This window comes from Helianthus annuus, chromosome 11 (genome assembly GCF_002127325.2).
Source record: "Helianthus annuus cultivar XRQ/B chromosome 11, HanXRQr2.0-SUNRISE, whole genome shotgun sequence".
In the NCBI taxonomy this organism is placed as follows: Eukaryota; Viridiplantae; Streptophyta; class Magnoliopsida; order Asterales; family Asteraceae; genus Helianthus; species Helianthus annuus.
The window spans coordinates 17,807,380-17,879,468 of NC_035443.2; the positions used below are offsets into that span (position 1 = coordinate 17,807,380).

Sequence of the window (72,089 nt, forward strand, 5' to 3'; positions counted from 1 at the left end):
TGGTACAGGTATTTGGGAAAAAAATTCCATCCTTAGTTAAAGAAAATGGAAAAAACATCAACCAACTAAACTATAGCGGTGTAAACAAATGTAAACTAAAGTATAGGGCAGAGCCGGCTATTGGGCCGGCCAATCCGGGCCGTCGCTCGAGGCCCAAGCTTTCAAAGGACCCAAAAGTTTTTTTAGGTTTTTTTATTACAGGTTTTATATTATATACCTAATAAAAACACCATGTTGACACTGAAATTGGTAGATCAGTTGGTTCCTGACTGTCTCTTAAGAGGTCACTTTCCGTGTTCGAGGCTTGCTGTTCACTTGTTTTATTAATTTTTGACCTTTTAATTTAGCTTCATGGCCTTTGTGGAGCACATCACTATAAGTCTGGCAAATTTCCACATTTTTTCTTTATTAAACATTTATATTAGTATTTTATTATGTAACCCTTTTAACTTTATTATTTTGTTTAAATTTAAGTTTATTTATATATACACACGTTTAGGTTTTTTTTTTTTTTTTAATTTGCTAATTTATACGTATACTCCATCTACTTTTCTTCCTTTTAGTATTTTGCCTTTGAACGTTTTTCTATCGCTAACATGACAAACCAAACTGATTCCAACCAAACACTATCGTTAATGTTATCAGTATTATAAGAAACGGATTTTTTTTGCTTTTCCTATTTTGTCTCTTAGTGTTTTTTTCGATACGTATGTTGACATTATAATGAACTTTTTCCCGTGGTTTTACGTTGTTTCTTACCAAGTGTCGATATTGTACTGATAATCAAACTTCCACCGCAACGCGCAGTGTAAAATTACTAGTTATATATAATGATAAAAGGCCAAAAACATTGTTTATTCGCTTATGGCCTAGAAAAGGGGCCCAATTTTTTTTGTCTCGCACGAGGCCCAAAATTTTTTATAATTCTCGGGGACGGCTCTGGTATAGGGGAAACTAAATTTATCAAACTTGAGGGGCATATATGAACAAGTATTAAAGATTGTGAGGTGTAATAGAAAATGAAACAAAACAAGACAAAGCCTAAAAACTACTTGAGTTAATTACTGTTTTCGTCCCTGTGGTTTGTCAAAAATCACAATTTCAGTCCATTAGTTTAAAAATTGCGATTTCAGTCCCTGTGGTTTCAATTTCGTAACCATTTCAGTCCACCTCGTAACCATTTCAGTCCCTGTACTTAACAGAATAATGGATTGAAATGGTTACGAAAGTGAAACCACGGGGACTGAAATGGTTACAAAAGTGAAACCACAGGGACAAAAATCGCAATTTTTAAACTAATGGACTGAAATAGTGATTTTTGACAAACCACAGGGACGAAAACAGTAATTAACTCAAACTACTTTATCTAAAGCTTCAACAATGAGTTATATATAATAACTAGTTTTTGCCTGCAGACGAATATTTGTCTGCAGACGAATATTTGTCTCTCATATAATGTACGTTAGTTAGTGTTTCGGTTACTTTTACACATTATTCGAACACGATCTCAAAAAAAAAAAAACATCGAGTCAACCAATTAAAACAAAACACTACGATACTTTTGCTAAAAAATCTAAAACGATGGAAAAACTACCACTTGACACGAATAAAAATTATATCGAGCCAACCAATTAAAACAAAACACTACCATAGTTTTGTAAAAAAAAACATTAAAACAAATTTTACACTGGGGGCAACATCATAATTTGACATGGGAAAAAAACAATGGGAAAACTTTAAATTTGAGTTGAGGGCAAACTCGTAATTTGGCTAGGAGAAGAACAAAACCAATGGCAAAACTATAAATTTAAACATGGCAAAATCGTATTTTGGCTGGACTAATGGGAAAGTGCCACACAACTGCCTTTTATGCCCCGCCCACGTTGCCGGGTGCTAGGCCGAATATTTCTCAACCAATTAAAACAAAACACTATCATAGTTTTGCTAAAAAAAAAAAAAAAACTAAAACGATGACAAGATAATAATTTTAAGTTGGGGTAAAGTTGTTATTTGTCAGGACCAATGAGCGAGTGCTGGACATCTGTTTGGCACGAATATAAATTACAAGGAAACAACCAATTAAAACAAACACAACCATAAAAATGGCAAAATTGTAATTTTGAACTGGGGTAAGATCATGATTTTAAACTGGGGGTAAATTCGTAATTTGACAAAAGCCAAAACATTGGCAAGATTGTAATTTTGAGCTGATAGGAAAATCATAATTTTTAACAAAGGGCAAAATCGTATTTTTTAACAGGGGGCGAAATCGCAATTTTGAATTCAGGTCATAATTTTTCTAGACCAATGGAGGTGTGCCATGCATATATATAAAATGTGCTACCGAGTCCCTTTTTTTAACGGGAAAGGTGACAGAAAAGTGAAAACTATTTGTGTTTACAAGTCTCAAATTGGAGAGATTTTGGAGGGAAACACATAAATAAATAATCTTAAAGAACATAATTGTAAACTGTAGCTTTCTTTTCTTTTTTTTTTCAACTCGGAAACACATAAATTTTTTAATCTCCTTCCATTTTTTTGGAACATTAGAACACATAAGTACATTATACATTTTATCTCTCTCTTTCTTTTCTCTCATTAATTCTCTTTTCCTTCCTTTCTTTTAGTTTATTTAACTTGGGAACACATCATTTCCATTATAAATTATGTTAAACATACATACAATGACTATTTTATCATTTTATATGAAAAATAGACATAAAAATAAGAGAAACCCACTCCTCTACTTGTTAACTACTTGAGATCAGCTTGTTAAAAACTCAAATCAAATTGAGCTTAAACAAACTCGAGCCCTCTTAAGTTAATAAGCTCTGACTCGACTTAGCTCTTTTGCACCCCTTATCAAAACCTTCCTTTTCTCTGAACACATAGTCCGATTCAGCACAATATAATTTATTTAAAGAATTGGAAATTGCTACTAGTTAAAGGAATCTGAAGTTATTGAACACTGAACAGTAAAAGGAATTTGCTAGGTGCAGGTGATTTTTGACTTGTCTATATTGGGGTGGGCCGGCCCAATAGAACAGCACATATTTTCATGTGAAATGACATTTCATTTGACATATGTATTAAACTATCTTTAATGGCCCTTGGAGATCATGCTCTTGGATGCCCTTAGAGATTCTTACCATTGGAGTTCATCCATCATAGCATGTCCTTAGATGAGATACCCTTCTACAAGGGCATGTGTTTGCCTCGGTTCATGCGATAAGGTGGGCCCAAAGTAAGAAAAAGAAATGTTTTATTTAAATATTGTGTGTAATGAATAGATGATGGGGTGTAAATTAAGAAGGGTAAGGATATTTGTAGGATTGGAGATGAAATTGAGATTTTTAAAGATTTAGAGGGGACGGGGCGGTCCGTTATAGACCCCCCATCACGCGTGATGGCCAAGCAGCACACCGCCGCCGCCCCATCTTTAACGCGTTTTATCTTTAACGCGTAATGTGTATAACGCGTTGAAAACTTAAAAATTCGGCCGTTGCATGATGACCGTTGGGTTTGAACGGTAACTTTATTAAAAAAAAAAATAATAATCCATTTTTTTATATATATATCCACATTTTAACCATTTTTTCACACACCAAACTCTATCTTTTAACCAATTTAAACCCACTTCACACATTTTTTATATCTTTCTCAAATGGAATTCCCTACCGATTCGACGTTTCCGATGTCTAGCGATTCCGAGTCGTCTTCCGACAACGACACACTAAACTATTTTGTGTCGGTGTATAACGAGCTTGATGCTGAGTCGTCCCGCCCAAAGAAGAAGATGGTCGGCCGTGATCGTATACGTGCCAACGAAGTTTTGATGAACGATTATTTTGTGGAAAACCCGCTATACAATTCCGAAACGTTTAGAGATCGTTTTCGTTTACCCAAAGAATTATTTTTAAAGATTGTTGGAGACATCGAGGCAAGCGAGGGATGGTTTCAAGAAGGTTACGATGCGAGGGGCAAACCAAGTTTCACGCCGATTCAAAAATGCACGTCCGCCATTCGCCAACTAGCGACAGGTAACCCACCCGATCAATATGATGAATACCTAGCTATGTCTGAAAGAACTTCACGTGAGTGTTTGCAATTTTTTTGCAATGCGGTTATTAAGTTGTATTCTAACGAGTTTTTACGAAAACCGACGAGCCACGACATCTCTCGTATTTATGCCGCACACGAGGCTAGATGGCATTTTCCCGGGATGCTCGGTAGCATCGATTGTACACATATCGAGTGGAAAAATTGTCCAAGAGAGTTGCGAGGGGCGTATGTGAGGGGAGACATCAAAAGACCAACCATCATACTAGAAGCGGTGGCGTCGAATGATTTATGGATTTGGCATTCGTACTTCGGTGTTCCAGGTTCAAACAACGACATCAATGTGTTGCACACGTCGCCGTTGTTCCAAAGCGTAACGGATGGTACCGCACCTTCCTCTCCTTTCTATGTTAACGGTCGACATTACAGACGAGGCTTTTATCTTGTGGATGGTATCTACCCGTCTTGGTCTGTTTTTGTGAAAGCTCCCTCATTTCCCGTCGAGGCTAAAGAAAAGGCGTTCAAAAAATTGCAAGAATCGGCAAGAAAAGATGTTGAGAGGGCGTTTGGTGTTTTAAAGGGTAGATGGGGTATACTACACCGACCGGTTCGTTCGATGACCAAGAAAGCAATACATAGCATAGTGTATGCGTGTATCATATTGCACAATATGTTGGTCAAACACGACGGACGTGCAATATCCCCGGATTTGGGTACCGGATCCTCCTACACAAGTTCAAGTTCCACAAGATATCAATTTACAATTGCGTAACGAAGAAACTCACTTTCGGTTGAGATACGATTTAATCGAACTAGTAGGTTCTCTAGGTTTGGAGTTTCCGGATTCGGACGAGGAGTAGGTTTTTTTTTTTTTTTTTTTAAATTGTATGTTTCTAGTATGTTAAATTCGAGTAGTAGGTTTTTTTTTTTTTTACAAATTGTATGTTTCTAGTATGTGAAATTGAAGTAGTATGTTTTAAAATTAATGAAATTTTTAATTTTAGTGTTTTATTGTTAATTTCTAATTTAAAAATAAAAATTAAAAAAATTGGGAGGGAGTGATAGAATTCCATCACTAGTGATTCCACCCCTCCTACATTTCTATCACTAGTGATGGAAATTGGATTGATGACATGGCATTAGTTGATTGGATAGTGGGAGTGATGGAATCCATCACTAGTGATTCCACCCCTAGTCCCCTTATAAGAATATTACGTAACAGATGATGTGACAGCTAAGGACGCATTTAGCATTGGAGATAGTCTTAGTAAAAAAGTTGCTGACTAAACAAATTGAGCCCGACTAAGAATCCAATATGACTACAACATCAAGAAAAAGTGGGTTTTCAAACAAACCAAATGCTTAGTGAGCCACTGGAACTTTAAATCCGTTGACTTAATAATCAAATAAACAGAAGATAAATTACTTTTCGAGTCTCTATATTTTAGTGGTTTTAACCAGTTGAATATAAAATTAAAAAGTTTAACACCCTGAGTTCCTCCCTGCTCATTTGATAACGTTTTGAGTCCAATTTTTTAACATTTGTACTTTGATTTTGGATTCAAATGGTTAAAACAAATAAAACACAGGGACTCAAAACATTATAAAATGAACGCTTAGGAACTCGAAGCGTTAAACTTTTTGATTTTAAACTCAAGTGGTTAAAACCACTAAAACACACTGACTCAAAAAGTAACGTATTAGAATGTAATTCATTAAGGTCACTTGTATTATTTTTAATATGAAATGTATTTGTGTATGTGTCTTTAGCTTATTAACAAATGAACATAGACAAAACACAAACAAACTTGATTTCACTAACAAATAAGCACAACAAGTATATTTGTTTGTGTTGACATCAAGACAACACATTTTTATTTAACACCTGAATATTTAAGACAATTATTCTATAACAAACAACAATGTCAATGAAATAAAAACTCTAGCAATGATAAAAACTCTTTAATCAACTAAGAAAGCTGAAATATGTAAATTGTTATCAAAACATGATCTAAAATACTTTAAAAACACAAAACTAAAAGAAAACAACTTCTACCCTTAACTATCAAAAATAAAATATCAAATGTTTGTGTTTTCACATGTTGACAAGTCAAAACCACAAATCTTGTCAATCCTCATTTCTTGCTACAATCTTGAATTTCCCTGTTGCTTGTTGCTGCAAACAAACAAACAAAAATCCATTAAAACAATTATATGTAAAATTTATACAAAAAAAAGACAACAAAAACACTTGATTCTTTACCTTCATCCATAAATCAGTATGTGTTTTACAAAATCCAGCAACAATAGCCCCTTTATTCCTCCCTTGTTTATACTCAATACACAAATCCTCTTTCAACCCACAAGTCACATGAAACCTCAAACAACACTTCTCTTCAGAACAATCAATAACACACCCATCCAACTTCTTACAAACATAACACTTCCCACCCCATCTTCTAGCAACAACCTTAGAACAATCAACCCCTTCTCTCCCTTCCGGGTCACCAAAAAACACTTCCGGAATAAACAACGCACACACGATATGCGCCCAACGACCGTCAACCGTCGGTTTCAACGCCCCACCAGTAACAGGACACAAACAACAAGATAAAGACCCCACTTTGCTTTTACCACTACTCTTGCATTTAGAACAAAACCAATCATCTTCAGGCACACCATTGGTGAGTGGTGCACCATAACAAGTGGTGTGCACCATTAGATCACACCCATCACAAAACACAATTGGGTCTTTTGCATCACCATCTGTGCTTTGACATACTGCACACAAAATCCCATCTTCTTCTTCTTCTTCTTCTTCATTTTCCACTTCATCCACATACCCATTTTCTTGATCTTTTTCTTGAACATTTTCTTGATTTTTTTCTTGAACATTTTCTTGATCATGATCTGATCTGGGGTCATACTCCAGATTCAGGTCAAATGATGAAAAGGGTTTGTCCAAGAAAAGATTTGGGTGCAGGGCGCATATTCTTTTTTTGGCGGGTAAGCAGACGGCGGCGCCGGCGGTGGTGGTGGTGGGGGGTTCAAGATTGGCCGGAATCGGAGATGGGTCACGGGTTTCTTTTCTCTTTTTTGCCGGCAAACATGAAGAAGAAGGAAAGTTGAAGTCTTGGGGATGAATGGTGGGTTTTTGTTGGTGTATAAGATTGAATCTTTTGTGAGGGGGTAAGCCATGAAGCTTGTTCTCCATTGTTGTTGCAGAGAGAAAGAGATGGGTGAGGGTTTTGGGGATGGGGATTGATTATGATTATTTGGGTTTTTTAAATGTGGGACTGGGGAAAAAGAACCGGGAAGAAGAAAAGATGAATTGATTTGGGTGAAATTTTTTGATTAATTTGGAATTCAAGTTTGAAGTTTAAAGTTTGGAGTTTGAAAGTTTTTTCACCTGAAAAAATGCGGTTTCTTCCCACCAAAATTTTAAACCGGCGGCAATGGGATCCACTTCAAATGCAATATTAAAATTAATTAAAAAAATATAATAACTAGAATTTTATATTCACCTATTAAACTGGTGGCAATGGGAAATTGAGATCCACTTTAAATGCAAAGATTTTTTTTAATTATCTTTCATTTATTGTTTAACTAGGTTATAACCCCGTGTATTAGATCATGCGTAGTGGGCATTATTCACCCTTGGGCGTTTTGCGCCATGTGGCAGCTCAGTCAGCAATGAGGCATTATTAGGCGTTTTCTAAAATTGGTGTAGTGGGGATGGGGCATTATTGGGCATTATGTTTTGTAATAATATAAAATTAAAAAAAAATAAAATTCTTATTGACCAATTGATGCAAAGTGAAATATGATTGGACAATCACATAGCCCATCCAGCGTTTTTTATAAAACGCCTAAATCAAAAAGGAGCCAAACACGCCCACATGTAATGGAGGTGTCGGCGTGATCCGGCGTTTTGGGGCGGTATCAGGGAGGAAAAACGCTCCAGTACGGTAGGTCTTATACGGGTTGAATAAATGCAATTTTATATATCAAATAATAAAAAAATATATCTTTAAAAATCTCGTTTATTATACGGGTTGAATAAGTGCAATTTTATATACCAAATAATAAAACAATATATATTCAAAAATCTCGTTTATTACATTGGTTGAATAAATCTAATTTTATATATTAAATAATAAAAAAAGTTATATCTTTAATACCTCGTGTATTGTACGGGTTGAGTAAATTTAATTTTATATATTAAATAATAAAAAGTTACATTTTTAAGAACCACGTTGAGCTGAGGAGCGAGACTAAGTTCGACCGTTAGGGAGACTAAAGCGGGAGGCTGTGTTATACGGGTTGAACACATGTAATTTTATATACCAAACAATAAAAAGTTATATCTTTATAAATTCTATGTATTATATGTATTGAAGAAATCTAATTTTATATACTACATAATAAAAAAAAGTTATATTTTTAAAACCCCGAGTATTACACGAGTTGCATAAATGTAATTTTGTATAGTAAAAAATAAAAATGTTATATCTTTAAAAAACCTCGTTTATTACACGGGTTAAATGAATCTAATAAAAATTTATATCTTAAAAAAACTAACGGATATACTCGATATACGATGGATGGGGTGATTGCGGTGATTGTTCTTATAAATATCACGTAAACATAGTGATTATCGTATTTGAGTTGAGAATTGAACACGAAAATATAAGTATAGAACCAATAAACACCTTTTAAACATTTTTGAAATAGGTTCTACCCTTAACTATTTTACTTTAATAAAATAAATAAACCATTTAAATTAACCGAGTTAGGGCTAAAGGACATAACTTGCAAGGGTTTGCAAACATCGAGTACGTTTTCTGTAATTATTGAAGACAAAGGACACAGTTTGCAATAAGTGACATACATAAAGGACGATTTTTGTAATTTACTCTATTTTAAAATATTATATATATTATCTCCTATATGAATTGTTTAAATTTATATTAAATTTAATTCTATAATTATCTTTTAATTGATATTAATTATCTATAAAAATAGATGGCTTCAATGAATGACATGTGTCTAAAATTTGGTTTCTTTTATTATAGTAGATAGACTAGTTTTTTCTTTAGCAACTTATGTTCGTAAACTTTTTTAAAAAAATTTAGTAGTGATACTTTTTTTTTTATTTTCTTACATTCCAATATAAAGTTTACTGGAATGGATTGGATTTACATTAAATAGTTTATGTATTGTAAATTATACTTGGTACGGATATTGTATCGATATTGTAATAAACTGAATCGATAGCGATTGAACAACAGCGGTATTGGTATTTTGTTTTTGTGTTTTTCAGTCGATCTAAAACACATGTTAATATTCATTTTGAAAATGTAATAACTTTATCTTTTGGTTTAAATGACATAACTTTTATGTATAAATCAATGTTGTAAAACAAGGTCTAAGAGGCTGAGTAATCGCTACAAGCCTATAAGGTATGCTGGTGAGACAATTTTCTTAAACTCTGTCTAATTACTCGGAATCGATCAAAAGCGGTCAACGTTGGCCAAAATCGGATCTAGTAGGTCAACTTGGACCAAGTTTGACTTAAAAAAAATACAAGGGTAAATTACATTTTTCGTCCTTTGTGTTTTTATCGAATTGCAATGGTTAGCCTTTAACTTCAATAACTACAGTCACAGTCCTTTATTTGAAAAACTCATTACACTATACGCCCTTTTGACCCTAACAAGGTTACAATTTTCAGTTAAATATGGCACGTGCCTTGCACATGAGGGTAGAATGATACTTTTATTTATTTATTTATCTAAAATAAATTTAATATATTTTTATTATATATTATACCATGACTGCAACTTTGTGAAAAATTATCATTTTCAATATATCATTTTCGATTGAAATATACTTTATTTCTTAGGAATATTTTCTTGTAACTTTTGGTTCCGTTGTCCGTATTGTCCGCTCACCCGTTTAACTCGTTTAGGGACCACATATGAATGAGTTTTATGGATTCCGTTTAATTTAGCATTTATTGGTAATATGAGGATATTGATGTGTATGTATTCATGTGTATTTTATACTTGTTTTTTACAAGTATTTCTTGGTATCTTTTGTGTAGTATTTAGATTACCCTAATAAATCAAAATACATACACTTAACACGTAATATACACCTTGATGAGTTTTCTAAATATATATAATTACCTAAAAATATATATATATTTATAAGTTTTCATTTTTAACTTATAAAAACCATTATAAGTAATTTAGAAACTTACATAGATGTTTAATACTTAAACTTTTTCCCAAAAAGTTTGTTTAACCATGATTAAAATCCTTAAACGTGATTAACCATTTTAATCACACTTTAACCCCTATTTAATCATGATTATGATTTTAGAAAAAAATCGCCATAGTTTCCCCTAAACTATGATGTTTCCCACGTTTAAATCATCAATCAAGTTTCCAAAAATCACCACAATAACCAAATATCACCAAAATCAATTTACCACATAAATCACACTTATTCCTTCAAGGTTTCTTATGAGCATTTCTTTCGGTTAATCTTTCAAGACTTTAAAATAATCAAATTTTCAAGTTCATTATTTACATAAACTTGATTATACTTGTTTTTCACTTTTAAAAATTCCCACATCTTTATGTAAAAATTTCCAAGACTTTTTATACCACACTTTTTAAAATAAAATTACATAAACTTGCTTTATGTTAAAAATCAAGTTCATTAGTGTTTTTAAAAGTTTTGATTCATGATTATTCTTTGTTTTATCTTTCAAGAATCACTAATCAAAGTTCACTATCATAATTTTTGAAGTTGATGATCTTGTGTGATTTAAACATATATGTGTTTAAATCACATTTTTAAGTGTAACATAGCAAGATTAACACTAATCTAAATTACTACATGATATAAATCACAAGATCATCATAAATCTAGACTTTAAACCACTAATTTTCACAAAATCAACATAATCATCAAGATTACACTAACTAGTTACACTAATCTACACAAATAATCACATAATAAGTGATGTTTAGTAGATTATTATGTTTGAGATTAGGGTTTTTTGTTGAATTTTTCTTAATCTTCAAGATAATCAACTTGTACTTTTGTAATCTACACTAAACAAGGAGCTTAAAAATGAGTAGAAGATGGCTTACAACTTTGCACAAGTTAAACAAGATGATTAAGAAGAGATTAAGCTCCCAAGAAGGTCCTTAATGATGCTCCATGCTTAACCCTTGCATTAATGACCTTGAAATGTGAGTAATTTATGGTGTTTAATGGTGAGTTATGGTGGAGTTTAGTGTTTATTCTTGTAGCCGTGAGTTATAGGAACAAGAATGGGTTTTTTTTTTAAGTTTGAAAGTTGTTGTAATTAATAAGGATGATATCTTGTTATAATATTTCAAGTCTTTCATGTTTTCAAGTCCATACTTTACCTCTCCTACACCATACTTGAAATCTCTAATATTTCAACAAAAATCTTGTGGGTGAGACCCACTTTGACCAATTTCTAGAATGGGGGGGGGGGGGGGTAAAATTTAACTTTTTTTTTATAAAAAGTGTTAAAAATCTAGATATTTTGGTAACTAAGCAAAGTATGGTGATTAGGGGTTTAATTGCACCATTAGGGGGTAATTAGGGATTCGAAATGTTAATTGTCATTAACTAGTTCACTAGACTAGTAGAAATTGTATTTTGATACCTTAAATGGCTTCCGTTTAGTCGTCGAGTAGTTAACGACACTTTTATTTCGTACCGACGAAGGTTTGCCGCAAGTTGTTATTCCGCCATTCAAAGATGCATGAAGTGATTTCGAGTCCCAAAATAAGCTTAACTAGTTCGCCATGTCTTCCGTCTGGTTGTTTTGGCGTCGGAAATGTTATTTACTAGCTTGTCGGTTAAAAAACGGACAAGTTGTGGGGGTTGCAACGCAGCACCGAAAGCTTATGTTTCGGACACCCCATTAATATCCTCATATTGTTTTCATGTGTTTGTTATCATTCGCTATAATTCCAGAGTCTTGGAAATGCTAAATTATTAGTTCGGACGAGTTAGAATTGTTTTATTTTTAGCGGAACGAACGATTTTGTATTTAGGGTGTCGTACCGGAAAGTTATGTATTTTTGCAAGATGTATTTTCATGTGTATATGGACTCGGTTATGTCGTTCGTGTGTCGTTTTTCATTGTTTCGTTCTGTTTTCACAGTTTTACTGTAATGAATAGTGTGACCGTGAATAGTGCGCGTAACACTTTCTACCAACACTTTTAGGGCATAGTTTAATCGGTTTTGCGACATGACGAAAACCAACATATGTTATAGTATTGTTCTCTTGTCCTAACACTGTTATCTAATGTACGATCCAGTTACGTAATTAAATTACGCTAATTGCATGAGATTATATACTAAAAATAATGATTAGACTGTACTGAACTTCCGGTTATTTGCCATTTGTCACAAAAACAACCAGAACTATCTTGAAACTCTAACTTCATCGACGGCGACCTGCGGTAGCGACGGAAGGAAGCAACTATGGTGGAGTGCAAGGTGGTGGAGGGGGAGGCTTGATCGCCGACCAAAAGCCCGGAAGTGATCTGGCGGTGGTGCCGCCACCTACAACCGTTGCCTCCACTCCTTCTGTCGTTGGGATGAAGAACGCCTGAATTTGAAGTTAATAGTGGGTATGGAGGTCAATGGAGGCGTGCGATGAAGATGGTGGTCTATGGTGGTGGTCGACTGAATCTCCAGTTAGAGAGAGAAAGAGGGAGGGGGAGAGTTGTGAGAGAAAGGGTCATTTATTTTTATATGTAATTTTTAACTTGTTTTAGATACTTTTTATCTTATTTGATATATATTTTAAATAAACAAGTAAAGCTACCAAAATACCCTTAGGTTGGATCCATTTAGTCAGAGTTAACCATAAAAATTAACTGAGTTAGGGTTAAAGGACGTAACGTACAAGGGTTTGCAAACATCGAGTACGTTTTTTGTACTTATTGAAGATAAATGACATTTTTTGCAACCTGATGTCAACATAAAGGATGATTTTTGTAATTTACTCTATAGATAAAGTGTTGATTATATCTTTAAACATGTATAAAAAACTAAAGAATATAATCATGTTATTCAATCTATCATACATATAAACATGGACACTAAATGAAGATACGTACTTGATGGTATGGTTATCTTTGCGGATGATGACGAAGCCATAATTCCCGTCAAGATGTTCTTGGTTCCACTTTAGAGTGTCCTCTTGGGATGGATCAAGATTTAGAGAAAAGTAAAAGATGGAGAGTGATTATTTGGTGTAGATTATTCTCCTTTTATTCTCATGTTATGGACACTCAAAGGGGTAACCCTACACATTCTTCCTAATGTCATTATTTCCATCAAATAATGACTTATGATTAATATTTAGGATAATAATGTCATATGGTTAATTGTATTAGATGATCAATAAAGGCCACAATTATATAGAAGTCTAACATTCTCCCACTTGGCCGAGTGATCATTAACGATGAGTATTAAGTAATTTTGGCCAAGTTTAAAATACTCATCAAGTCTCATGTTGAAACCATAGCAGAGAGTTACAGTCATTCGAATTGAAGTCAATTCGAGACCCCCAACAGTCATACTAAAGTCTCAATATAAAACACTTAATCATAAAACCAAAATGACTGAAATAAAATCCTTAGGGTAAGTAATTACCTTACATAAGTTTTGTCTATAAATCATAAGGTGCGCACAAACATTAGTATAGACAATATAAAACATTCAAGGAAATAATAATCGTTCATACACAGTGTATGCTTTCATACAAGGTCTTTACTAAAACCCATTCTCATTACAAGATCTTGGAAAGTTCTGGGTGGTAGACCTTTAGTCATCGGATCCGCTAGCATATCTTTAGTGCTTATGTGCTCGATACAAAGATTATTTTCCTCTACGCGTTCTCGAACGAACAAAACTTTGTATCGAGGTTAAACCAGCTCCGCTCGAACTGTTACTGTTCGAGAAACTAACAGCAGCTGAGTTGTCACAGTAAATCTTCAATGGTCGTGATATGGAGTTAACGACTTTGAGTCCAGTGATGAGATTTCTTAACAAGATCCCATGGCACGTTGCATTGTACACTGCAACATATTCTGCCATCATCGTTGAGGTTGTTATTAACTGTTGCTTATGACTCCTCCATGAAATTGGTCCGCCTGCAAGCATAAAGATGTACCCCTAAGTCGATTTCTTATCATCTTTGCATTTAGCAAAGTCAGAATCGGAATAGCCTACTACTTCCAAGTTGTCCGTTCTTCTATATGTCAATTTATAGTCTTTCGTTCCTTGTAGATATCGCAACACTTTCTTTGCTGCTTTCCAATGATCTAGGCCGGGATTAGATTGATACCGGCCTAGCATTCCAGCAATATATGCAATATCGGGACGAGTACAGACTTGAGCATACATCAAACTTCCTACTACTGAAGCATAAGGTATCAATCTCATTTGCTCCTTTTCAACCTCTGTTTTTGGACACTGAAAAGAGCCAAAAACATCTCCCTTAACTACTGGAGCCACTGATAGAGAGCATTGTTGCATGTTATAACGTGTAAGAATACGATCAATATAAGCCTTCTGGGATAGACCTAATATCCCATTTGTACGATCTCGGTGTATTTCGATGCCTATTACGTAAGAGGCTTCTCCGAGATCCTTCATGTCAAAATTTTGCGAAAGTAATCGCTTTGACTCATGCAACAAATCTAAACTATCACTCGCCAAAAGGATATCATGCACATAAAGGACAAGTATAGCAAAGTTGCTCCCACTCATTTTGAGGTAGGTGCATTGATCCACTTGATTCTTTATAAAGCCTTGTTTTTTCATAATTTCATCAAATTTTAAGTACCACTGACGTGATGCCTGTTTTAACCCATATATGGATTTCTGTAACTTACAGACTAAGTGTTCCTGACCTTTAGGTTTAAAGCCTTCAGGTTGAGTCATAAACACATCTTCATGTAAGTCACCATTAAGGAAAGCAGTTTTGACATCCATCTGATGTAACTCTAAATCAAAATGAGCTACCAATGCCATAACTATTCTCAAAGAATCCTTCCGTGAGACAGGTGAAACGGTTTCCTGATAATCGATTCCCTCTTTTTGAGTATAGCCTTTAGCAATCAATCGTGCTTTGTAGCGTTCGACGTTTCCATTTGGGTCTAATTTGGTTTTGAATACCCATTTACATCCTACGGGTTTTACCCCTTTGGGCAATTCAACCAATTCCCAAACGCCATTCTTTTTCATGGAATCAAGCTCATCAATCATAGCTTTATTCCACTCAGAAGATTTATCACTACCAATGGCTTCACTGTAAGAGGTTGGATCATTATACTTTCCTAAATCCAAATCAGCTTCATTAAGGTAGGTTACATAATCATCAAAGTTAGTGGGCCTTCTTGGCCTTGATGACCTCCTAAGCTGATTTTCAGGTTCAACAAGTTCATTAACTGGTTCAGGGATTTGGTTATGCTCTTGTGAGTTTGATGTGCCTTCATTATTAGGGACGTTAGGAGCATTAATTTCAGCGGAAACATGGGGTGGTGCAGTGTTATGTACAAGAGGTGTAATAGGAGATAAATTTGAAAAGCCCATCCCCCCTCCTCTTGCACTTCTTGGAAATCAAAGACTCCACTTTAACTGCTCCCACTGACCTTAAAATCCTCTATAAAATCAGCAATTCGACTTTCCACAATACGAATAACGTGTGAAGGACAGTAAAATCTATATCCCTTTGATTGTTCGGGATATCCTATGAAGTAGCAACTGACTGTCCTCGTGTCAATTTTCTTTTTCAAAGGATCATAAAGCGTAGCTTCGGCAGGACAACCCCATACTTTCATATACTCTAAGCTTGGTTTCTTTCCTGTCCAAATTTCATAAGGAGTTTTTGGGACAGATTTAGAAGGAACCCTATTTAGTATTAGAATGGCCGTCTTCAATGCCTCAGTCCATAAAAATTTAGGCAAATTCGAGTTTGCTAACATACTTCTTATCATGTCCATAAGGGTTCTATTTCTTCTCTCAGCAACACCATTCTGCTGAGGTGTACCCGGCATGGTAAATTGGTTCACTATCCCGTGTTCTTTACAAAAATTAAAGAAAGGACCGGGAGCTTGACCAATGTCTGTATGTCGACCATAATACTCACCCCCTCTATCTGATCTCACTACCTTTATCTTACGGCTAAGTTGGTTTTCAACTTCAGCCTTAAAAGTTTTAAACATTTCAAGTGATTCAGATTTTTCTTTAATCAAATACAGGTACATGTACCGAGAATAATCATCTATGAAAGTAATGAAAGACGTATGGCCAGTAATGCCAGGTGGAAAAGGTCCACAAATATCAGTGTGTATGAGTTCTAATAATCCAGAACTCCTTATGGCACCCTTTTTATTTTTATTTGTCTTTTTCCCTTTAATGCATTCAACACATGTTCCAAAATCGCTAAAATCAAGATCTGGTAATTCACCATCCTTCACGAGTCTTATCATTCTGTCTCGTGAGATGTGACCTAAACGTCGATGCCACAATTTGGATGATGTTTCCAAATCATGTTTTCGTTTTCGTTTTCGTTTGTTGATTTTCTCATTTACGTTATATGACAACAAAGATTTCGAAAAACTATCATCTAGTTCTAACTTATAGAGATTTCCATCCAGATAACCACAACCAAGAACTTGGGAGTTTAAACTAATAGTGACCTTTCCATGCCCATGTAAAACTTCAAAACCATCATTGTCTAACTTTGATACTGATACTAAATTCCGAGTAATTTTCGGTACATATAATGTATCATAAAGTTTAATACAATGACCATTTTTCATAATAAGTTGCATGTTTCCTATGGCCTCAACTTCAAGTTCTTCCCCTCCTCATGTTCTAAGTGTTCTTTGGTTTCTTTCCAGCCTCTGGATTGTAAGGAATCCCTGTGTGGAATTGGTAACATGAACCATTGAACCAGAGTCAACCCACCATGTGTTAATTGGTACAATAATATTAAAGGATTCAATTATCATAAATGCATCAGTACCTTTCTTAGCCAGACATTCCTTGAATTTTGAGCAATCTCGTTGCAAGTGCCCTTTGTTATGGCAGAACTTGCAACGAGACTGTCCCTTGGAGACATTAGGGCTGGAAACAGTATTTGAATTAACTTTCTGGACTTTGGAACTTTCCCCTTTAAAATTTCCCTTCCTTTTCACTGACTTAGTGGTAGCGATATAAGCAACTTCTGGTTGTTCTAGTTTCAAACGTTCCTCCTCCTGCACACACATTGCTATCAACTCACTCATTGACCATTTGTCTTTCTGAGTGTTATAGTTGATCTTAAAAGCATTAAAACGTGCAGGAAGAGAAGTCATGATGAAGTGTACTAAAAAACCGTCGCTTATTTCCATGTCTAATCCCTTTAACTTATGGGCCATGTCGCTCATCATCATTATGTGCTTACGCACACCACTAGTCCCTTCATATTTTGTGGTAAGCATCTTCAAAATTAGAGAACTCGCATGTGCTTTAGAAGATCCCTTTAATTGCTCCTCAACTGAATTCAGATATTCTTTGGCATTCTCTGAATCAGGTATAGCTCCCCTAATGGCAGTTGGGATGGAATTCTTGATAACCATAAGAGACATTCTGTTAGACCTTTCCCACTTTTCATGCTCTATTTTCTGATCTGTAGTGCTTTCAGCAGTCAAAGCAGCAGGAGGGTCATGCCTCAGGGCATAATCAAGATCCACCATACCAAGAGTAAGTTTAACCGTATCCCTCCATGTGGCAAAGTTTGCCCCAGTCAATAATTCAATTCCAAGGCTAGGACTAAAAGTGGATGCTAGATCAACACAAACAGAAGAGTTGGAGTAATCTATTTAGGGGTAATCAAGCAAGACAAATAAAGATAAGTATATTGAAGATAAAATCTATTATAACACCAAAACAATAGATTAATTAAGATTCTATCTGAATTTTGGCTTCGCTTTGGCTTTGACCAAAATTCAGACATTATGAACATACATAAAAAAATATATTGTCTTGATGTTTTACATAAATTTTGGCTTCGCTTTGGCTTTGACCAAAATTTATGCATTATAAACATACCATAATAGACTAACTTATTGTTCGGAATGAACTTTGTCTTCGCTTTGGCTTTGACCAAAGTTCATGTATTATGAACACAATAAACCGACTTAATGTTCTACTTGAATTTTGGCTTCGCTTGGGCTTTGACCAAAATTCATGAATTATGAACGTGCGTATATATATGATAAAATTAAGCACACAAACATATCATAACACCTTTGGGCAAGAAATGATATATCCATGTAATTAGGCTAATAATTTATTATATGTATCATCAAACCATTTGGCTTTAGGTTCATTGTAAAACAATACATGTAATTACATAAAATGGAATAGCATCATTTACTTTGTAAGAAACTAAAAGAAAACAATAATTATTTGTTCATGAAAACTAGAAACAATACTAAAATACAATTTGTTTCCTAGTCCATCAAAAGTCACATAAATTTCATAATGAACATATTTCATAATACATGAATTAAGTTCTATTTATTTGTGGAGTAAATGATAATATTGAACTTAAATTGCGAATACCAAGGGTCTTATCAAGTACCTCATTTAATTACATTAAACAACAAATATCAAGGGTCTTATCAAGTACCTCATTTAGTTACATTAAACAACAAATACTACAATTCAAGTGAGTTAATTCTAGTCACATTAATAAAATTATTTCATTCTTAACCTAAAATAACCAATACATATGAATATGAAGAAACCATAAGATTCATATTTATGCAACTAGGCTTGAAAATTAGTAAAACAAAAAACCATACAGTAGGGTATTGGCATGCATCAAATATGACCATTAATTTAAACTAATTTACTTAGGCAAAACAAACAAAATATGTCTACAAATTCTATTTATGCAATTTTTAGTATGTACTAAAATGCCACCATCACTTTAGGCAAATATATCCAAAAGGACATTATTCAGCAATAGATATTTCAAAAAGGGATAAATTATCTACATCACCTATTTAAACAGTATCTATAGCCATGACTTTGAATTCATATACATGTGGAAAAACATTGCCGTCAAACCAATTCAAAGAACATAATATTAAATTAAATTAAATCAATGATATCACTAATTAGAAAGAATATTTTCAGTGATCTATTAAAATAATTCAATAATATCATAAATTGAAAAAAATAAGGAAAATTGGTATTTAATAAACTAACCTTTAACCAGTTGGTAAATAATAATCCAACCTATAGAATTGGTATATAATAATCATACCTATCAACATGTTGGTACTCAATGAACTTCCGTTAATTTTTTTTAACTGAAGTTATTTTTTAAGTTTTATTTATTACACAAACAGTCCCTGTAGTTGTAATTTACTAGTTTTAACTATTTTATAAACCTCAAATCGAGGAAAAGGAGGATTTTCGAGTGGTTTTTTTGTTTCATAAAATAGTTAAAACTAGTAAATTACAACTACAGGGACTGTTTGTGTAATAAATAAAACTTAAAAATTAACTCAGTTAAAAAAAATTAACGGAAGTTCAGTGAGTACCAACATGTTGATAGGTAGGATTATTATATACCAATTCTGTAGGTTGGATTATTATTTACCAACTGGTTAAAGGTTGGTTTATTAAATACCAATTTTCCAAAAAAAAAAAAAAAACAGTTTGTGATCTTCTAATTCATATCACACATAATCCAATTATCTATTTGTAAATTATGAATTCGGATTTGTGAAATTTACTGAAGAACACTTTATACAATTCCAAAAAAAAATTGTAAATTTATCATGAAGATCACATACCATCGAATAAATTCTCATTATGATTGAATTGATATAATCAACATAGTGCTCGGATACTACATGTTGATTATATCTTTAAACATGTATAAAAAACTAAAGAATATAATCATGTTATTCAATCATATCATACATATAAACATGGACACTAAATGAAGATACGTACTTGATGGTATGGTTATCTTTGCGGATGATGACGAAGCCATAATTCCCGTCAAGATGTTCTTGGTTCCACTTTAGAGTGTCCTCTTGGGATGGATCAAGATTTAGAGAAAAGTAAAAGATGGAGAGTGATTATTTGGTGTAGATTATTCTCCTTTTATTCTCATGTTATGGACACTCAAAGGGGTAACCCTACACATTCTTCCTAATGTCATTATTTCCATCAAATAATGACTTATAATTAATATTTAGGATAACAATGTCATATGGTTAATTGTATTAGATGATCAATAAAGGCCACAATTATATAGAATTCTAACATAAAGTTAATTAATGTTTGTCAAAAATTTAAATATTATGTGTTTACATGTTTAGTAGAGTTGCATACAATTATTTAAGATCTCAAAACAGATTAATGATTAGAAAGCATTTGAATATTTAAAGAATATGTTATAAAATAAAAAAAAATATTTTTAACACTTTAACCAACTTCAGTTAAACGCATTTTTAATTAAAACATCTTTCTTCTTCTTCTTCTTCTTATTTATATAAGTTTTGAGAACTAATGACTTTGTAGTTAGTTGTATCAACTTCTGGTTTTATTCAATCACGTAGATATTTTCGTATTCAATAACAACCATTTTACTTACAAAAGCATATCTGTTAGCTGCTTTCTATACGGTTGTTTTTTTAACAGCAAACACAGACCTTTTTACATATACTCTTAAAATCCACCTATTTTCATTTTTAGACACTTGAGCTCTCACCACTTTAGTAAGAATAAACACATGATGCTACTAGACCAAGAAGACATATACGTCCCTACATTTATTATCAACGAGTTACCGTAGTCCTTCACATGGACAGGACCACATCAGTGTAGATATTTTCATACATGCTAATCATTAATTCCCTACCGGTGTTTTTAAATAGCGAACACACATTCTTTTAAAAGATACTCCTAAAATTCACCTATTGTTCACTTTAAAAGACTTGAACTCACACAACTTTAGTAAAAATAAACACCTGATGTCACTAGACCAAGAAAACATACCTACATTTGTTATCATGTGAGTTACCGTACATCCTTCACATGGACAGGACCACATCGGTGTAGATATTTTCATATTTAATAACAATCATCTGAATTACAAATGGATATATATAGGGTGTGCCTATTGGCACACTAAAGTGCCTATTGGCACACCAAACCCTAGCAAAATTAGGGTTTATCTACGCTGCGTATTGGTCAATACGCAGCGTATAGGGTTAACCCAATACGCTGCGTATTGACCAATACGCAACGTAGATAAACCATAGATCTCAGTGCCTGATAACCAATCAATGCACAAAAAACAAGGTGTGTCTACGATGCGTATTGATCAATACGCAGCGTATTGACTTTTACACAAATGGACACTGCGGTTTTAAAAATTGACACAAATGGTCCCTTTTTTGATATATTTACAATTTGGTCCCTGATGTTTCAATTTTTACAAAATAGGTCCCTGATGTTTCATAAATTGGCACAAATGGTCCCTGTTAGGGACTATTTTTGTAAAAACTGAAACTGAGGGACTATTTTTGTAAAAACTGAAACTGAGGGACTATTTTTGTAAAAACTGAAACTGCAGGGACCAAAGTGTAAATATATCAAAAATGGGTAAAAAGGGGTCTTCTTTAAAGAACCGGCCCTTGCAAGGATCGAACTCATGACCTCTCGTTTAGAACCGCAACGCCTTAACCAGTTTATCCTCCTACTAGGAGCTGTTAGTATTGGAAACTTAAAAGATTATATACACTAGTTAACCAATACGCTGCGTATTGGTCAATACGGAGCGTATATAAAACATCTGCAAAATTGGGGCCATTTTGGTAGGTTTGAAGTATCAAAAGTTTACCAGTTTTATATACGCTGCGTATTGGTCAATATGCAGCGTATATGACCTTCCTGAATTTTAAAACTTCCAGAACTTTATCTATACAACAAAACATTTTAAATAACCTGCCAGAATTTTATATGTACACCATAGTATATAACATTTCAAAATATGTTAAACCGTTTACACCGAAGTTTGATATATACAAGAAAAGTTTGTCCATACATAACAAAATGATAAAATACTACTGCTGCTGCTCCTGATGCTGCTGCTCCTGATGCTGATGCTGATCCCATTCCGCATCCGCAATGAAGGGTAGTGGAGGTAACCCGTCATGCTGTCGCTGCTGCTGCAGCGCCGCAGCCACCCACTCTAACAGATAGTTGTTCCTTTCAACGTATCGAAGCAGCCGCTGATGTGACGGGTCAGGACCGTGCCAAACATGGCGTGGGAACTGAGGCGCCCCGGGTGGTCCACGCGGCTGTGGTGGCCGCGGAAGAACGGCGGCCGACGCATGCGGCTCCGGCGGCTCCGGATCGTGCGGGGGATAAAACAGTGGGAACTCTTGGGGCAGTTGTGTAAGCTCGTATTGCGTGCCGTCCAGTTTCTTTAACCGCTTCCCGCATGGAAAGTCTTTGGTAATTTGCATCCCGTTTACTGTGTTCATCCCCATCCGCTTTGGCTGTATCGCCGGGCCTACACGGCCGCGGTCGTTCTCCGGATGATAGCCCAACGAATGGGCTATCTTGGTCACGTAGGCTCCGCCTAATAGCATTCCGCGCTCCTGTTGATGATGCGCGGAGGCAAAGTACTGCGCCAACCCGTAGGCGAGAGCGCACGGCCTCCTGTATAAGAGGCAATATAAAAAGAACAAGTCACCACTCATACACCACTCCCGGCTTTTGTTTCGAGTAGTGATCGAAGTGGAAATCATTTTGTGCAAATACCTGCATAAATGGAAACCAGTCAATAAATAATAATCAGACGACATCGATTAAACGAGGATAAAAAAACAATATATTTTTGACTCGTTAAGGATTTTGACGCACGTAACGGACCTACGCGCCTTACGAGGGTCAAAACTAAGATCGTCGTTAAATTATATTTTTTTTATTATCTAATCGAAGTCGAACCGTAAGGCGCGTAGGTCCCTAACGAGCGTCGAAACTAAGTTCGTCGTTAAAATATAAAACGACGAACTTAGTTTCGACAGGGACCTACGCGCCTTACGATTCGACTTCGACTAAATAATAAAAAAATATATATTTTAACGACGAACTTAGTTTCGACGCTCGTTAGGACCGTACGCGCCTTACGAGCGTCAAAACTAAGATCGTCATCGTTAAATTATATTTTTTTTATTATTTAGTCCATGTCGAACCGTAAGTCGCGTAGGTCCCTAACGGGCGTTTAAACGGCTGCAAACGCAGCCGCAAACGGCTGCATTTTTGCTACCGTCTACGGCGGCGTTTGCAGCCGTAAACGGGCGTTTAAACGGCTTCAAACGCAGCCTCAAACGGCTGCGAAATCGCTGCCGTTTGGGGCTGTGTTTGCAGCCGTTTAAACGCCGGTTTACGGCTGCAAACGCAGCCCCAAACGGCTGTCGGTTTAAACGTCGTTCAAACGCCGGTTACGGTTCGACTTCGACTAAATAATTAAAAAAAATATGTTTAAAACAAATTTCTGTTTAAAAAGAAATTTGGTTTAAATGGTCCTTGGAGTTTCAAAAATTGACACAAATGGTCCCTTTTTGATATATTTACACTTTGGTCCCTGAAGTTTCAATTTTTACAAAAATGGTCCCTGATGTTTCAAAAATTGACACAAATGGTCCCTAACGAGCGTCGAAATAAGTTCGTCACTAAAATATAAAACGACGAAGACGCTCGTTAGAGACCTACGCGCCTTACGGTTCGACATACGCTGCGTATTGATCAATACGCTCCCTTTGTTTTTGTCATTTTACCTTTTTACCCTTGTTCTGAGCCTAAAGGAAGCCAAAAACAGGGGCTTTATTGTCATTTGCTTATCATACGATGCGTAGGGATCCCTACGTAGCGTATAGGTCCTTTTTTGTGTGTTTTCCTTGGTTTGTATTTATAGAAAACAATATTTTTTGATAAATAATGGCACAAATATAATTTAGAAAAGCTAAAAATAATACAAAAATTATGTTTATAAAAATTTGAATTATAAATTAAAAATTAATTAAAAATGATATTATTTGAATTATAAAAAATAAAAATGATACAAACTTTATAAATTAAAAAAATTTCTACAATTTACAAAAATACAAGTTTCCGCTTAATCTTCGATAACATTTAAACTCGGTTCTCTGTCTTTGTCTTGGTCTGATTTAGGATTGATTAACTTGTAGTAGTGCTGTAACCGCGGTCTATACATTTCTTCCCACCGTTTCGCAGCTATTGATCGATGTGTCTCCCACAACGGGGTCACTAAAGGCATGGGGTAGTCTCCTTCCAACTTAACATGTATGAAGTGTCCCCCCGTCAACATGTACGAGCGTTATCGCTTGAGGTCGTGGATCTAGTGGGGCATCCGTTAATGGGAAGATGGTAGTGCTCCATTCGATGCTTAGCACGTGGAGGACAATATTATACCTTTGCGCTACGAGAAGCCCTACCTGGGGCATTTCCATCCAGTGACTTGGACCACACCCTTTCACTGAATGCCATTCGATGTTGTTACGTATTCGTTTAAAGTCTCCTTTGTTATATGTTTCGAATACATGCTTCCAACGCGACTCGTTATGGTCAATCTCCAGTAGTAAATCTCTTCGAATATTGGGCCATACGTGTTCCGTAAAACCTAACCCGACAGCCACAGACCTATACCCACAATGACCGTCTGGGGTCACATCTTGTATACGCGATATGTAAGAGTGAAACTCTGGTGGAATTTGATTCTTAAACCTCTTAATGCTTAACAAGTGCTCGTCCCCCTTTATTAATGGAAAACCCTTATCATCCCGCGTCTCCTTCTTTTTAGAACTTGTTGAACTGTTTCGTTGCATTTTAGGTTTTTCAGACTTCACAACCGAACCAGTTCCACGAGAGCTCTCTGACGGTATGTATGAGCTGTGTCGGGGTAAATCGTACCTATGTTTGGGGGAAGCGGTATATACGTTGTTGTCCTCGCCATAGGAGCTGTGTCTCGCAGCTTCGTCTAACCTCGCAGCTTCATCTAGCCTTTCTTGTACTTTCTTTGATGTAGGCCGACCATGAGTATTTTGCTGGACGATCGGTGGTTTCTTGGTTGACGATTTCGGGGTGAAGACCGCTTTTATCTTTGAAAGCATACTCTTTTGCTGAATGGGGGACTGCGCCTCTAAATATTGCCGCACATTATTGAGCTCTGCTACAATATCGACTTCCTCGTCTACCAGTTTAGACGGGAGCAAGTCAAGCTTACGCCAGAATACATCTATGTCGTCGAGTTGTATCATACGCCCTGCATAGTTAAGTTAATACGGTGTAAGAAACAGCTAAATCGTACAAAATAACAAAAGGTTTGTGGTTTTAATATTTTTTACCTGTACGTTTGTAGTTTTCCAGCCTACAAGTACACGGCAATCCACAGCTAAGCCACATATGGCAACCACATGATGCGTTAAGTTTCCGCAACACCTCCAGCTTCCTCATTAGCTCTTTTGCCAGCAAAGTAAGTGCTTCATGGGAAACCTTTCCACGTAGGTTGTCCAACAGCGGGTGTCTGTGGTGGTTCATCGTTTTTTCGATGCTCTCGGTGAAACTTTTTTGTATTTCATCGTACTGAGTTTCAACTATATCAATGACGCATCTTGCTGTTCGCACCAATGAACTCCCGCGCGTAATGTATCTTTTTAAATTTGCGTGCTGGCTCTCAACTCTGTTGGTGGTGCGCTGACCAAAGTTGCGACACTTATCGGTCCACGCATAAACGAACATTTCTTTATAGTCTTTGAGCCAGTTTTCGTAGACGTAATCATAGACACCTGCAAAAATAAAAATAAAATAATGAAATGTAAAAGCGTGTGTAAACTATAATAGATTGGGTGAGTCGTTTGTTGAAGGAACACTTACTTTCTCGGTTGGCAACCACGAGTCGGTTATACATTTTCTCCAAGTTGTACTTGTACATGGGCTCTGAAGTAGATTCGCACACTCTCCGCCAGTACGTCATAAATTTCCCCCAATCTTCTTTATCGAACCCTTTCTTGCACTTTCTAACTATATTTTGTTCGATGTGAAACTGGCATAGAAGCCTGGTTGCGTTTGGGAATACTTTAGAACACGTGTTAATTAGGGCAAGCTCCCTATCCGTGACTATCACACGCGGCATCATACATTCATGCAAGATCGACTTGATCCGCTCAAGCACCCACACGTAGTTACCCCTTCGTTCTTTACAAATAACGGCATGTGCGATACAAAAAGACTTCCCAGTCGACGTCACACCCACAACCTGGACAAATGGCATGTTGTAGAGGTTTGTTTTGTAGGTCGCGTCGATCAACATCACGTGCGGGAATGCACGCCACATAGTGATTGAATAAGGATGAACAAAGAAAATCTCTATTACGACATCTGTTTTGGGTTCCTGTCGGGTGTTGTAAATGAATCGGTGGTCATGCATCAGGCTTTCCAGTGCCTGCATAGGAGTCTTTCCGTCCATTATTATCGCTCTAATTTTTTGTACCGCATTTTGCACGTCTTTCTGAACATGCAGGCTGTTAGGGAACTGCTTTCTTAGGGTTTGAAATATGATACGTGGCTCCATGTTTTGAGCAGTTAGCTGCTCCACTAGCTTGTATTCGGCTTCAGTAAATCTTCGTACAAAAGCGTGTCCCAACAGACTCGTCGTAGGTTCGTGGTGATGGTTCGCGTTGTCCACTTTTAACTCCCACGTGTCATTCGTCACGTCCCGGATGGCGAGTAATGAAAATGGGCAACCGATTTTTTTGCTACCAGCTTTCCTAACTGTTGCTTTACTACGGTGCTCCCCACTACGGTCGCACACAAGCCATACCATCCCAGTAGTACCGCCAATATTTTTTGATCGGCGGGTAACAATTACGTAACCATACTCCTTTCCCGTTTCTTGTACCCAATTCTTCAAATCAGTTAGAGACATGAAACGCTAAAAAAAGTTACGTTAATAATAATAATAATAATTATAATATAATTGAAACTCATACTTCAGGGACTAATATGGTCATTATTGAAACTATTTTAACTGAATGGTTTAACCAGGTTAACTTTCATATAAAGATTTCTTCTTTAAACACTAACTCAGTTAGCATACTTAACTGAACAGTACATGGACCATTTGTGTCAATTTTCAAAACTTCAGGGACCATTTGTGTCAATTTTCGAAACTTCAGGGACCATTTGTGTCAATTTTCAAAACTTCAGGGACCATTTGTGTCAACTTTCAAAACTTCAGGGACCATTTGTGTCAATTTTTGAAACTTCAGGGACCATTTATGACAATTTTCAAAACTTCAAAGACTATTTTTGAAAATTTGAAACTTCAGGGACCAAAGTGTAAATATATAAATTATTTAAATAAACTTATTTATTGTTATTTTAGATAAACTTATTTATTGTTATTTTAACCACTTTAATTCATTTTATTTATTTAAAATGATTCCAAGGCCATAATAATTATTTTAAATCAGTGATATTCAAGTTAAATAACTAAATTGAAATATAGTTTTTTAACAATAATAATAATAATAATAATAATAATAACAATAATAATAACAATAACAATTATAATTAGGAAAATTGGTATTTAATAAACCAACCTTTGGTTAGTTGGTAAATAATAATCCAACCTACAGAATTGGTATATAATAATCCTACCTATCAATATGTTGGTACTCAATGAACCACCATTAGTTTTTTTTTTAACTGAAGTTAGTTTTTAAGTTTTATTTATTACACAAATAGTCCCTGTAGTTGTAATTTGCTAGTTTTAACTATGAGTTAATAGCCAAAATGGTCCCTGAGGTTAATAGCCACAGCACCGCCACCACCACCACCGCCACCACCACCCACCATCACCGCACCGCCACCACCACCACCACCATCGCCACCACCACCACCATCGCCATAGCACCGCCACCACCACCACCGCACCGCCACCACCACCATCTCTGTCTTTGATCATCGACGCCTAAGGGGTTTTAATTCAGATGCAGCAACAGACGATGACTGACCAAAAACATCACAGATCCAACAGCTCTAGCGACGGTGGTGGTGGCGGTGCGGTGGTGGTGGTGGTGGTGCTGTGGCGATGGTTACGGTGGTGGAGGTGCTGTGGCGATGGTGGTGGTGGTGGTGGCGGTGCGGTGGTGGCAGTGCTGTGGCGGTGGTGGTGGTGGTGGTGGTGGCGGTGGTGGTGGTGGTGGTGGTGGTGCTGTGGCTATTAACCTCAGGGACCATTTTGGCTATTAACTCATAGTTAAAACTAGTAAATTACAACTACATGGACTGTTTGTGTAATAAATAAAACTTAAAAACTAACTTCAGTTAAAAAAAACTAACGGAGGTTCATTGAGAACCAACATATTGATAGGTAGGATTATTATATACCAATTATGTAGGTTGGATTATTATTTACCAACTGGACAAAAGTTGATTTATTAAATACCAATTTTCCTTATAATTATAATATTTTTAATAATAACAATAATAATAATAATAATAATAATTATAATTATAGTATTTTAAGAATAATAATAATAATAATAATTATAATTATAATATTTTTAACAACAATAATAATAATAATAATTATAATTATAATATTTTTAATAATAATAACAATAATAATAATAATAATAATAATAATAATAATAATAATAATAATAGTATTTTAACAATAATAACAATAATAATAACAATAATAATAATAATAATTATAATTAGAGTATTTTAACAATAATAACAATAATAATAATAACAACAATAATTATTATTTTAATGTGATACCTCATTTATTTGAAACGTATTGTCCGGGGTAGATGGTTCATAAAGTGATGTGTTACGGGGCTCATAACCATATCCACCATGTTCTTCATATCCACCGTAGCCTCCGTATCCACCTTATCCACCTTCACCCCCAGATCTATCATATCAACTGTATCCACCTTCACCCCCGTATCCACTGTAACCACCTTCACCCCCATATCTGTCGTATCCACTGTATCCACCTTCACCCCCGTATCCACTGTATCCACCTTCACCCCCGTATCCATTGTAACCACCTTCACCACCGTATCCACTGTAACTTCCGTATCCACCTTCATCCCCGTATACCCCGTAACCCGGATACGATTGCTGCGTCGGATAATATGGTTCATCAACAGGTGCATTCTCAGCACCGTATCCACTTTGTTGCACGTACGGAGATTCATACCCGTATCCGTAATCTGGATACACTTGATGCGCCGGGTAATTTGGTTCATCAACAGGTGGAGTGGGAGTCTTGTTCAAGTCTGGCAATTGTGTTTTTTGATCAACAGGAACTCCAGACACAACCTCCTCCTCCTCATTGGCAGCATTTGCTCCCCATGTGTCGTTAGAATAGCGATTACCGAAATAATTATCGTTCCAAAATGATGACATTTTAACAAGATTGAACAAAAAACTAACAATTGTTTACTGAAGAAGAAGATGAAAAAGAAAGCAGGGGATATTGAATTGAATTCGATGGGTAACAGATATGAATGGATGGATAAATAGACTTTCATGTGACACTTCAATACGCAGCGTATTGCTGTCTACTCACCGTATTACTTTATTCACGTGCCTGGACAACATCGTATCGGTGTCAAATCAGTCTGACATACGCTGCGTATTGATCACTACGCAACGTATAGATTTACCTCTATACGGTGCGTATTGATCAATACGCACCCTATGTCATACTGATTTGACATGGTACTAGGTTTGACTGTCTGGTCGTGTACCTACCTCTTACATACGCTGCGTATAGGCCTCTACGCAGCGTATTGAGGTAACCCTATACGCTGCGTATTGGTCAATACGCAACGTATGCAAACCCTAATTGTGCAGATAGCCTGACTTGGTGTGCAAATAGTGAGAGCCTATATATATGCTTATAACGCATGTTAGCTGTTGTCCATACGATTGTTTTTAAACAACGGACACGTACCCTTCTTGTATAAACTCCTAAAACCCATCTATTAATCACTTTGAGAGACTTGAGCTCACACCACTTTAGTAAAAATAAATAACTGATGCCACTTCTAGGCCAAGATGACATGTACGTCCCTATATTTGTTATCATGTGAGTTCCGTACGTCCTTAATTCACATGGACACAACCACATCGTTGTAGATAGTTTCACATTGAATAACAACCATCTGAATTACAAACGGATACGTATATGCTAATCTACACCTATTAGTTATATATATATAAACATAATTATATTTATTTGTATGTATTAAACTTATACTTATTAGATATGTATGTAGATGGACGGATAGAATCGAATGGGTATGATGGTCGGATAATACCGTTTCAAACAAGCGGTTATTCCCGCCAAACATAACCACTCGTATAACCGTTTTAGTGAAGACATATATATATGGTTTACCGGCAATAATTACCGGTACCAAGACATTCATAATTAAGTTTATTGTTTGTCCATTTTTCTCTCAATTCCACTGTTACATCATGCCTTCAAATCGTGTGAGTAATCCCCTGTTTCGTGCCAAGACACCAAAACCTCTACATAATGAATATAATGATCAAAGGTTTCCGCTAACAAGTGGTATCAGAGCCGGTTATGTAAGTGATGATGATTTAAAGCCATCTTCAACCATGATGCCATGCATGCACTGCACTGAAGAAAAACGTGAACGGAAATGGATGCAGCGATGTTGTTACTATTGTAGCAGACCAGGCCATAAAATTTCTACATGTCAAGAGAAGGAGAAGGATGAAGAAAGCCAGTTACTCCGTCTAGCGGTTAATACGGGTACGCAGAAAGATCAAGAAGCCGAAAAGGATACACAATCCGATCAGAGACAAGAATTCGTGGTGATCGGAACCGACGGCGGATACTGGTCGGAAATATGGCATGTAAGTAAAACTTTCAAACATCACTTTTCTGGTAATTTAGACATGTTTAAGCGTATGAAGAATATGTCGTGTGTTGAAACGGAGACGGGGGAAAACAATTTCCTCTTTGTTAGAGGAATCGGTGTTGTTGATATAATAACTGGGTCAGAAAAAATTCGAGTACAAAGTGTGTTCTACGCACCCGACATTGAAAGAAATGTCTTAAGTCTCGATCAACTGATGATTCAAGGATTTACGGTGAAGTTTATGGGTGATGTATGTAAAATATTTCCAACATTTAGTGTTCCTATATATAATAAAAGGAATAATCATACCGGTTTAACGAAGGAGGAAGAGATCGGAGAATTAGAAAAACAATATGTGGTTAGTAGGAATTCCGATCATGAGAAATTCAAAACAGAATTTCTTAATGAATACTTCGAAAATTTGAATATTTCAACCGATGAACCGGACTGGAATATTCTAATTTTACAAGCAATGGTTTTCAAAGATTTTCAAGATTGCAAGGCCTTATTACACATGCTTGAAGATAAAGACTATGTCTTCAAGTATAAATGCTATCTTGAAACTGTTTTTGAAAACATGGTAGAGTGGTTTATTAAAGAAAAACTGGAGATTCAATCAAGACCGTTACCGGCATATGCAACAAACAATCGGAAAGTGGGGTTATTAGACTTATATATGGCAGTAAAGAGAGAAGGGGGCCACCGGCGAATCACAGAGAATGGTATGTGGTCGATGATAGCAAAAGACACAGGATTCGAGTATGAGGATGGTGAATACATGCGTCTGATATACGCTATGTATTTGGATGTACTTGTATACTACTACAAGTTCAAGTTAACACAAGAAAAAGCCATCGGAATGGAGGAAGAAAAGGTGGTGGATCCCCGGCAGTGCATGAGTGAAGGCGATAAGAACGATATAACTAGTGCAGGTCAATCGGAAATAGCTGAATGTTCGAGTAGTTCTGGAGCGGTGGAGAAGGAAGTAAAACAATATGCCTTGTTTGCAAATCAGACAGATGCAGGATTACAAGAACAATCGGAAGTCACTCAAGACATAGCTGAAGATCATTATGCATTTTATGGTGGCGGTGACTGGCATGGAATCAAGAAACTGAAACAAAGAAAAAGGTTCGACTTCACAAGGGCAAAGAAAGCAATCACTGAAGCTAATCACAGTGTCATCAAGACCTCCCTTAAACCTAATTATGTTTAGGGGAGAGTATTAGTTATATATATATAAACATAATTATATTTATTTGTATGTATTAAACTTATACTTATTAGATATGTATGTAGATGGACGGATAGAATCGAATGGGTATGATGGTCGGATAATACCGTTTCAAACAAGCGGTTTTTCCCGCCAAACATAACCACTCGTATAACCGCTTTAGTGAAGACATATATATATGGTTTACCGGCAATAATTACCGGTACCAAGACATTCATAATTAAGTTTATTGTTTTTCCATTTTTCTCTCAATTCCACTGTTACATCATGCCTTCAAATCATGTGAGTAATCCCCTGTTTCGTGCCAAGACACCAAAACCTCTACATAATGAATATAATGATCAAAGGTTTCCGCTAACAACACCGAGGTGGTCCTGTCAATGGAAACAATAAATAGATTTTAGAAGGGTGTGTTCATTGTTTAAAAATTATTCGCGGAGAGAACGGCTAACATTGATTATAGAATAACGCGTTATAGCAAGTCCACGGGGTGGGGGAGATGAAAGTTCCACGCGTTGAAGGGTACTTCCGTGATAGAATAACGGACGAGCCCGGGTTCTTTAATCACTAATCAATGTTAGCCGTTCTCTCCGCGAATAATTTTTAAACAATGAACACACACCCTTCTAAAATCTATTTATTGTTTCCATTGACAGGACCACTTCGGTGTAGATTAGCTGTTACCCGCCATGCATGCATCCCCACCTAGACAAGAGCTCATGCCCACTTGATTTCCACTCACCCACCATACATGCCTCTTTAATGTTGGGGAACGAATCCCATTTAGCTAGATAATCAATAGTGCTTTTTATTTATTAATCATAAGACTTAACATACACAAGACACAATTTTAAATAACATACAGAATCAAACGTTACTAAATACATTTATTCTTTATTACACTTCCCATCATGTCTATACATAGACACACCTATTTGTTTGGTGTTTTAATGTACGCCAGATTCGTCGAGTTCCCAACCCTCGTCAATGTTTTCAAATCGTAAGCAATCCAACACCTCGATCGATCAGTGTGATAGAAATAACCCACACACTTACAATCACTCGTGCATTTTCTCTCGCACTGGCTTTGCTTCGTCTCATCCCCCTTCGTGTACTTGATCATAAAATGATCAACCCCTTCAAGCTTGTAATAGTAAAAGTCACTAGCCTTACAAGATGTCACCTTTTTCGCCTCGCAATCTTTGCTCCACCCACTTAGCCCATTCGGCGTGGGGCACGCCACACATTGGTTATCCTCACACAGCCCAAACTTCCCACATCGATCCGGCAATTGGCACTCGCTTACCCTTGAATCGCGGTCAAGCAACGCGTAGAATTGGTCCCACGCATAGTTTTGCACGTTCGGACTGTAGGTGAAGTATCTAAGGTTTCCATCTATCCCGAGTCTAACATACGACAAAGTATTATTGTGCCTTGTGAAGACCGTGTTGCTATTTGAGGGAGAGAACAACGGGTTCGAATTCCTGAAATGGTAACGAAAGAACAAGTAATAAATCGAAAGATCGTCAGGATACCGTGGTTCTGAAACAAGAGTTAAATTCGTAAAAGTGTTGGTGTCACTGTCTATCCCTGGGTATTCTGCCCAATAAAGCATTGTCTTGTAATACAAAGCTATCCTTCTGGACTCCAACACTAAGCTGTACGGCCCGTCAATGTTGTTCTCAACCGAAGCTCGACTCACAAGCTTACTTACACCATTGACCATTAGAGACTGACCCACCAAGAGAGTGTCGGTTGGGTAATCAAAGCTTTGCCATATGTAACTACCCTTGGCATCAACAAGAACCATGTTACCGTTCGGAAGCAACTCGAAACCGACCACACCCTTGTTCGCGGTATTCGTCTGCCACACGACTTGCCCATCGGCTTCTGCCAGGACAAGGTTTCCGTCTGTACCGAATGAGAATGTGGCGTTTTCGCGAACTGGCTTACCGCGGTTAGCTTCCCAAACCCAACGCATAATTTTTTCGGATCGAACTAAACCCATACGGAGAGCTAGAGTGTATGCATTAGGGGTGGTGTTGTAGAAACAAAGCTGGAATGGGTTGCGGAAAGGCTCGAGAGTACGGTAAGTCGCGTCGTACTCGACAATATAGAGTCCGAATTCGCCTTGATTGACATAAGTGAATGTCTCTGATGCAGGAACAAGAGCTTGAGAGATCGAGAATAGGAAATGAAAGCATAGGGAGATGACTGAAATGGAGTGAAAAGAAGCCATTTTTGGTTGTTTCAAGACAACTAAAGAACTCCTTTATATACAAGCACATTTAGGGGTGTTTTTTTTTTTTTTTGAAAAGCACTTCATAACCTTTTATATCTGCCTCACGTAGACCATGCGCAGACGTTTGAGTCTACAGCGTGTTTGTTTTTTGGAAGTGATTTAATTAAAAAACCTCTTCTAAACCTCTTCCTCGCACAGACCTAGCCTCACATCTTCAAGCGTCTTCTATACCTCGACTCTTTCAAAACACATCTCAAAAACCCTAGCATCCTTCTTCTCCACAGCCGACACCTCCATCTTCTCCAGCCAGCCGACACCTCCACCTCCTCCACCACCCCACATCTCTGTCGACCACACCTTCCGTCGCTTCTCTTCCTCCGGCGACCCCCCTCCGTCGCTTCTCTGCCTCCGTCGACACAAAACCGTCCCTTCTCTGCCTCCGTCAAATCCCCGTCGCTTCTCTGCCTCCGTCTACATCAAATCTCCGTCAAATCCGTCGCTTCTCTGCCTTCGTCGCTTAAGGTTCGTGTTCTTGTTGATTTGTATAGTTAATTTTTGTGTAGGTGCTGTTTGTCTGAAATTAAGGTGCTGTTTGCATGAGGTGGTTAATTTGTGACAGTAATTTTGTAATCTTGTTGGAAGTGTTTGAAAGTGTTAATTTGTGCTGTTTGCATGAGGTGCTGTTGGAAGTGTTAAAAAACAAACAGTCTTCTTCTTGTAAATTGCAGAGGTTTGGTCCACCTCTTCAGCTGCAGATGTCTACAGATGTGGTTCGCAGACTGCAGACGTTTTACCTCTGAAAAAACAAACAGCATCTTAGTTTCTACCATTTGTTGAAAAAAAAGATTATTGGATAAGGCGGCTAAAATATTATTAAATAAAAGAGTTAAATTCCATTTTAGTCCCTATGGTTTGGGTCATTTTGTCAGTTTAGTCCAAAGGTTTTATTTTTCGTCTGTAGGTCCAAAAAAGTTTTACCGTTGCCATTTTAGTACATTGGATTAACTTTATCCATTTTTTCTGTTAACGAGATGGGCAATTCAGTCATTTTATATGGCCGAATTGCCTCTAGTTAAGAGAAATAACAAAAATGGAATGAGATGAAGCCATTTTTGGTTGTGTTTCAAGACCATGAAACAGCTTCTTTTATAATACAACTCATTTGCTTTTCTAAAATATCTGTGGTATGTGTGGACAACCAAGGCGTTCAGAAATTACTAAATGCCTCACTTATTACATGACCCACAATATTGTTGGAATATTATCCATATACAAATGTCAGCATTTAGCACATTGCATTGATGATGTGTAAGATTAAATATATTACGTATTAATATTTAATCTGTATCCATCATAATCATTTACATTATAGAGATTAAAATATATTAGAACCTATTATTTAATTAGTTGGTAATTGTTGATGGACCATATTACCCTTAGTAACTAATTAGGTTTCCTCCTGGGTGCTTATATAAGGAGAGTTATGTGGAGGTTTAGGGGTTACTCAGTTACACAATTACACCACCCCATTAGCCATAACATCATCACGAAACCTCCTCTCCAAAACCGATATCCCTTTTCGGTTTCTTAGCCCCATCATCAGTTAGCATCCTAAGGAGGAACCAGATCACCTTGACAAAGATGTCGAACTCCATGTCGTCTTCTCTCACTGGATTCTCCTCTGCACTGTCTGCGGTGACAGGTATGATTTATATGTTTTCCTTTATGTATAAACAGAACTGAACCAACATGTGGTATCAGAGCATATGTTGATTAGTCAGTTCTGTTTTGTATCCATAATTCTGGGATTGAAATTTGGAAAACGGAATTTTTGAAACCTTATGAACCTAACAGCCGATTTCGAGTCATGGAGATCGACTCGAGATCTCTGTTTTCGGGAAAACAATTAATTATATGTTCACCGAATTAACTGGATTATATTTTTTTTTAACCGAAATCTGTTTAGAAGTCTTAAAAGTTTCAGGTTTCGGGTTCCAGAATTTTATTTTTTATGATTAGGGTTCATCATGTTCATGTGAAAATTCGAAAATTCTGTTATATTTTGGAATATGATTCGGATTATTAAGTGTTTTTTCCTGTTTTGATCTGATTTTGTCTTCTAAAATTTCCGAAAACTGTTAAAAGATAAACAGATTATGATTTACGAAATACTTGATAAAATTAGATCATTTTAAAACAGGAAATAATATCACAAAAATCCCTTAATTTCGAATTTTCAGTTATGTTATCACAATAAACAGCTGTGACAGGAAGTTTCGAGATCATCAGATTGCGACTAGAGACCATCAGTCTCGACTCGAGACCATAAGGTCTCGACTCGAAATCATAAGGGAGCAAAAGGTCTACAACTCGAGACCATAACGTGCTGACTCGAGACCGTAACGTGATGACTCGAGACAAAGGTCTCGACTCGAGACCATAACGTCACAACTCGAGACCGTGGTTGCGACTCGAGACCATAACGTCACAACTCGAGACCGTGGTTGCGACTCGAGACCATAACGTCATAACTCGAGACCGTGGTTGCGACTCGAAACCTCATTATTTTAGGCTGTTTAAATGTGAACTAAAGAAATAAATGGTTTGCAAAACCAGAATAGCTTAACTTGAATGAGCTTTTGATATATCATTTCTGGCCAAAGCTGAATTGATACATCTACTTATCATTCAAGTATTACGAAAGCTATGTTAAGTGTGCATCATAAACATGAATGTTTTAATATCTGGCCAAAGATGATTTAATTCTTTCATAGATGGCATACTTAACAAGTGCATAATTAAAGTGATTGTTTCAATTTCTGGCCAAAGCTGATTTGTTACAACTACTTTGCATATATGCTTAAATGATTACACTTCTGGCCAAAGCTGTTTTGTTTTCGTTTAAGTAGAATTTTTTAGTTAAGTCTATTATTTTGATATTAGTAATAGACATTATCACAGCTTCATTATGTAAAATGGTCATTTTTTTGCCTGCCTTAGTTTAACGTGCCCTTAGATCACATTAGGATTTCTTTCTTAGTATCATAACTTGCTCATCTTATTTCCACTATCATCACCCAACTGCGGGATTCCACCTTTGACTGGTGATAACTTTGCTGCATGGAAGGATGCTCTCATGCTTACTCTCGGGTTGCTTGATTTTGATTATGCTCTAAGAGAGAAAAAGCCAGCGGACCTTACCACTCAAAGTACTGCTGCTGAGCAGTTAACTCATGAAAAGTGGACTAGGTGTAACCGCATGTCTCTCATGTTTATGAAGCAATCCATAAGCAATGCAATCAGGGGAGCTATTCCTGATTCTGAAGATGCTAAAACCTACTTGGAACATGTGGAGGCTCAGTTCAAAGGGACGTCTAAGGCGCACGCTAGTACTCTTATTCTCAAGCTGGTGACAACTAAGTATGATGGGAGGAGCGGCATTCGCGAGCACATCATGATGATGAATGACATGGCCAATAAGCTGAAGGGGCTGGAAATGGAAATCAGTGATGGTTTCCTCGTTCATTTTATCATCACTTCGCTTCCTTCGTCCTTTGAAGCATTTAAGATCAACTACAACACTCAGAAGGAAAAATGGACGATGAGTGAGCTGGTTGTTGGAACCTGAAGGTTTATTCATGTAGGTTAACAATGTTTAGGGATTGATTATGTAATTAGTTCTTTATGTTTTGGGTTAATCTTTGTGGGTTGGGCTAGATAAGTGTCGCATGGGCTTAGGGATTTCAGCCCTATGTGTTTTGTATTTAAACAACCTTAATCACTTGATTAAGGATTGTTGATTGCGAGTAGTAGTTGGGCGACACAAGCAAAGGAACCGAGTTCTGATCGAACACTTGTATCAGTCATTGGTAATCTTTGAATGCAAGTTTCGGTTTGTCTATTATCTATTGCTTATTGTTTGATCTTAATATTTATTCTTGGATCACCTTGTGTTTGATTTCCGCGCTCTCACAAGGTTAAGATTGATATCATTGATAGAGATCCTCACGGGTTTTACAATTGGTATCAGAGCCATTGAAGCCATTCAAGGGCTCGGTTTTGATATCAATCGGATTCAAGAAGTTTCATATATTACTGATCCGGTTTTGTTGAGTGTTTTGCAGTTTTTTTTTATCAACTGTTCTTGACAGATTTATCGAAAAAATCACTGAATTTGGTTTGTTGATTTCAGTCTTGGTGTTTGCTGATTTTTCGGGAATTCGGTGGTCAACAGATTCAAAGATTACAATATCTTTGAATTTTGGAAATTGCTGAAAAGTAGGGATTGCGAGTAAACAGATCTTATCACTTATTGTTTTGCAGGTTACGACTCGCAATCACTCAGTTGCGGCTCATCACGCTCAGTTACGACTCGCAACCATTGCTGGTTTCGGTTCATCACGTTCAATTACGACTCGCAATCATTGCTGGTTTCGGTTCATCTTGCCTCAGTTACGACTCGCAACCAGCAGTTTGATCTTCACTCGCAACTGTGGTTTCGGCTCATCCTGTCTTGTTACGACTCGCAACCTCTTCGGTTACGACTCGCATCCACGTTTGACTTGACTCGCAACCATCTCCATTACGACTCGCAACCCCGTTTCGACTCGCAACGACAGTGTGTTACGGACATTTGGACTGTTGACTTTGGACTTAATAAAATCAATTAATTAATTAACTGATTAATTAACCATGTCATCGAACAACAGTGAACTGTCTGCCCTAACTCAACAACAAGAACTGGACTCAAAGCTTGGAACTACAACACGTATTCCGAGATTAACTGATGCTAATGACTTTCCCGAGTGGAAGTGGCGCTTTGAACAGCATCTGAAGGTTAAAGATTACAAGCTATGGCGCAGTATCATGAGAGGACCTAGGGAGATTATGATGGAAAGTCCTACAGAACCAGATGTTAAAATTAAAAAGCCTCGAGATAAATACACTGAAGATGATTTGCTCATTGTTGAAGAAGATGATCGTGCTCTTTCCTACTTAACTATGGGTTTAGGTCCTGATATTGCTATTGGCTTTCGCTCCTGCAAATCTGCCAAAGAATTGTGGGATTCTCTGATTGAAGTGTATGAAGGAAACGAAGACATGAAAGAGAGCCGAAGAAACTTGCTGCAACAAAACTTCAACAACTTCAACCATATTTATGGTGAAACAATAGATAATCAGATTCAGAGATTCGTGAAGCTAGTCACTCAAATGCAAATGGAAGAGATTCATACAACTAATGCATCCTCCAATCGACAACTTCTCAATGCACTGCCTAAGAGTTGGGATCATCATGTTGCAATGATCAAGAAGACAAAAGACTTAGCTAGATGTACTCTGTCTGAGATGATCTCTCACATCAAGGCATGCGAACTGGATGATAAGCAAAGAGAAACGAATTACAAGAACAGTATGCTAGCTGCCGGTTTCTCCATTGCTCCCGCCTCTTCCAACAACAACAACGCAGCCTTACTGTCTCAAGGAGGTTTTCAGATGTTTCGCAATAATTCATCCGCTCCTCAAACTTCAGCAAAGGTGCACTCACCTGGATCCTCAAATCAAGTTGTTTCTTCAGCGTCTACTGTTACTTCTGCTGGAAATGCTGGAAATGTCTCTACTGTCGCTCCTACTTCTGCCTTCGCTGCAAACAACGAAATGATAGCCTTCTTCGCCAGTCAATCAAAGGAAAAACTGGAAATAGCAGCTTCAGTGATCAACTGTTTGAATGCTTTCATTGCAGGAAAGCTTGATCCACCAAAGTGGAGTCCTAATGATCTGTCTCAGATTCATCCAGATGATGTTGAAGAAATGGATATCACTTGGCAGATGGCAATGGCTGCCTTCAGAGCTCAAAAGTTTGTGAGAAAAACAGGTAAAAATAGGTGGGGAAATGCATGGAATGGAGCTGCTAAAGTGCCCTTTAATCTTCGTTGTTTCAACTGTCATGAGGAAGGACACTATGCTCGTAACCGCCCAAAGCCACTTGTAAACAGAGATCAAGCTTCTGCAGAATTAGCGCAACCAGCAACACCTGGTCAACCTGCAACTCCTAATCGAGAAAGGGCTCTTGTGACCACTACCGGTATAGCAGATGCTGAAACTTCTGGAAGTCCACAGCCGCAAGGATTAGCACAAGCTCTGGTGGTACAGCCCAACATTCATTTTGATTGGTCTTCAGAAATTGAGCGTTTAAACATATCAGCTCCAGAGAATCAAACTGCTACATCCAACATTGCTTTCATGACCTCAAGCGAACATAGCTCTAAGCCAGAGGAAGAGACTGCAGCTGATGATTTTGCATTCATGACTCAAATCCTGTCAGCACCTGTCAAAGGTCTCACGAAAGAAGAGGTAATTTCTGTTTTCTGCACTCCTGAATGTAGAGAACGAGTTGAGTCTTATCGAATTCACAACGCTGAGCTAATCGAAGACTATAATGAAATTAAACGTAAAAATTTTACTTTAACGAAAAACGAAAAACTTTTCAAAGAGAAAATCGAAGCTCAGCGTAAGGACATCGTTCAACTCAAGGACGATGTCAGTGTAGCCGAGGCCCAACTCATGATAGTCAAAGAGAAATTGTGTGAGGTAACTAAAGAACTGGAGGATGTTAGAGATAAATACCAAATAAATGAATTTTCACATTACGGTCAAGGGCTGACTCATGTAAGACCAGTATCGAAATAGTTTGACTCTAGTATGATATGTTGGTAGGCTCTATCCTTAAGATTGAAAAAATAGCTGTTTCTGTTCAGAACTAAACTAGTACATGACCTCAGAAAAGAAAATCACTTGGAATTAGCTTATGTCTATTTGAATGTTTGTATGTTTTTCCCGATACACACAATTTTGATCTGATTCTGAAATCTTATCTGAAAAAGTCGTGTACCTCCTCTGCTGCATCCAGATACATGCTGACCTGGAGGTGCTAGGCAACGTCAGCTTCTGCTGCATCCAGATACATGCTGACCTAGCTGTACGTTGTCGATCTGTAGATCAATTAACACCCGAAAGAGGCCCTCTAGTGCCCAAAAGAAACCCAATAAACCTATATCAAATTGAGAAAACTCATTTGATCTGTATATTATATCATCTCAATCTAAGATCTATTCTGTTCTCTTCTCAACCTATTCCCAGTTAAGATTTCAGAAATTTGGATTGGACTTGTGAAATATGTGGTAGGGAAACTGCTTGCATGATAGAGTGAGCTGTGCACAATTCCAGGATTTGATTAGTATTTGTTTGGGTGCTCATTATTAAAAAATCAAAACATGATAAAAGGAGATACATGCAGTTATATGGAAAAGATCTAGGGAGATGAGTTTAAGAGGACAAATATACTGGCAATCGTCTAGATCATCCTCTAGTAGATCAGTGTTGATAAGTGAAGTCAAGCCCGAAACCTTGTGATTTGATCCCTGAATATCTATGCAAATTTCCTGATTTTATTTTTGTAAATAATGTTTTATTATTTAATTTTGTTTTAGGTTTTATTTTGCAAACAAATGCTCAAAAGGTTTAATGGGTAATTTTTGGTAAATCAGATTTTTAATTGGGTTTTGTTTAAAAAAATATCTTTTGAAAATCATGTTTGAACCCAAGTCCATAAGGCCCAAGCCCAACAGATTTGGGCCCATGAGAAACTGTTGAGTATAAAAGGGGTGATTACGAGTCACATTCCATTATTCACTCGCAATCTTCTCTCAAAACTCTCTCATTATTCCGGCCGCAATCACGATTCCGACTCACTTCTGGTTGCGACTCAGATTTTCTGGTTGCGACTCATGGTTTCGAGTGAACAGTGCCAGTGTTTGTTTTATTTTTAATTTTTATCACTGTTGTTATTGGAAACTTATATGTTTTGTGTGGTGTACAGAAAAATGGACTTAAAGTTTATCGCGTCTCACAATCAAGTAGCATATTTGGCACCTCCACCTGTGAAGCATAAGCAGCTGTTCACGTCATTGATCAAAGGCCTAAGTACATGCCGTATTGCTCACGCTCTTCGTGAAAATCCGGTCGTTTATGAAAGCCTCATTCGAGATTTTTGGAAGACTGCAAAGGTGGAAATCATTGAAGGAAAAGGAGCTATAGCTGCTGAGATCGACGGGACGAAGATTATTGTGACGGAGCAGACTATCAGGGATGTGTTGAAGTTCAATGATCAGGAAACGGATCCAATCGAGCTTGCTGCTGGAACTATTGAAGAAATTTTGCCACGACTGAGTTATGAAGGAAAATTTCCTCCCTTGGTTAAGAAGTTTGTTCATCCATACTGGCGTTTATTATTGCACATGTTCCTGTTGTGCATGACAGAAAACCGAGGGGGAATTGATCAATTAAACACAACACAGACGGCTGCATTGATTTGTGTGATTACTAATGAGCCGTTCAACTATTCAAGATATGTTCTGGAAGCGATGAAGAGAAATGCTATTGGGCTTCGAAAGGATAAGTTTCTTATGTATCCTAGATTCGTGCAGATGATTCTCAATGAGCGTTATCCTGAATTGAAGAGATCTGGTGATACTCTGGAGTTAAAGCCTATGGGCCCTTCGTGTTTTGGTGCTCTCACTACGAAGAAGGGAACAAAGAAAAAGTTTGAAGGTTTGATCGAGTTGGAGAAGTTTGGTCAGTTTGCAGAGACCGAAGACATTGTTGAGAATCCAGTCATGGCACAAGCTGTACCTGCACGTGCCATTGTTGCTGAAGAACATGACATTCAAAGGAGAGCTGAAAATGAGCCTGAGCCAGAGCGTATCACTATTAACTCTGACGATGAAGGTGTTGAGATTACGTGTGATTCAGATGATGATAACATAGAACTTCCTCCTGAAGTTAATGCTGATGCTGTTTCTACAGTTAATCCAGTAATTTCTGCTGAGAGTTTGGCAATGCTGATAAAGAAAGTGACTGACACGATGGGAAATCCTCCTCCCAATCTGTCAGTATCTACTGAAGAGCCTGAAGAAAGCCCAAGGGATTCTGATTCTATTCCGTTAAAAAGGAAAAGGAGGGATCCTAGACCCGGAATGTTTATCGAACAAGGAAAAGATCAATCCGTGACTGTTGCTGATGATACCGAAGGTTTGTATGACTTCGATTTTGAAAAGTATGTTGACGATGCTACCACCACCACTACAGAGAATATCTTTGAGTCTGGTGTTCATACTCAAGGTGATGATACAGTTATGACGAATGTTGAAGTTCAAAATGAAGCTGTGCCTAATGTTGAAGCTCACGTAGAAGCTGGGCCCTCTGGAATTGTTAGTGCTGGACCTTCTGGTACTATTCATGAAGAACCGAGCAGTTCAAGTGGTAAAAGGCCTGTAGAACCACTTAGAATGCCTTTTGACAGTGATTCTAGTGATGATGATGAGTTTATAAGCATGAAGGAAATGAAGAAACGTTTGGTTGTGCTTGAACAAGATTCAATTCATAAAGATGCAAAGATCATTCAGCTTGAAGACACAATTGTGAAGAAAGATCAACTAATTGAGCAACTGCAAGGAGATGTTAGCCTATTGTTCAATATTGTTTATGATCTGCGAGGTAAGCTTGAAAAGAAATTCGGACAAGAGTTTTCTGATCCAACAGATGTCGAAAACAGAAAGAAAGCTTTTGAGAAAGATAATGCTGAAAGGAGTGCTGCTATGGAAAAATACTTTGAAAGAGTTACTGATCCAGAAGCAGAGAAAGCTAAAGCAGAGAGGTTGAAGAAGAAAAGAGAGTTTGTGATTCTGAAGAACAAGAATGCAAATCCAGATGATGAAGATGCACATGCTACACATCATTTAATGGATGTTGGTGAAACTCTCTACGATAAGAAAGGAAATCGATCTGGTGTTGTTAGCTGGGGTTATGATCATGATCGTAACAGATGGTGGATCAAAAGGAAAGTTGGACCGGTTGAATGGTACAAACATTCATGACAATTTCAATCTTTCACTAAGGTAGATTTGACAGATTTGACAAATAAACCTTATGTGGATGATAAGCCTAATGGTCCTGGTTATGCGTTCTTCGAGAGATTGAAAAGAGAAGTTGCTAAAGGTTTTCCCTCGATGCGTACAGCGGATTCTACTGTTAAACCAGCGAAAGGGATCAGGGATCCGTATACGAACAAGCGAATGAAGATTGTGCATTGGCCTGCTACTGACAAAGAGAAGACGATTCCGTTGGTGAGAAAGATTCCAAAAGGGGCGCTAAAGACAATGCACTTTTGGGCGTATGATGAACGTCTTGGTCAAGCAGTGATTGTTTGTGATGGTGATGCAAGTTACTGTTTGGTAGATCAGATCGATTTGTTGAATCTTGCAGTTGAAGATCTTGAAGTCTTGGCAAGCAACCAAATCCGAGCTACTGAAAAATATGAAGAAATTGCTAAGGGTTGGACATCTGCAGTAGCCTCTGTCATGCATATTCATAAGAAGGGTTTTGGTGGATACAAAGACAATATGAGTGGTGGTAATCAAGGCAGCTGAAGTCAGAAGAACCTGCATGCATAAACCTAGGGGGAGATTGTTGGAACCTGAAGGTTTATTCATGTAGGTTAACAATGTTTAGGGATTGATTATGTAATTAGTTCTTTATGTTTTGGGTTAATCTTTGTGGGTTGGGCTAGATAAGTGTCGCATGGGCTTAGGGATTTCGGCCCTATGTGTTTTGTATTTAAACAACCTTAATCACTTGATTAAGGGTTGTTGATTGCGAGTAGTAGTTGGGCGACACAAGCAAAGGAACCGAGTTCTGATCGAACACTTGTATCAGTCATTGGTAATCTTTGAATGCAAGTTTCGGTTTGTCTATTATCTATTGCTTATTGTTTGATCTTAATATTTATTCTTGGATCACCTTGTGTTTGATTTCCGCGCTCTCACAAGGTTAAGATTGATATCATTGATAGAGATCCTCACGGGTTTTACACTGGTCGCCATGTGCGTACAGGAGGAAGAGCGCATGAGGATGGATCGCACTACTGATGTTGCCAACTTCACCACCTCCAACTCTAAGAAAAGGAAGAACAATTATCAGAGGAAGGATGCTTCAAAAGTCCAAAGGCCTAATCCCAACTCTAATACAAGTGCACCTTCCAGCTCTAAGAACTCCTTAGGCAGTATCCGCTGCAAGTTCTGTAAAAAGACAGGACACATGCAGAAGGAATGCCCTGACTTTAAGGAGTGGCTGGCTAAGAAAGGTAACGATTATTTTATGATACTTGAGTCCTATAATTTAAGTGTTCCTGCTAATTCTTGGTGGTTTGATTCTGGTTCTATGGTTCATGTTACCAATTCTACTCAGGGATTCCTTTCAATCCGGAAGCTGGAAAGAAACCAAAGAACGCTTAAGGTTGGGGATGATCGAGAATTAGAAGTGAAGGCCATTGGAACATTACAATTAGTTATGAAAACTGGTTTATGTATTAAACTTTATGATACCTTATATGTTCCTGAGGTAACTCGGAACCTTGTATCAGGACCAAAGTTAGACATGGACGGTTTTATTGTTTCCCATGGTCATCGCAAACTCTCTATCCATTATGATTCTGTTCTTTATGGTACTGGTGTTCTGGATGGAGGTCTCTATAGATTAGAACTAGATGATGGCTTTTCCAAATCTTTGTTGTCATATAACATTAATGAATCACTCACAAAGATGGAAGAGAAACGAGACTTAGAGACTTCATCCATGTTGTGGCATCAACGTTTAGGCCACATTTCAAAAGAGCGATTAAATCGTCTCGTAAAGGATGAAGTCTTACCTCCTCTCGATTTCTCTGACTTTGGAACATGTGTCAAATGTCTTAAAGGTAAAATGACATTAGCGAATAAGAAAGGTGCCACTAGGAGTTCTAATTTATTAGAACTCATTCACACTGACATTAGTGGTCCCTACCAAATCGCTGGCATAACAGGACATACTTCATTTATCACTTTTATTGATGATTATTCTCGTTATATGTACTTGTATCTTATTAAGGAGAAATCTGAATCTCTAACAACTTTTAAAGATTATAAGGCTGAAGTTGAAAAGCAATTAGATCGTCAAATTAAAGTTGTGAGATCAGATAGAGGCGGTGAGTATTATGGAAGACATACTAATGTGGGTCAAGCTCCTGGTCCATTTTATGAGTTTTGTAAGGGCCAGGGGATTGTGAACCAATACACCATGCCTGGTACACCTCAGCAGAACGGTGTCGCTGAAAGAAGAAACCGTACCCTTATGAACATGGTGCACAGTATGTTAGCCAACACTAACTTACCATTATTCCTCTGGACTGAAGCGTTAAAAGCAGTTGTTCATATACTCAATAGAGTTCCTTCTAAGTCTGTCCCTAAAACTCCTTATGAACTTTGGACAGGAAGGAAACCGAGTCTTAAATATATGAAAGTATGGGGCTGCATTGCTGAAGCAAAACTTTACAATCCTTTCCTAAGGAAACTTGACCCTAAGACAGTTACCTGTTTCTTTATCGGGTACCCTGAGAACTCTAAGGGTTATCGTTTCTATTGTCCTTCCCATGTCACCCGTATTGTTGAAACCAAGCGTGCTGCGTTCCTGGAGGATTTCAAGGTCAGTGGGAGCAGTACCAACCCTTACGAAGAATTGCAAGAAGTACAAGACGCGGGGGGGGGGGGGGGAGAGACTCGTCGCTTACCATTACTCCGATTACTCCTCTTGTACCCAATGCAATTATTACACCTGAAGCTACTGCACCAACTCCAAATTCACTTCCACAATCAGAACCCATTATACCTCATGACGAAGGCACATCAAACGCTCAAAACCAAGACAACGCTGAACCCGATAATCCACTCAGGAGGTCATCCAGGCAAAGAAGGCCTCCTAATTGGGATGATTATGTTACCTACCTGACTGAAATGGATCCCGGAAAGCTCAATGATCCTATCTCTTACAATGAAGCCATTAGCAGTGATCAGTCTTCTGAATGGAATAAAGCAATGATTGATGAGCTTGAATCCATGAAGAAAAATGACGTTTGGGATTTGGTAGAATTACCCAACGGAGTCAAACCCGTAGGATGCAAATGGGTGTTCAAAACAAAACTGGATCCGAATGGGAACGTTGAACGCTACAAAGCGAGATTGGTTGCAAAGGGCTACACTCAGAAAGAGGGAATTGATTATCAAGAGACGTTTTCACCTGTCTCTCGTAAAGATTCATTAAGGATCGTCATGGCCCTAGTAGCTCATTTCGATTTAGAGCTGCATCAGATGGACGTTAAAACCGCTTTCCTTAACGGAGATTTGGACGAAGATGTTTACATGAAACAACCTGAAGGCTTTAAACCTGAAGGTCAGGAGCATCTAGTCTGTAAGTTGAAGAAATCCATTTACGGGTTGAAACAAGCATCACGTCAGTGGTACCTCAAGTTTGATGAAGTCATGAAGAAGCAAGGTTTTATGAAGAATCAAGTGGATCAATGCACCTACCTCAAGATGAGTGGGAGCGATTTTACTATACTTGTTCTTTACGTACGTAGATGATATTCTATTGGCAAGTAATAGTTTAGATATGTTGCATGAGTCGAAGCGTTTACTCTCGCATAACTTCGACATGAAGGATCTCGGAGATGCTTCTTACGTCATTGGCATCGAAATTCACCGAGATAGAAACAAAGGGATCTTAGGATTGTCCCAAAGGGCCTACATAGATCATGTCCTCACACGTTACAACATGCAACAGTGCAAACCCTCCGTCGCTCCAGTAGTTAAGGGAGATGTTTTCGGTTCGTTTCAGTGTCCGACAACAGAGGTTGAGAAGGAGCAAATGAGCCAGATACCTTACGCGTCAGTAGTCGGGAGCTTGATGTATGCTCAAGTCTGTACTCGTCCAGATATCGCTTATATTGCTGGAATGCTATGCCGTTATCAGACTAATCCTGGCTTAGATCACTGGAAAGCAGCTAAGAAGGTACTTCGATATCTGCAAGGGACGAAAGACTATAAGCTGACTTATAGAAGAAGTGATCATTTAGAAGTGGTGGGCTATTCTGATTCTGACTTTGCCAAATGCAAAGATGACAAGAAATCCACTTCGGGCTATATCTTTATGTTAGCAGGCGGCCCTATCTCTTGGAAGAGTCATAAACAACAGTTGACCACAACTTCCACAATGATGGCAGAGTACATTGCTGTCTATAACGCAACCTGTCATGGAATGTTGATTAGAAACCTGGTCACTGGACTCAAAATCGTTAATTCCATTTCTAGACCATTGAAGCTTTACTGTGATAATTCAGCTGCCGTTAGTTTCTCGAACAGTAACAGTTCGACTGGAGCTGGTTTATATCTCGATACGAAATATCTATTTGTACGTGAACGTGTTGAGGAAAATAATCTTTGTATCGAGTATATTAGTACTAAGGATATGCTTGCGGATCCGATGACTAAAGGTCTCCCTCCTAAGGTTTACGAAGAACATGTTCGGAATATGGGATTTAGTAAAGACCTTATTTGAGCATATTGTACTAGCTTATGTTTTATGACTAATGAAATTTCCTCAAGTTTGATTTTGTATGTCTGTTAGAATATGTTCAACCGGTATAATGGCATATAGACAAATAAAAGTTACAAATCAAACAAAGGGCTTACGTGTATTTTGATCATGACGATTAGGTTTTAAATTAAGGCTATAGTATGATTAATGGGGGTCCTGAGTCGCATAATGATTCAACGGCTGTATTTTTTTGCTATAGTACTTGTTTAAGGCTAAAATGAGTGTTAACTCCTGATCAGGCTTATCTAATACTCATAGTAAATGATTACTCGGCTAAGTGGGAGAATGTAAGATTAAATATATTACGTATTAATATTTAATCTGTAGCCATCATAATCATTTACATTATAGAGATCAAAATATATTAGAACCTATTATTTAATTAGTTGGTAATTGTTGATGGACCATATTACCCTTAGTAACTAATTAGGTTTCCTCCTGGGTGCTTATATAAGGAGAGTTATGTGGAGGTTTAGGGCTTACTCAGTTACACAATTACACCACCCCATTAGCCATAACATCATCACGAAACCTCCTCTCCAAAACCGATATCCCTTTTCGGTTTCTTAGCCCCATCATCAGTTAGCATCCTAAGGAGGAACCAGATCACCTTGACAAAGATGTCGAACTCCATGTCGTCTTCTCTCACTGGATTCTCCTCTGCACTGTCTGCGGTGACAGGTATGATTTATATGTTTTCCTTTATGTATAAACAGAACTGAACCAACATGATGATCTAATACATTGTCACGACAAGAAAAGAACTTATGTGTTTCCCAGATGTTGTATAGACAGGTAGCTTTAGTATCAACGAAGACTGTTTGTACAAGGATGAAAGTATAAGTGACGATAAGACGAACAACGTTCTTGCCCTCTCCTTCACTAGATTATGAGACCGCACCGGCTAAAAAGGAAAATGCAAAGATCAATTCAAAGGTGGATAAAAACCGCACGTTATGAATTGGTCAAATGTTGCAGTTTCTATGGGACAAAAGACGAATACCCTACTGATATTCAGTCCAATACTTATGTATTAGTCTAATTGGGTTATGACGTTATGTAATATCCTGAACATGTTAAATAAATAAAATTACTGTCAAAATCACCCAAGGTGTATTTTATATGCATTTAACCATGTAAATAGCTATCTATTTATTGTAATAATATAGTTTGTGCCTCCATATGTTGTGCTGTAATTCATTTAGTAAAGAATAAAAGTGTTTCGGGTTAACCCAACATGACCATGCATTATACAATCATTGACTTCAATTCAAACATGTTTTGACCCGTTATTCGCCCCGGCCATTTTGCCATCTCTATTTTAATTAATAACTGTGAGGAAAACAGAATCCATGATGTTGTATATCGGGTCACCGTTGTCGTGTCGGTTTGATCACTAAATCCACACCATAAGTTGAAGTTGGTTAATTGGGTGAATCGTTCGATGATAGCCGAGCCATAGTTGATTCAACTGGATCCCATGCAAACTTGAAGATCACATGCATCTAGCCACGTTCTTATTTATTTCTAGCTGTGTTATATATGTATATATATTTTTATACTATTATTTTTATTTATTTCACTTTTAGTTGGTTTTACGCAATTTCCTAAATACAAGCAACGTGGGTTGTTTCTGTTGGCTTCAGTCCCCAAACAAATTATCTATTATCTAATACTCTTCAATTCGTATGTGTATGGCAGAAAAGAAAAATAATATAGCAAAGTGAATGTTGTAGAAAGAAGACGATAAAAGCTGTATTTTACTCAATGAGCAGGGTGTTCGCGTGATGCAGCGGGGGTGACACTTTGCATTGCGACACTTGTTTCTGATAGTTTTTTATTTGTATAATATTTATGGTAGTATTATTGTGGTAATTATTAAATTTAGAATTTAAACTATCAAGTATTTCAAGAAACCATTTATGCAATAAAGTAACACACGAATAAGAAAAAATAAGTGTTAAACATAAATAAAAGTTATATAAAGTAGCACATGAATAAGGAAATATAAGTCTTAAATATAAAAGTTGAAAACTAAAAGCTCAAGTGTCAAGTACTTTGCATCATGACGAGATCAACTTAATAATCATACGGCTTAAACATCTCAAGGATGTCGTCTATATTGTCACACCACCATTTGTCATCATCGAGATTAGCGTCCTCTAGAATTTCTTGTATCTCTTCCTGTTTGATTGTTACATCATCTGGAAAATGTGTTTCTTCTCTGTTCTCCTCCTTAACTAATACATCACTAGTAGTAGTAGCTGGAACAGTTTGGGGAACTGAAAACAAATGCTTAAGTATTTTAGTTACATATTTTTATCATGTTACCGTTATATATAATATAGGATAAAAAACGACGTTCACGGTTAAATATAATATAAAAAAAACAAACAATATATCATGTTTTAGAAACATACATACCTGTTTAAAGATCTGAAATGATGAATTTTGAAGCTCAAAAACACTGAATAATAAATAAAATGAATGTTAAATATGAGCCTAGAAGAATAAATAAAAGTTATACACAACAGAAAATTAAAGTAGTTGTAAACCAACAATTCTAAAGAACAAGGAATTTTATTAAAGTGAAAAAAACTAATGAATTATACTATATGTAGAACTTATAAACCAACGAATTGAATAACTTGTAGTTTTTTTTCAACTAACTAATATTATCTATAAGATTATTTTTGAGAAAAGTGCCCGGATAGTCCCCGTAGTTTGACCTTTTTTCACCTTTAGTCCCTAACTTTCTAAAATTACAGCTATAGTCCCTAACTTTTGCAATTTCGTTCCCGAATAGTCCCTGAAGCGGATGGAGGTTAGTTTTTGTTGTTAAATAGGTGTAAAATGACTAGAATAACCTTCAGTATAAAACAAAATATATTATATAATTAGGTAAAAGATCAAATACAAATAAATTAAACGTACTAAACGTACGAATGGGGGAAAACTAAAAAAAAGGGGCGGTGGCAATCTTGTAATTATGCAAATATCTTTTTTCTCATTCTAAAATCGTACAACCAACAATCAACGCTCCTGCTCTGTTTTTATTTAGGGTTTAGTACGATTCTCCATCATCTCAAATCATACATACTTACAAATCAATGTCCCCAATTCTATTCTATTGATCGTTTCGTTGTTTTTATCATCAATGGCTGAAGAACATTTGAACTCTAATTTTGAAGGTTTGTGTTATTTTTATTTCTAGAATTGATATAATTTCACATCAGCTGATTGTATTTTGTAGAATCAGCCACAAATTAACGTCGCTGATGTAGAGTAATTTTGAGTGTTTATTGATTTAGTGTACAGTTGTCTTGGTTATAGGGTAATTATGAATGAGTTGTTGTCTGATGCACCTGTAGGGTAATTTTGAGTGTTTTTTGATTTAGTGTACAGTCGTCTTGGTTGTAGGGTAATTTTGTTCACTTGTAGGGTAATTATGAAATGAGTTGTTGCCTTATACACTTGTAGGGTAATTTTGTGCACTTGTAGGGTAATTATGAATGAGTTGTTGTCTGATGCACCTGTAGGGTAATTTGGTGTGTTTTTTGATTTAGTGTACAGTTGTCTTGGTTGTAGGGTAATTTTGTGCACTTGTAGGGTAATTATGAAATGAGTTGTTGCCTTATACACTTGTAGGGTAATTTTGTGCACTTGTAGGGTAATTATGAATGAGTTGTTGTCTGATGCACCTGTAGGGTAATTTTGAGTGTTATATTGATTTATTGTACTGTTGTGGTGGTTGTAGGGTAATTTTGTGCACTTGTAGGGTAATTATGAAATGAGTTGTTGCCTTATACACTTGTAGGGTAATTTTGATCTATTGTAGGGTAATTATGAATGAGTTGTTGTCTGATGCACCTGTAGGGTAATTTTGAGTGTTATATTGATTTATTGTACTGTTGTGGTGGTTGTAGGGTAATTTTGTGCACTTGTAGGGTAATTATGAAATGAGTTGTTGTCTGATGCACCTGTAGGGTAATTTTGATCTATTGTAGGGTAATTATGAATGAGTTGTTGTCTGATGCACCTGTAGGGTAATATTGAGTGTTATATTGATTTATTGTACTGTTGTTGTGGTTGTAGGGTAATTTTGTGCACTTGTAGGGTAATTATGAATGAGATGTTGTCTGATGCACCTGTAGGGTAATTTTGAGTGTTATATTGATTTATTGTATTGTTGTGGTGGTTGTAGGGTAATTTTGTGCACTTGTAGGGTAATTATGAAATGAGTTGTTGCCTTATACACTTGTAGGGTAATTTTGTGCACTTGTAGGGTAATTATGAATGAGTTGTTGTCTAATGCACCTGTAGGGTAATTTTGAGGGTTATATTGATTTAGTGTACTGTGTTGTGGTTGTAGGGGTAATTTTGTGCACCTGTAGTGTAATTTTTGACTGAGTTGTTGTCTGATACACTTGTAGGGTTATTTTTATTTAGCGTACAGTTGTTGTGGTTGTAGGGTAATTTTGTAGGACTTGTAGGGTAATTTTGAGTATTATATCAATGTGTAGGGTAATTTTGTAGTAGTTGGACTGCTCCATCAGTATTATAATTTATGTGTAGTTATTTTAATTTTATGCATATCTGTAGTGTAATTATACATCAGTATAGTAATTTATAATTTAAAGTGTAATTATTTATTTGTTTTAATTTCAGATGTTGGAATCGAAGGTATAATTTCAGGTTTTCAGCGTTTGTCGCCTTCTGCTGAAAGGACTTTCAAACCTAGTGTACCTTCTTCTATAACACCGGTTGTTGGCATGGTTTTCTCATCTTTGGATGCTGCATATGAGTTTTATCAAATTTATGCCAAGAAAGGAGGATTTTGTGTAAGGAAGGGGTCTCAAACTGAAAAAAATGGTTTCATTGCATATAAGTACTATACATGTTCAAAGGAGGGTCATAAGCCATTTAAGAAGTTTGATGGAGCTCTAGAAGTTGTTAATGATGGAAAAAAGCCAAGAAAGGGTAGGAATAGGCCCTCTATCCGTACGGGTTGTAATGCACATATTGCATTATATTCTGATGATGGCAAATCGTATAATCTATATAGGTTTGTAGAACAACATAATCATACTTTGATTTCTCAAGAAGATATGCAATTTGTTCCGTCATCAAGGAATTTAACGGTTATGAAACAAAAGAGAATATATTCTTTGTCAACGTTAAACCTAGGTCCTGTAAAGTCATTTAACATCATGAGGACCGAATATGGTGGTTTTGAAGAGGTTGGTGCAACTGCTGTGGACTGCAAGAATTTTAAAAGAGATTTAAACTGTTTCATTGGAGAATACGACGCTGAAATGATTGTTCAAAGATTGACCAATAAGAAAGAATATTTGCGGGATTTTTCATTTGAATATACTGTAGATTCAAATGGTTGTTTGACAGGGTTATTTTGGGCAGATGAAGTTTCTAAACAGAATTATTTGGTTTTTGGTGATGTAATATCATTTGATGCAACTTTCAAAACGAACAAGTAAGTTTATAGTCTATTTATTTTATGATTTTTAATGTTATTATTAGTTTTTTTTTACTTATTTATTCTTTATTTTTTTGGGCAGATACAAAATGGTTTTTGTTCCGTTCACTGGCATTGATAATCATTTTCATAATGTGAATCTTGGAGCTGGTCTAATTGCAAAAGAAACTACTAAGTCTTATGTGTGGTTATTGACATGTTTTTTTGAATGCATTTGGTCATCAACCAAAGGTTGTAGTTACGGATCAAGATGCCGCTATGAAGGCAGCAATTGAAACTGTTTTCACGGATAGTAGACATCGATTATGTATGTGGCATATTATGAAGAAAGTAGCGGATAAGGTTAGTTTGAGTAACTTATTTAGAGTAATTAAGTAATTTTGGCTGTAGAATTTAGTGTAGAGTAATTATGATCATAGGGTAGTTATGTAGTTTTTGTTTTATTTAAGTAAAGTAATTATGTCTAAAGTTTTTGTTTTATTTAAGTAATTTATCTATTTATTGCTTTATATGAATAGAGTAATTATTTATTATTGTAGAGTAATTATCTAATTTGTGTAGTGGAGGAAGTGTTGAGTAATTATGTTCATAGGGTAATTATTAAGTAACGTAGGGTAATTAAGTAACTGTTTTGTCAAATTAAGTAAGTGTGCAGTTATTAATTGATCATTTATTTATTTACAGGTTGGGAATGTATTGTGTAATGATGACACTTTTAAACGTCGTGTTTGCAATATTGTGTGGACAGATGCAATTGAACCTGAAATGTTTGAGAAGGAATGGCAAGAAATAATTCATGACTTTGGTCTTTTACAGAATATTTGGTTAGAAAGTATGTTTGACTTAAGATCGATGTGGATTCCTGCTTTTTATCGTGATGAACCTATGTTAGGGCTTATGCGTGCTACTTCAAGGTCTGAAAGTGAAAATCAATTTTTTGGTAGTGTTTCAAACTCGCAATTGACTCTTGTAGAGTTTTTTACTCATTTTGATACGGCAATTGAAGCTCAAAGATATAATCATCGAAAAAATGATCATGATACGCGTAATACTGAGTGTGATAATTGGACCGATTCTCCTCTTGAAGTACATGCTCATAAGTTGTATACTAGGGCCATATTTTTTGATGTTCAAGAAGAGATCCTTGCTAGTTTTGAGAAATGTTTTTCAGTTAATGTCAAAGAAGAAGGAGAGAATGCAAGGTTCTTTATTAGAGATATTTCGGCTTTTGGAAATGGGTTCTTTGAGGTAATATTTTTTTTTTGATTTCATATGTATCAGTAGAGTAATTATATCTCTTTGTAGGGTAATTATATGAAATCTCATAACAATACACACTGTGATTCTCTCAGTAGAGTTATTGTAAATAGAATATATCAGTAGAGTAATTGTTTTCATATGTAGGGTAATTATCATCTTTTTTTAAATTTTGACAGGTATTAGCTAAAGTTGATGATGAATTTTCTGCTTCGTGTTCTTGTAAAAGATTTGAGCAATACGGGTTATTATGTCGACATGTTTTCCTTGTCATTCGAATGTTTGAAATTGAGGAAATTCCTGAAAAGTACATTTTGAGGCGTTGGAGAAGGGAAGCAGTTAGAAATATAGCCAATTGTTCTTTTTTTGCGGAAGATAGTTCGAATGTCAATATTGATGAGGCAAATCAGGTTGCTCATGAGATTATGTTTGCTAGTGAATGCCTTTGTAATCGATATTTTTCAAATAATGAAGAACTGATCAAGATTAGAGATCAACTGAAAGGAATGATTCAAAAGGCAGATGAGAGTAGTAAGACTGGGCTGGTTTTTAAGAAAAAAGATATGATGGCTTCTCTTCTTGGATATAATCTACCATCAACATCAACTGTTAAACTTCCTCCTGGTATTAGAAACAAGGGACGTGGATCACACAGGAGAATTAAATCCAAAAAAGAAAAAGCAGCTAGTCGTATGGGGAAAAGGCATCGAGGATGTAAGGTATGTGGGATGGTGGGTCATGATATTCGAACATGCAGTGCACTTGTTCGTCCAGTTGTAGAGGGTGCAGTTTCTACAGATAAATAGCTTTTTATATTTTTGAAATTTTGTAAACTTTAATTGATCTTAAGGATTTTTGGATTTTTGCAGTGTTTTTTTATATTGAATTATAGTTTAATATTCTTCTTCAATGTGTAAGGTAATTATTGGATTATATGAATGTGTAGGGTAATTAACAGAATCATAACAATGCCTACAGTTGATTTTATCCATAGAGTAGTTATATCAATGTGTAGGGTAATTAACACAATTATAACAAAGAACAAGAGTTATTATGACAATTATAACAAATAATAACAGTTGTTTCAATTTGTAGAGTAATTATAACAATGTGTAGGGTAATTATCAGAATTATGACAATACCAACAGTTATAACACAATTATAACAAAGAACAAGAGTTATTATGACAATTATAACAAATAATAACAGTTGTTTCAATTTGTAGAGTAATTATAACAATGTGTAGGGTAATTATCAGAATTATTACAATACCAACAGTTGTGGTTGTGGTTATCAGTAGAGTAATTATATCAATCTGAAGCATAATTATCATAATTATATCTATACCAACAGTTTAATAGTGCATAAAGTGAAACAAAACATATTCTAAAATAAAGTTCAACAGTATTCAAACATATTAAAAAAGAACACACGTCTAGAAGTTAAATCCAAACATTAAACATGAGTTTAAAACTGCAAATTGAAACAAACATTCAAACAAAGTCTTTTTGCCTTTGATCCATCTTTTCCTTCAAATCTTTTTGATGTTCAGCCTTAACTTTATCATCCATCTTTTCATATTCAAGGGCATGCTTTATAAGATCATCTTTCAAGGTGTTGATTTCTGACAACAGCATTTTGGTCAAGAATTTCTTCCTCAACTCAGAAATTTGAGGTTTATGAAATTTCTCATTTGATAAGAAGCCGCAATCCCAGTTTTCTTCACCAAAATAAGTTTCCATATGGCGCATTGTATAAATGCCACAATCAATGTAGTTTTCTTCTGTCCTCCATGGCATTTCCAATCTTTTGATGATTGCCTTTCTTAGTGTTTTTTTGGCGAATCTAATCTTCTTCAGCTCAAGGTAGTCACACAATGCATTTCTCTACAATATATCAAAAATAAAATATGTTAGTTTCTCAAAATTCTAAAGTTAGTAAAACTGTAAAGTTATTATTAGTCATACCAACATATTAGGGATCCCTTGATATCTATCATGGAATTTTTTACCCATTTTGCTGTTATCGATCAACACAATTTTAGAAGTCTTCAGATTGAAACACAGGACGTAATAATGTTCTGAAGCTAAAATGGGGAAAAACAGGAGGTCGAAATCTCTTATCGATTTGACCTTAAACTGTTCAAGCCATTGATCCAAGTTTTGCGTGAACATCAAAAGTCGAACTTCATCGGTGGTTGTAGGTGCATAATGATCCTTTAACTGTAAATTCACAATATCAAAAGTAATCGCAACAGTTGATCTTTCAATAGAGTAATTATAGCTATATGTAGAGTAATTTTGAAGCTATTCCTATATAAATGAAATTTTATACTTACAATACTACATATAGCTATAATTAATTTTTTTTTTGTAGAAATAATATCAGTAGAGTAATTATATCAATGTCTAGGGTAATTATCAGTATTATTAAAAATAAAAACAGTTGTTCTTATCTGTAGAGTAATTATAGCTATAGGTAGAGTAATTGTATGAAATATAACAATAACAATGAATCTATCAATTTAGTAATTGTATCCAAATGTAGAGTAATTATTCATCTTCATATTGTAAAATCATTTTAACATAATGATTCAACAATTTCTAAACACAAGATTCACACTAAAAAATCCTATGATACCATCAAATTAGCAAATGAAATTTCATGCTTTCAATTCTACCACACCAGATTAATTCTTTGCAGAAACAGAATAATCTACATAATAGCAAAACAATTTATAAAAGAGTAAGTCTGAAAACGTACCAATAGAAGCGATGAGAAAAAAAACCTACTAAGAGAATACCGGCTTTTCATTTTTTCTTCATTGTTTAGCACTTCAGCCCAATTGTCTATGAGGACTGATGTAATTTTTATACCATCAAACATTGCTTCAAAAACCACTTTGATTGAATCTGTCCCATAAACTGACTTGTATACAAACTTCCTGTTGTTTTAAAAAAGATAGAATATTAATAAGATATATGAACAACATTTGCAAACTACTAAAATAGTACTTACAATTCATCTGCTGGAGAAAATATGTAATCTACTATCAATTGTTCATCATCACTCAGCTTTGTTCCAAGTTCAACTTTCCGGTTAACGTAAGGTGATTTATATGCAGAAGTTGGCTTAGATATTCTCTTTTCTTTTGTTTGTTCAGGGGTAGTGTGGCTTTCAGTTGATTCTTGGGTGATGGGTACTTGAAGAAATGGAAATGTGTCGAGAATTGACTGTATTTTGTTTTCGTTTTCACCTTCAATAGGATTTACTTTCAACTGATCCTTTAAATGTTGTTCTTCTGTTTCTTGCAATCTAATCACCATTTCATTTAGTAATGTTTCCGTTGTCCCTTGTTCTGGTTGATCGTTTTCAGCAACTTCATTCTCACCATCATTTTTTTCACCAGCATTGTCACCTTCATTACCATCAACTATTTTTGAAGCATTATCACCTGTAATAGTTGATCTTATTTCATCAGTAGAGTAATTATTTAAATGTGTAGGGTAATTATCAGAATTATAACAAATAACAACAGTTGATCTTATCAGTAGAGTAATTATACCAATGTGTAGGGTAATTAACAGAATTATAACAAATAACAATATATGATTTTTATCAGTTGAGTAATTATACTGTAACACCCCCAAAATTTCACTTGCGGAAACCCCGCGAGACGTGTCACGCATCAAAGTTCGAGCCACCAATCACATTGAACCAATGATAAATATTAAAATAAGTCATGACACTATTTTAACAAAATAAGTTGCCAACATAATATTAATTCTCAAAAGTTGTGTAGCGGAAGCATGTAATAAGTTGTTGCGCAATTGTTTCGTAATAACACTTAAAACCAATGTATTAAATGTATTTTAATCCAAGAGCCTCGATCCATGACCACTCCAGCACTCCCAGATAGCAAGCTTCCCAATTCCAAGATACCTAACTACCTGCGAGCATGTAATACGTGTATCAGACAAAGCTGGCGAGTTCACAGTTTTAGAAAACGTTTGTTACCCGTTGTATGTAAAACAGTTCAATAACCCATGCAAGTAATATTGTTAATATCTCAATTCCGAACAATGACGGCTCCTGAAATACACGACTGCCCTTCCCACGTACTCCTATCTAGTACTGGGCCAGACTGGGTCATTAGTTCACATCCGTCCTCTACAGGAGCGGTGTGAGGGTGCCAAACCTAAGTAGCGCTACCAACTAATACCCGATGAGGGACTTACAAAAGATGATAGGTGAGAATATTAACCAATATACCCGTTTTTACCCAAAAGACTTATCCCTCCATGGGATACCCACTGACTGTCCCCAACCACTGGGACGCATGCTCGAATGTAGTGAACTCACCTTTGGTTTGCTCGGTATGTTAAGTCACATTACCCGTTCCAAGTTGGTCAACCATTCCCTACCGTGGTTACCAAAGTCAGTCAATTTTGCACACATAAAACATGAGTTCTTTGTATTCATTACATAGGCTGTAAGTAAGCAAAACACATATCATTACGCACATCATAGCAAGTGTTTGGGTCCTAGTTTCAATCACCACACAAGTTCGTATTACGCCATGGTACATGTCAAGTGGGTCGGTTCCCGTTCAAGTGAACACGCAAGTTGTAATCAGAAATCATGCATCACAGCTATCCATATCAATATATACCATATCATTATAAAGTGAGTATTAGATTCGTATGCAACCCATGTTACTAGTTCATATTTCACAATTTGAAAATCATAGAACCATCATCTAATAAACTATAAGCATTTAGGCCACATACATTTACATATCACAAACATACTACGCAAACAATTACCTAACAGCCCTTATCGGCACTTCCTCTTATCGTACGACCCATCAGTGGTCGGCCAAAAATGACATATATGCGACTGGGCTTAACTGTGCGACTCATACAAAGCCCATTTGGACTGGTGCGACTTGAACCAAGTGTGCGTTTACACTTCAGTGTGTGAGCCGTGGTTTTTACGGTTGAATAAATCAATCCTCACCATAATTCCCATATTTATTCCCCCACTAACTTCGGTCAGTTATGCAATCGAATAGTTGGGCATTTTCCAAATTCTCACATAATTTCCTAATCATTAGTTTATTTATTTTATTTTCTATTAATAATGGTTAACAACAATTGTCAAAAAGCACCCATCCAAAACTGATCGAACAGTTACAAAATTGAAGTTCATCACTCCTACTCATTACCCAGTAACCATTAACATACTTAACCCCTACTTTCAAATTAATTCAAAGGTTTCTAAAATCATCACTAATTTTATTGGTTAACATCAATCATCCGTTCATCAAACTAGCACCAAATCAACAACATGCTCTCTTGATTCAAACAACATAAACCATAGATATCATCAACATTAACCGTTAATCGAATTGGCGAGTATCATAATGCGCATATCATCAAACTGTATCATATGGTTAACACACACAAATGTCCAATCGAATCCATAATAAACACACCTATATATGGTTATAAGATCGCACATTACTGACCGGAGAAAACGTGAAATAGGTGGACGTGTGAGGTTGCGTTTTTTTTTTTTCATCCTGCTCCGAGATCTGATCCGAGCCAACGCAGAGTCGAACCAAGACCACCACCTCGTCTATAGTTGTGGTTTCGGCTGCCGTCGGCCACCAACGTCTTCACCATCATCACTGGAGGATAACCGTCACCGGAGTTCTGCGTTGTCGTTGATGTTGCTTGACGAAACGGTAGAGAAAGAACGAGGGTGTGGTGGTGTGATGTGAGTATGGTTCGCCTGAAAGAGAGGGGTGTCGGAAGTCGCCGGAAGTGTGGCTCCGGTCACCGGAAAGACAACGAAAGGAGGAGGAGTGTGAGGGAATGTGCGGCTGCCAACCTTTATTTCTTTTTTTTTTTTTTTTTTTTTAAAGATTTAGGGTTTTAGTGTTTTGAAAGTGTGAGATGTGAGGATGTCTATGTATGGTAGGGTTTAGGTTTAGGTAGCTTGGGTTGGGCCTAGCCCAAGTGTGTAAACCCGTTAACTGTGTGTCGCGCTTAAAACAACTGGCCCGGTTAAAATTATCTAGTTGCGTAAATATTTAAAAATCTCGTCGGGTTTATTATTTCGCAAAAATAATAATATTAATAATACCAATATCTACATTTTCAAATATTACTAAAATACCCTTCTCTCGACAACGAGAGTACGGGTTGTGACATTCTCCCCTTGTTACAAAAATTTCGTCCTCGAAATTTAAGCTAAGTCATACGATACACTTTTATTTTTAGATTCCCCGATAATCCATTGTCATATGCATTTACACGTAGCACATAAAGTCATGTAGCATGCAAGTTCAGGTAATTCTCATAAAACAAAGATTCACGTAGTCCATACTCACTTCACATTGCATAGAATTTCACGCAATTAATTATTCACTTGTAATACGATTCCGTGAGTGTTTTGGGAAATTTTCGAGACACTTGGTTTTCCTGGACTTAAACGAGATGTCCAAGTGAATATCTAAGTTAATTGGGTTTGTGTTTACACTGTGAAGGTCAGGTGTCACATCATCCCCTAGTTGAAAGAATTTTCGTCCCGAAAATTGTTATAAAATGATGGCTTGGAGTGAGTTCCAATGAACTCGATCTATAGGTAACTTACAACGCTGGGGGGGGGGGGGTTTGGTCTCAACCGGTTCCTCAACGAAGTGATAAAGTTGAGTTTATCAACTAACTATCGGAATTAAACCAATATGTTTAAAAGTATTCCTCCTCAATCCGGGGATAGTAGTACTCTAATTCAGAAGTGTAAAGCAGTCCCAATCCAGGGATAGTGGTATTCCAATCCAGGAATATGTACTTTTCTAAGGGCGCCCGTGTAGCCTCAAGCTAGGGGTACCGTATGTATTTCCAAAACCGGGGAAATAGTGTGTTGTCTGAAACTATGGACATATGCCTTTAGCGAGAGTTGTTAACTCACTTTTAGAGTGCGCGTTGTATCCAAAGTCTTGTGTCGCCGACACGAACCAAAATAGTAGGCAAACAATCACCAAAACACTCTTAATAATGATTGCACGTCCTGAGTAACCAGGACTAGTGTACGGTTGTTTCACATAAGGTTGAGTTCCATCAACTGACAAAGCTTCTTTCGTGGCCAGGGTACACGGGAGGCCCTTGTGATCGGTCTAAGTAACGCGTTCGGTACCGCCCAAGTAATGCCTCCAAGTGAATCCAAAGGTCACGATTTCTACCATCGGTTGTGTGTCGTGCTGTTCTTCTTCGTAACTCCATTACGTACGTCGTCACTTTCTTGTGTTGCGTCGGCGTGTAACTGGGACTCCGATTCAAACGTGATGATATACCACTGTATTACCCCCATCCTCGGGTAAAACGATGCTCAGCGCCTTGCAGAGTTAAGATTCGAAAGTTGGAAAGGCGTCCTCCTGTTCTGTCTTTCGCAATCACATCACTCGGCTGTGCTAGAGAGGTCTAAGTTTTGTGATCTCCGGAATCCTTGTGATTAATCTGCGGTAACATCAAGCGGAACCAGGAAAGCGTTGTAGCCTCGGGGAATTCTTCAGTGTCGATCAGTTTCCAACCAAAACGAGTCTTAGCGAGATCTACGTGCATCCCTGCTTCGTTGATTATATGACCCACCAAGGACACCTCTCGAATCCAGAAGTTACATTTATCGAGACTTCGTGCGGTATGGCTCCTCCCCCAGGGGCTCTTCTAATAAAATGCGAGAATGTCTGTGATGTTCTTTTCTCTTGGGAAAGATTCGGAACGTCATCGAATAACATGGTTGGTTCACATGATACGTAAAGCTGCGGGTGTGATGACCACCCCAAAGGTCATGGGATACAAAGTCGCATGGCTGAATTGCGTCTGATATGTCGCTTTAATAATCTTTTCCCCCTGGACTTTCATCTGATAAAGCTCGTTCCTTGCAACTAGTCGACGGGTCGTCAATACACGGTTATAGAAAACAGTTCCTTGACTGTCGCCTTGATGAGTTCCCGTTAATCAGTACACACACCAAAAAGGGCTCATCCTCCCGGATATATCTGGGGCTTTCCAAAGCGAAAGCTAGGTCTGACAACCTTCTTGCCGAACAGTTCTCATAGTGGCTTATACTGCTCTTGCACCCCTTCTGATGCAAGACGGTAAGAGTACGAGTATTCGGAGCTTCCTCTGATCGTAAGATCAACGAGTTTCTGACTAATAGTTGTGGTGATATGCCTGAAAGTTCTTCGAGTTGCACATTGAGATTAGTCACAACAATTGGTAGATCCTCGTTCCTATCGTCCTTTATCTGATTATTAGAGTTAGTTGCTACTACTGTGAGGTCATCCTTTCATAGACGCTTTCTGGGCTGCCATTACCGACATGATGCAAATCTTCTCACCACTCTGGTACTTCAATGCATAAGGTGACGCTAAATGTCTTCTCACAGGGTGCGTCTGAGCGATTTGCCTAGTTAATGAACCATTACTGACTACTGCATCGTAACCACCAAGGATAGTATAAGTGAGACCGGTGTCGAATGCCTGTCTCCCGCAGGGTCGAGTTTGCGTCCCAACTACATGTGCGGTCGCAGCTGACTTGCCATCAGTCGGTTCCATAACATGTTTGGTTTTGCGAATCATCAGGGTTAAACATAATTAGTGCGAAGCGATTTACTACCCATCCAAACCACCATGTTGTTATTGTCCTATCGTTGCCCACATCAATCCTAACTTCCCTTCCGTGAGCACCACTACCGGTGTAATTGTTACAATCACGCGGATTCCTCCCGTACCGTCATCGCTCTCTTGGTTGTGGTCGTTTTGAATTATCAACGTCCAATACATGCCGAAGGCACCTTCATTTCCATACAGTAGGCTACTATTACAAGTACCTGGGTGTCACGAATACTGTTGCTCTAATGTTGGTGCTTGAAGCCGAACGCCACGTTCTTTCACCACAATGTCCCTCTCTTCACACTTCGTGCCGAGTTCGAAGGTGCTACTCATTGGGCTAGGAGCTACACATCCCACACTAAAATCTGTTGTCATTGCTAAAGTCCAGATTGGTTTGCAACAGTTGACTCCCACGAGTCGCTGACCAGAGTTAAGACTTAGATTGAAGTCAGTTCGCTGGTGTTCGTTGCTGGAAATCGGGGTCGTCTAAATACTGAAGTCGGTAGGATACTACATTCATCCTTTTGTCCATCATTCCAGCAAGTGATTCGAATTATTCCCAGTGTGTTTCAAGAGTGTTGCAAAAGTGTTCGCACTTCGAGGTTTAGGGTGTTAGTGTGTTGGGTCCAAACAGATGAAGATAAGTGAGGAAGGTAATAACCATTCATTCAACGCTACCACATCCAACTCAGGGACGTTCGCACAAGCACCTAACATTCTACACGGTTTGCTAGGCGTTCTGATGAGTGTTCAGGCAATGTTTGTTAACATCGAGGTTCGTAATGTTTGATGAGAAGTGAAAAGTTCGTGTTTCAAAAATTTGTGTTCATGTAAGAGTCACTCACTGTTATGCCTCCTATAGGCTGTTGTGTGTCACATTAATCAAATAATAGAAGTGAAAAGCCGTGTACACATTATAAGTGAAAAGCCTCGCTCGGACTCGCATTATAGAAGTGAAAAGCCGTGTACACAATATGAGGGTAAGAATACTTGGTACATTCCGTACTAGCTTGATAGGCTGCTAAAGCCTCAGCCACGCGGGTGATGATTAGGTCGGTCAACTCAGCCTGAGTCATGGTGATGTTGCCACGTCCGTGTCCTCGTCCACTCATGTTTCTATAGTTGGGAAATAAACCGATTTAGAGGTCGAACGAGATGAGAGTCAAGTATCATACTGATATTTGCGTACTACTAAGTTCACACATAGTAGGGCAGAACCCTCCTCACGCTCGATAAGTCTCACTGGGACTTGCATGCACCCCGCGTTATTATTAAGTGTGCACCCATAATAATAAGGCAATTTGCATGCTTATCTCAGTGCTTCTTAGCTCGCGCTCAAAGTTTCCCCCGTTCAAACAACACAACAGATGATATCACAGGTCTATGGCTCGCATGAGTCGATGTGTGGGGTCACGCTATCAAGTCACTATGGTGCTAATTGTTTCAGTTCATATACGTTGTGAGTGTGTGACTGTTAAACAAGTAATGTATAAAGTGAGAGAGAAACGAACCTTGCAATCTGGAGCTGAGTGTCATGATCGATTTTCGAAGTTGTTCGGTTATAGTCTGGTTTTATTAAACGTTTTAAAACCTAGTTCACTATAACCAGTGGCTCTGATACCAATCTGTAACACCCCCAAAATTTCACTTGCGGAAACCCCGCGAGACGTGTCACGCATCAAAGTTCGAGCCACCAATCACATTGAACCAATGATAAATATTAAAATAAGTCATGACACTATTTTAACAAAATAAGTTGCCAACATAATATTAATTCTCAAAAGTTGTGTAGCGGAAGCATGTAATAAGTTGTTGCGCAATTGTTTCGTAATAACACTTAAAACCAATGTATTAAATGTATTTTAATCCAAGAGCCTCGATCCATGACCACTCCAGCACTCCCAGATAGCAAGCTTCCCAATTCCAAGATACCTAACTACCTGCGAGCATGTAATACGTGTATCAGACAAAGCTGGCGAGTTCACAGTTTTAGAAAACGTTTGTTACCCGTTGTATGTAAAACAGTTCAATAACCCATGCAAGTAATATTGTTAATATCTCAATTCCGAACAATGACGGCTCCTGAAATACACGACTGCCCTTCCCACGTACTCCTATCTAGTACTGGGCCAGACTGGGTCATTAGTTCACATCCGTCCTCTACAGGAGCGGTGTGAGGGTGCCAAACCTAAGTAGCGCTACCAACTAATACCCGATGAGGGACTTACAAAAGATGATAGGTGAGAATATTAACCAATATACCCGTTTTTACCCAAAAGACTTATCCCTCCATGGGATACCCACTGACTGTCCCCAACCACTGGGACGCATGCTCGAATGTAGTGAACTCACCTTTGGTTTGCTCGGTATGTTAAGTCACATTACCCGTTCCAAGTTGGTCAACCATTCCCTACCGTGGTTACCAAAGTCAGTCAATTTTGCACACATAAAACATGAGTTCTTTGTATTCATTACATAGGCTGTAAGTAAGCAAAACACATATCATTACGCACATCATAGCAAGTGTTTGGGTCCTAGTTTCAATCACCACACAAGTTCGTATTACGCCATGGTACATGTCAAGTGGGTCGGTTCCCGTTCAAGTGAACACGCAAGTTGTAATCAGAAATCATGCATCACAGCTATCCATATCAATATATACCATATCATTATAAAGTGAGTATTAGATTCGTATGCAACCCATGTTACTAGTTCATATTTCACAATTTGAAAATCATAGAACCATCATCTAATAAACTATAAGCATTTAGGCCACATACATTTACATATCACAAACATACTACGCAAACAATTACCTAACAGCCCTTATCGGCACTTCCTCTTATCGTACGACCCATCAGTGGTCGGCCAAAAATGACATATATGCGACTGGGCTTAACTGTGCGACTCATACAAAGCCCATTTGGACTGGTGCGACTTGAACCAAGTGTGCGTTTACACTTCAGTGTGTGAGCCGTGGTTTTTACGGTTGAATAAATCAATCCTCACCATAATTCCCATATTTATTCCCCCACTAACTTCGGTCAGTTATGCAATCGAATAGTTGGGCATTTTCCAAATTCTCACATAATTTCCTAATCATTAGTTTATTTATTTTATTTTCTATTAATAATGGTTAACAACAATTGTCAAAAAGCACCCATCCAAAACTGATCGAACAGTTACAAAATTGAAGTTCATCACTCCTACTCATTACCCAGTAACCATTAACATACTTAACCCCTACTTTCAAATTAATTCAAAGGTTTCTAAAATCATCACTAATTTTATTGGTTAACATCAATCATCCGTTCATCAAACTAGCACCAAATCAACAACATGCTCTCTTGATTCAAACAACATAAACCATAGATATCATCAACATTAACCGTTAATCGAATTGGCGAGTATCATAATGCGCATATCATCAAACTGTATCATATGGTTAACACACACAAATGTCCAATCGAATCCATAATAAACACACCTATATATGGTTATAAGATCGCACATTACTGACCGGAGAAAACGTGAAATAGGTGGACGTGTGAGGTTGCGTTTTTTTTTTTTCATCCTGCTCCGAGATCTGATCCGAGCCAACGCAGAGTCGAACCAAGACCACCACCTCGTCTATAGTTGTGGTTTCGGCTGCCGTCGGCCACCAACGTCTTCACCATCATCACTGGAGGATAACCGTCACCGGAGTTCTGCGTTGTCGTTGATGTTGCTTGACGAAACGGTAGAGAAAGAACGAGGGTGTGGTGGTGTGATGTGAGTATGGTTCGCCTGAAAGAGAGGGGTGTCGGAAGTCGCCGGAAGTGTGGCTCCGGTCACCGGAAAGACAACGAAAGGAGGAGGAGTGTGAGGGAATGTGCGGCTGCCAACCTTTATTTCTTTTTTTTTTTTTTTTTTTTTTAAAGATTTAGGGTTTTAGTGTTTTGAAAGTGTGAGATGTGAGGATGTCTATGTATGGTAGGGTTTAGGTTTAGGTAGCTTGGGTTGGGCCTAGCCCAAGTGTGTAAACCCGTTAACTGTGTGTCGCGCTTAAAACAACTGGCCCGGTTAAAATTATCTAGTTGCGTAAATATTTAAAAATCTCGTCGGGTTTATTATTTCGCAAAAATAATAATATTAATAATACCAATATCTACATTTTCAAATATTACTAAAATACCCTTCTCTCGACAACGAGAGTACGGGTTGTGACATATACCTTCTAGCCCACCATCTTTATTTTTATCATCATTTAGACTTCTTTCTTCATGACGTGATTTCATTGTTTGTTCAACCTCTGCTTCTTTGTTGAAGACACCTTCAATTTTGTCAAATAATACATATGTTAATTGTAGGATAGGTAGTTATTAGAATTATAACAAATAACATTTCATTTTATCAGTAGAGTAATTATTTAAATGTGTAGGGTAATTATCAGAATTATAACAAATAACAACAGTTGATCTTATCAGTAGAGTAATTATACCAATGTGTAGGGTAATTAACAGAATTATAACAAATAACAATATATGATTTTTATCAGTTGAGTAATTATACCTTCTAGCCCATCATCATTTAGACTTCTTTCTTCATGACGTGATTTCATTGTTTGTTCAACCTCTGCTTCTTTGTTGAAGACACCTTCAATTTTGTCAAATAATACATATGTTAATTGTAGGATAGGTAGTTATTAGAATTATAACAAATAACATTTCATTTTATCAGTAGAGTAATTATTTAAATGTGTAGGGTAATTATCAGAATTATAACAAATAACAACAGTTGATCTTATCAGTAGAGTAATTATACCAATGTGTAGGGTAATTAACAGAATTATAACAAATAACAATATATGATTTTTATCAGTTGTCAAATAATACATATGTTAATTGTAGGATAGCTATTTTATAAAGCAAGTGTAAATATGTACCTTCTTCATCAACTTTTTCCATTGATGGTTCATCCAAATCGATGATGTTAGTATCATCATTTGTACTTTGACTCAACGGATATTTGTCTTCCCATTCCTTACACATGTCTTGTACATTTTGATTCCATGGAAACTTTGATTTTCCCTCCTTCACCATTTGATTAATTACTTCTTTTAACTCTTCAAATTTTTCAATATGGTTTTCAAGAGTAATCAACCATTGCTACACAATGAAAAATATATAAGTATAGTAACTATTTGAATTGATAGCGTAGTTTTTGTTTGTAGAGTAATTATTACCTTTTCATTTGATCTATAATCAGGGCCTAAGTAGGATGATAATCCAGATACTTGTAATGGTGTAGCACAATAATTGAAAAGCTTTTGCGTCGACGTTCCAATCTCAAATTTATTGATGTCAAAAGTTGAATCGGACAGTCTTGTATAAGGCACTACATAGAACAAGTAAAACAACAATTGGTTAAAATAGTTTTTTTTGATCTTTTGATTGCATAATAGTGTAATTATATGAAATTACATACATGATGTTGTGAAATCATCATTTGGTTCATTGCGACCTTCTTCATTTGTATTATCACCAATAGGTTCTTCAACATTTGAAACTTGAACATTCTTTTTGCTTTTATCTTCCGTATCAGATTCAACACTTTTCGGATTTTCATTCATTTCTACATCATCATCGGTTTCTTCATCGTCTGTCATTGGGCCATTATTGTAGAAATGTTTTTGCAAGTTGTTGAGTAGCTCCGTTGTGATATACTTCACTGCTGGTGTTTCAACTTTAAAACCTGTTTTTTTATGCCTCTTGAAGTATGAATGTGCGAATATTACCTGCCATTAATTTAACGAAATAAAAGTTTAAAATTAAATTATTTACAAATTATAAGTAGAGTAATTATTTAAATGTGTAGGGTAATTATCAGAATTATAACAAATAACAACAGTTGATCTTATCAGTAGAGTAATTATACCAATGTGTAGGGTAATTAACAGAATTATAACAAATAACAATATATGATATTTATCAGTTGTCAAATAATACATATGTTAATTAACAGAGTAATTATCATACCGCAAGTAATATTATTGGGCCAGTGAATTGATCAATTCCTCCTTTCCACTTTTTCTTTGATCTTCTTAAACATTCGAGCATGTAGCCACACCAGTTCATATTTGGTATTTCTGAATCTTTTTCAATACCAATTATAAACCTTTGGTTGACTGTTGTTGACTGTGTTGTTTCTCCTAACAGAGTATTCACCACAACAAGAAAGTTTGTGTTGAATAACTTTCCTGCTTGTGAAGATTCTTTTATCAGATCAATCACTTTTATCACACTGATTTTCGTGGTATCAAATTGATTCTTAAATTCATCAACTCTCTCACCAACACCTTTTCTAGGTTTGTTCTTCTCAAGCACTGTAATCTTACCCCTTGGTATTCCGAGACATTCTTCTACTAACTTTGATGTTATTTTTATTCGATGATTTCCAGTATTAATCTCTTGCCTGTCTTCATCGTAGTTCATCACCAACCAATATCCTAACATTGTTGGTACAAAACTTATCTTCAATGAAAGTAGAGCTTCAAACCCCATTTCTTTCACAGCTTTTTTTTGTTCATCCGAAAGTGAACTTATAGCATCCAATAGACCAGATGACTTGCATTTCATGTGTAGGGTATTTCTAGTGAATTCTACAAATTTCCTTTGTGGGAATTCTTTTTGAGGTGTTCTTTTTCTGGTCTTAATAGGGGATTGAAAATCGTCTTGAGAGTCCACTTCTGTTCTTTTTCCACTCCCCTTTTCACAAACTTGCTCATCTTTATTGTTTCTCTTTTTTTTTCCTACTATATTTATGTTTCATAGCAGTTTTTACCGGTGTAGATTTTGAAGTTCTCAACTGTTTAACTGGAGACTCAAAATCGTCTTGTGAGTCTAATTGCTTTCTTTTACGAGTGTCATCTTCACAAACTTTTCTTATCTTTTGCAGCGTCCTGTTTCTCAACAGGCTTTTCTTTTCCAGCGTCCTTCTTCTTCACAACTGTTTTTTCTTTTGCAACATTCTTCTTTTTCACAACAGGCTTTTCTTTTGCAGCATCCTTTTTCACAACAGCAGTTTCTTTGGCAGTTTCCTTCTCTTTCACAACAGTTTTTTCTTTCGCAGCGTCCTCTTTCACAACAGCAGTTTCTTTGGCAGCTTCCTTCTCTTTCACAACAGGTTTTTCTTTCGCAGCGTCCTCTTTCACAACAGCAGTTTCTTTGGCAGCTTCCTTCTCTTTCACAACAGGTTTTTCTTTCGCAGCGTCCTCTTTCACAACAGGCTTTTGTTTTGCAGCATCCTTCTCTATCACAACTGTTGTTTGTTTTCTTTTAAGATGTGTTTTCCTATCTTCCTTCTTTTTCATTGCTATATTTTCTGTTTCATCATAGAGTAAAAAAATCATCAATTGCAATATTTGCTATAGATTATTTATCTACATAATTTAGCTTTTCTAACCTGCTAATGTTTGTCCGTCATCAATTTGTTCAACATCAAAGCAAACAGGGTTTGTTGCATCATTGC

At 36.8% G+C, this 72,089-nt stretch overlaps 4 protein-coding genes across 4 annotated transcripts; all 4 read right to left on the reverse strand.

The window, feature by feature from the left end:
• Positions 1–5,951: 5,951 nt before the first annotated feature.
• On the reverse strand, positions 5,952–7,410 carry LOC110889788 (protein Jade-1). Its single transcript, XM_022137353.2, has 2 exons — positions 6,323–7,410; positions 5,952–6,235 (listed from the first exon to the last, which is right to left on the reverse strand). Exons 1-2 carry the CDS (start codon positions 7,271–7,273, stop codon positions 6,188–6,190), a joined length of 999 nt encoding a protein of 332 aa, XP_021993045.1. The 5' UTR covers positions 7,274–7,410; the 3' UTR covers positions 5,952–6,187.
• An 18,309-nt stretch (positions 7,411–25,719) lies between these two features.
• Positions 25,720–29,224, reverse strand: LOC110887881 (PKS-NRPS hybrid synthetase CHGG_01239-like). The gene is made up of 4 exons (XM_022135443.2): positions 29,084–29,224; positions 26,112–27,141; positions 25,863–26,023; positions 25,720–25,800 (listed from the first exon to the last, which is right to left on the reverse strand). Exons 1-4 carry the CDS (start codon positions 29,222–29,224, stop codon positions 25,720–25,722), a joined length of 1,413 nt encoding a protein of 470 aa, XP_021991135.2.
• Positions 29,225–33,169: 3,945 nt separating this feature from the next.
• Positions 33,170–34,631, reverse strand: LOC110889787 (epidermis-specific secreted glycoprotein EP1). Its single transcript, XM_022137352.2, has one exon. It carries the CDS (start codon positions 34,624–34,626, stop codon positions 33,319–33,321), a length of 1,308 nt encoding a protein of 435 aa, XP_021993044.1. The 5' UTR covers positions 34,627–34,631; the 3' UTR covers positions 33,170–33,318.
• Positions 34,632–57,270: 22,639 nt separating this feature from the next.
• Positions 57,271–59,603, reverse strand: LOC110891865. The gene is made up of 4 exons (XM_022139381.2): positions 58,919–59,603; positions 58,664–58,844; positions 57,868–58,122; positions 57,271–57,786 (listed from the first exon to the last, which is right to left on the reverse strand). Exons 1-4 carry the CDS (start codon positions 59,587–59,589, stop codon positions 57,394–57,396), a joined length of 1,500 nt encoding a protein of 499 aa, XP_021995073.1. The 5' UTR covers positions 59,590–59,603; the 3' UTR covers positions 57,271–57,393.
• Positions 59,604–72,089: the final 12,486 nt, after the last annotated feature.

Bases quoted from the DNA above. Each gene is read 5' to 3' on its own strand.
- LOC110889787 (XM_022137352.2), bottom strand. From the start codon at position 34,626: ATGGCTTCTTTTCACTCCATTTCAGTCATCTCCCTATGCTTTCATTTC.
- LOC110889788 (XM_022137353.2), bottom strand. From the start codon at position 7,273: ATGGAGAACAAGCTTCATGGCTTACCCCCTCACAAAAGATTCAATCTT. The intron at 6,236-6,322 runs GTAAAGAATCAA...GTTTGTTTGCAG, and splicing joins ATACTGATTTATGGATGAAG to CAACAAGCAACAGGGAAATT.
- LOC110891865 (XM_022139381.2), bottom strand. From the start codon at position 59,589: ATGCGTGACACGTCTCGCGGGGTTTCCGCAAGTGAAATTTTGGGGGTG. The intron at 58,845-58,918 runs GTAAGTACTATT...TTAAAACAACAG, and splicing joins TTTTCTCCAGCAGATGAATT to GAAGTTTGTATACAAGTCAG. The intron at 58,123-58,663 runs GTACGTTTTCAG...GTGAATTTACAG, and splicing joins TTTTCTCATCGCTTCTATTG to TTAAAGGATCATTATGCACC.
- LOC110887881 (XM_022135443.2), bottom strand. From the start codon at position 29,224: ATGGGGGTGAAGGTGGTTACAGTGGATACGGGGGTGAAGGTGGATACA. The intron at 27,142-29,083 runs GTAACACATCAC...ACTGATTTGAAG, and splicing joins TGGATATGGTTATGAGCCCC to AATTGGGTACAAGAAACGGG. The intron at 25,801-25,862 runs GTGCGAACAGCA...AATACAAAAAAG, and splicing joins TTACGCGCGGGAGTTCATTG to TTTCACCGAGAGCATCGAAA.